Source organism: Pararge aegeria, chromosome 18 (genome assembly GCF_905163445.1).
Source record: "Pararge aegeria chromosome 18, ilParAegt1.1, whole genome shotgun sequence".
Classification (NCBI taxonomy): domain Eukaryota; kingdom Metazoa; phylum Arthropoda; class Insecta; order Lepidoptera; family Nymphalidae; genus Pararge; species Pararge aegeria.
In genome coordinates this window covers 16,456,843-16,528,931 of record NC_053197.1, presented here as the reverse complement: position 1 = coordinate 16,528,931, position 72,089 = coordinate 16,456,843, and positions in this window count along the sequence as shown.

Genomic DNA, 72,089 nt, shown 5'->3' with positions numbered 1-72,089 from the left:
TAAAGAGGACGAATTGAAATAATATTGTGTTAACGTAGTCGGACTTTATATTAAAGTGAATTTTAAATAAAACATTAAATTAAACGAATATGGTTAGCCTTAAAATAGTTATATTTTGAAAAAAAAAAAAAAGGACATTTAGACGTATAAATGTAATTTTAAGATTTGTGTATAAAAATGGCATTAATGTAGTTTTAATACTTTGTACCATCTGCTGTGAATCCAGCTCCAAAAATATGTTTGGCAAGGGAAGGAAATTCTGAAAGGCAAATCCAACGTAACCACTTTTTTTTATTATTAGTATTTGACGGATTAAGCAGACGGCCTTCCTGATAGCAGTGGAAACCATCGCCTATAAACAGAGGCACGCAAATAGCCCGTCATAGAATATGACGATCTGGTCCCATTAACCTTTTTTTTTTTTAAACGAGGGGAAAAAATCTCTTCGGACTTCTGCCTAATGGCAGGGCATGTCCGACTTGCATGGACTAAAACAACCCCCCCTATCTGCCAGGTCTGCACGACACCGCTGGGCATTACTTCATGCCAACCTTCTTTAAGCGTTTTCTCTCTTTTCCTTCTCATCTCCTTCTCGTTCCTCTCTCCTCACCATAATGCTTCTTAGCATTTGTGCATATTTTTGCCATTCCTCTTCACTGGAGAGCATGCGCGCTATCAGACTCTGGGAGTCTACATTACTGCTCGCTCCCTGTGCTACGGACCTCAAGTCTGTGCTAGCACGACATTCAAAAATAGCATGTCTTGGGGTGTCTTCATCTCCACAAAAGTAGCATTCCTCTCTTGGAGGTGGTTCCATTAACCTGAGAAGTAGATAGATATTAGGTCTCAGGTGCCTGAACACCCGCAACCACGCCATTCAGACCAGAACACAGCAATACTGCTTAGCGGCAGAAATTAGCATGGTTGAAGAACTTCCCCGGACGAGCTCTTTGACGAACCTCTACTACTACTTTACTAAAAAGTAAGTTACTTTACTACATATACTCCGTTCACGTACGGTAAACGTACTTTAATTTTAACTCGACGCCACCTGCGGGCAACCCTCTCTGATAAAACGGTTCGGTACATATCTGCTTTTCTAGATAAGTGAAGGTTAGATAACTATGCGAGTGAGTATGAAATGATAATTGTCATAATATCTTAAACAAAATTATTTTTAACTCACAAACGACGGATTGTTACAAGTTTCATGTGTCTATGTGTGTATGTGTTATTTTTGTAGCGGTCTCCACATTACCGAACTAGATGGAGCCACAAAAATCCTGCATTGCGCTAGCGAAGTGTTCACAAAAATTTACTATAAATACAACTTCCAAAGATGAATGTTCGGACCTCAGTACCCCAGCACGATCACTCGCTCGGAGGAAGATCTTCCTATTGTTACGGCCGAGCGTATCACCATAGCCCCCGTATATTTTTAACCGAAAACTAATGCCTAGCGATTGTTCCCCCAACATGGATATCTAACCCATTTCTACGCAACTTAATTTACTTGATTAACCTATATTCCTGAACCTTTATGTTCATGATATGATTAACCTATATGTTCTATAATGGCAGTTATGAAAAATCGTCAGGAGAGGTGATGCATTAATGCATGGTAGGGAAATATCACTAGCTTCAACGGTGAAGAAAACCTGCATGCCTGAGAGTCCTCCATAATGTTCTCAAAAGGTGTGTAGACTCAACACACCTTTTGACCAATCTGCACTGGGCCAGCGTGATGGACTACGGCCTTAACTTCTTCTTATTGTGGGAGGAGACCTGTGCCCTGTAGTGGGCCGGTAAAGGATTGATATGATGATAATGATGAAGGACCGGGTGCGAAAGGTAGGGGACGTTGAAGAATAAATAGTTAAAAGTTTCTCAATTTTTACTTTCGTGGCTACAGATAAACGTATACCGCCAGGCAATGAGACGTTCCAGTACGATGCCAAACAGACACCGATTAGAGTAATGCGTTTTAGTATGACTGCCAAACCCCTAAATGGCTCGCCTTACCCCTCTACTATCTAAGTATGTATCAATTACCATCAGGTAAGATTGAAATTAAGTGGAATAAGAATAGGCATGCATTAATGCACATTTAAACGCTACTGCTTTAGACATATATGAGTCCAACTAATAACAGTGTAATATAAAGATTTACAGCACAATAAATCATGTCCGCCAAACAGCTGCGCTTTAAAACGATATTATCTACTTTACGAGCGAAGCCGGAGCCCACTTTTTAAAACTTCAAGCACAGAGTTGACTCTATAAATCTGCCTCCGCCACACTTGGGAACTTTCGAGTATACTTTAACACAGTTACTAGTAAATCAGTGCTACACAGACTTTTTATATAGTGCGATACGTTTTTGTTTGCTTGCAAGTTGGTGTTTTACCGCTATTTCGTTCCCCTCAGTCTTTATATCATGAAAACTTCTCGCGAATTGTGACGTAAATTTTCGCACATCTTGCTCAACTCGGATGATGAATGACCTACATCTAATATATGAAATACCGTGTCGCGGTGTTCGAGAAAACTCCTCCAACAGTTATGAAATTTTGTGCATATATTCTAAGAATGCTTTAATTTGCTGCTTTTTATTCCAAGAAAATGTACGGTTTCCGCAGGATACCAATGTAATAACATCACATCGTAAACGTATCGTCATCGTTAAATACAAAGCAACTCCGACTGGGAACTTTACGCAAAAACCACTGACCTTACGACTTGATCAAGTTTGTTTTGAGAAAAGTTTCTTGCGACTATTCCAACTTTGTTAATGAAGAATCGATGATATGCTGTGTTTTGTCTATGAAATTTCATTACATTCTTGAAGGAGAAAACCATTGCGTGTGCTTGGTAAAAAAAATTTTTTTAAGGTATCTCTTATTATTTATTTTTTTCTTTTATATTATAAGAATTTCTGATAAATATTATATTTCATAGAATTAAGAATTTTTATTTTTTATTTTATATGGTTTATATGGCGCAGTCGGAAGGATAGTAAACACTATATCTCATTTTTCAAGGGCTACAGAATAACATTATATTCGTGAATTTGTAATAGTGTTGCCCAAGTAAACATTGTATGGGCCTCATAAGAAGGCTCGTAGTCACTCAGCGGTCGATGGAGAGAACTATGCTCGGAGTATCTCTACTGGATTTATCAGAAATGAGGAGATCCATAGAAGAACCACAGTTACCGACATAGCTCAACAAGTCGTGAAGTGGCAATAGGTGGGGCACATAGCTCTGAGACAGGATGGATGTTGGGGTCTCAAGGTGCTGGAATGGCACCCCCGCACTGGTAAGCACAGCGTTGGTCGAACCCCACCGAGGTGGACAGACGACATTAAGCGCGTCCCAGGTAGCCGCCGGACGCTAGCTAGACCCTACAGAAGACCTATATCCAACAGTGGACGTCTATTAGTTGATATGATGATGATGAAACACTATAAGCACTAAGGGATAACCCTTTTCTTACCCTTAGTGCTATAAAGCCTATTATTTCGGAGTTCGGTTTCAGTTTAGAGGCCCGAGTTGGAACCCCGAAATTCTCATAACTTTTGTAAGTTATATGTGTTCGAAGCAATTATATGTCACTTGCTTTAACGGTGAAAGAAAACATCGTGAGAACATGCCTAAGAGTTATCCATAGTGGTCTCAATTACGTGTTAAGTCCACCAATCTGCACTGGGCCAGCGTGGTGGGCTAAAGCCTAATCCCTTCCCATTCTTAGAGGAAATTCCTGCCCTGTAATGGAATGGTAGTTATAAAATACTACGACCTCACTTCGCTGCATCAATTAATTCATTAAGGTCAAGAATAAGTACTGAGATGTTTCAAATATTCAATTAAGCTTATATAAAATGATCGCAAAGATGAATTTAAAACTTCCAATGCGTCAGTTTGAACAATGTTATAAGCGTATTAATTAAGTGAAGATTTTTCAAGAATTTTCTTAATGACAAAGATGGCATGGAATAGCGATCGGCTCCGCTTTTAGCGCATAAAATAGATTCGTAATGTGATTTATTGAAAAAATGTTAATTTATGAAAAGAGCAACTTATTATTACAAATACTTTCAAAACTGGCAATAAACAAATTTGATGTTTTAATAATCTTGTTGCGTAGCCTCGTAAAATATACCCGATTTATAGTATTAATTATATATCAACATCATTATCATATCAACCAATAGACGTGACTGCTGGACATAGGTCTTTTGCAGGGAGTTCCAAATTCCACGGTTCTGGCACTTGGATCCAGCGGCTACCTGCAACGCGCTTAATGTCGTTTGTCCACCTCGTTGGGGGTCGACCAACGCTGCGCTTACCAGTTCGGGGCTGCCATTCCAGCGCCTTGGGACCCCAACGCCCATCCTTTCTCCGAACTATGTGCCCGGCCCATTGCCACTTCAGCTACGCGACTCGTTGATCTATGTCGGTAACTGGCTCCATCCAACTCCATCGGCCGCTGAGTGACTCTGAGCCTTCTTATGAGGCTACTTATGAAACGTCAAGTCTGTCTGGTTCCAGTGACCGGTTCGGAAGGCAGTTTCTACCGAGAAGAAGCCGGCAAGAAACTTAGCAGTTGCTCTTTTCCAACATCAAGAATTAACATTTTAACATTCATTTTTCTTTCTTGTACCAGATGAAAGCGGAGCCGGATGCTTTCAAGCAACCTTATCATTAAGAAATTCATCAATTGTATGAATCCTCGCTGTAATAAATGTGTTTTATCATATTTTTAAATATATTATGGTATGTAAATGGTATGGTATGGTTAATAAAGATTTGCTAAGATTTTTTTTTTAAATTCATATCCAAGAGTGAAAAGGAGAATAAAGTTGTACGAAAAAACTGTCAAGAATTCCACACGAAACGGTATCAATTACAAGCAAATATAAAAAATACGAGGGCTCATACATTTACGTCATTATTTATCGAAGAAGTCTCAAGTTAATATACTTGTCGACGTGTTATAAAGAAATATTACACTTTCATGCGCGGAAATATTGCTTAGACTCAACTTTTATATCGAAACTTGTTCGTGCATGTGGTTTGTTAATGATTAATGTATTTTTAATTTACTATAAAAAGGGAGAGAGGTCTTTCTTGACATGAAAATACAGATACTATTTTTAATAATAAATCAAACTTAGAACGTAGTAGGCTGAGTTTATGGAAGGATATTTTTCAAATCTAGGCGCGCTTGAAATCATGTAGGTTTAATTATAATAATAAATATACTACGACAATACACAGATCGCCATCTAGCCCCAAAGTAAGCGTAGCTTGTGTTATGGGTACTAAGATAGCTGATAATTTTTTTTTTTTAATAATATAATACACATAAATACTATAATATATAGATAAACACCCAGACACTGAAAAACATTCATGTACAACACACAAACATTTTCCAGTTCGGTTTGGTGGGAAGGTTCACATCAGAACCATTTTTGGCATATCATCACGATTTTTCCGCAAACCTGTGTGCTGCTGTAAGCTTTGTGGTTCTAAAGTCTGAATTACTCTCTGCTATGAAAGAAGATTCGTGAGCAGTGGGTCACTAAAAACAAGAAGAAGCATAACGCTTTTAACATCATCATCAATACCTCAACCATTTGACGCCATTCCAACAGCTTGGGGCCCTAACCTCACATCCGCTTACGAGGACAACGCTTTATTGCACGCAAAACATAAAATAATACAGATAACATAAAGTAACATTAAATAAATAGGCATGCCAATGCGGCTTTATTGCAAGCAATCTCTATTAATTCATAAAAAAGGCTGCTTGTAGCCTTTTTTATCAATGAACCTGTTAAAAGCTGCGAGGAATTTTGGATGTGATCTAATAATAAAATTTGTAAATTAAAAATATAGTACTAGGACTGTATAGATGCATGGATGGTTATCGTAACAGTCATTGTTGCTTATAAAAACCAAAATACGGGCAATAAAGGAACTGCCATGAGAAAGCTATCGACTCGGTATGGGCCGTAAACTAGTTTTATACCGGGATTTACGATTGTCCGGGGGCGTTTCGCTTTTTTTCTATCGGACTTTTCAATTGCTTTTCTATTCTGTGTGCAGGATTTACACCCCGTTAATACGCCCGTTTTGAGTTTTTTGGTTATAACTAAAGAATCGGCAGTTCAACGTTTTGGAGTCGACTCAAGCCTAAAATATCGTACGTAACTAGCGCATCGTTAGTTAGGATTGGTAAGTTAGGCAAAAAACGTTTACGTTTCGAGCGTAACTTACAGACGAGAAAAGATATGTATCACCACCGGATATAACCGGATATTTTGTGGTTTGCTTAGCTACGTTTCGCCTTTCAACTTACTCCGTATTATATTAAGATCGCCTTTATTTTTATTATAGATAATTGACGTACCGAGATTATGTCCCATGTGTAGGGCTAACATGTCGGCCACGAGATAATTGGTATAGTCCTATAATAGGAACACGTACTGCAACGTGCCACTCTGTTTCCATCAACTGGAGGCGTAGGTGTAAGCCTTATATGTTATAACACCGGCAACCACGCCCTTGTGACTGGAACGAGGCATTGCAACAATAAACAAATAAATAAATATACTACGACAATACACACATCGCCATCTAGCCCCAAAGTAAGCGTACTTTGTGTTATGGCTACTAAACTTTATAATAGAAATAAATGCATTTTGTTACAGTAATTTTGCTAATTTGGTTATGTAATTCAATTTTTGATAACTATAATTGTATATTTTATGATTTTGTATTTAATTAATTAATCATTAACAATTGTGCTTGCTACTAAACAAAATTATACAAGAAATAGGTACTTAAAATTATATTGGATTTGCAGCCAATGTTATTTACTTATTTATGTATTTATTCCCCATCTTACATTTTTGTCATTACAGGAAAAAGTTATCCTAATACGACAATGCAGCATGTTTGGTAAATTTTAATAATATATATAACTATAATGTATATGATAAAATCCAAATCGCTATATTTGTGAGTTCACTCAGAGTGCAACAAAATAAATCCGTCTTCATGTTGATGACATTGCCTGCAAATGGGTACTTTACAGGGTGCACCGTGCAGGTGGGTACTTTAATGCAAGTACGGGTGCACTTCCGATACAACTCAGTGTTGTATGAGACTCAGACGATGCAACGATAGCTAGATACCTCATGAAGTCTTTGTAGTTATAAATTGTCATCCATTCTTCTAATATTATAAATGTAAAAGTGTATTTGTTTGTTTATCGTTTCTTCACGCCTCGATTATTGACTACTCAAGGCGTGTACTAAAAATCAACTTGATTGTTTGGTATAGAGTTAGTTGAAAGTGCGGAAATTAACGTAGGAAACTGATGGTCCTAGAACATCATTAAATTATCAAAAGTGGTTTAGCGGAACACATTTACACCAAATATCGTACTGCCTTCACGTCCTAACCAAGTAACCAAACTTATTTACCGCGGGGAGCAGTTAGTTTAATTACTCGTATATATTTAATATCTCTAGCTGCAGTGGTTTCGAAGAGAAGTTTTGTTTTGGTACATCGGTTTTTTTATACCAAAATATTTTAATGTTTATAATATTATGAGTGAGATGAATATAGATCGATATTATATTTTAAATTAAATATTCGTGTATTTCAACAAGGCGTATTTAATATAAGCATTTTTGAAAAGTAAAATATAAGTAAAGTATATGTGCTATTCGATTTGGTCAAACCATCTCCTTTCTACCATCGAACTGCGAGGCACCGAATGAATCTGCACCGTTACGTGGTTGAAATACCATCAACACGTACGAAGCGTTTCGCTTCTTCCATTTTTAATCCGCACCGCAAAGGCCTGGAGTGCCCTCCCATCTTCCGTCTTCCCCGATACCTATAATCTGGGTACCTTCAAATCAAGAGTGACTAGCCATCTTCTAGGCAAGCGCGCTGCGCAATCTTAGGCTGCATCATCATTTAACATCAGGTGTGATTGCAGTCAAGCACTTGTCTATATATTTAAATATATATATATATATATATATATATGTATATATATATATATATATATATATATATATATATATATATATATATATATCTGTTTGTCGTGAATCTACTTCTTGTCTAGAAGGCAGATTCTACCGAGAAGAAGCAGCCAACCAATTCAGCAATTGGTCTCTTTCAATATCTTATTACAAATTTACAGTTTGTTAGTGTAAAAAGCGGATGACGATAAAATTGCTGTATGCCAAAGGAAAATGAAAAGGAGCATGCTGGGGGTAAAGTTGTCAGACAAATTAAATAACCACAAACTAGGGAAAAGAACGGGAGCGACACCTTAGGGCAAGTAAGGTTGCAGAGCAAATACCATTTTATGTACGAGAATAGTTGCAGAGTGGCTGCCAAGGAATAATAGAAGAAAAGAGGAAGACCAAGGAAATACGAAAGGCGGACGTTTTTACTCGAGTTAGTGGACCTTTGTGGATGAGAAACGCTAAGGAAAGAAGGAAATAGAGAGAGATGGTGGAGGCCTAAACCAGAGAGGCGACTTCTACCGCAAGTAACAACGAATAAGAATTAACACAAGCTATTAAATTAATGTAACGAAATAAAATATGTAATTTGTTGAAATATTTATAAATTTAATTGTGTAATGTAGTTTATTTATGCGAGGGAATGTAATGCGTAATTCTTAATTTTAATGGTAGTAGAATAAATGGCTTTTTATTTTCTTATTAATTTATTAGTGTAATAAAGTTTCAGATTTTAAAATTACTGCGATCTTTATTGTTCTGCGGTTTTACTGGCAGCGTTTATGAATAATAATTTAATAGAAGTTACAAAGTTGTACCGTACGTGAAAGTTACGTAATTTATTCCGTACAAGCGTGTTTTACTACATAATATACGAGATGTAAATTGTTTTACAGGTTAAGATAATAATAATAATAGTTATTATTTGATCTAAAGTACATTTTTTTACTTAAATTACCCTGGACCGATGTAAAGCGCTGATAGCCTAGTGGGTAAGGCTTCGGCTTGCCTTTCGTGGAGACAGAGTGGGTGAGACGCACCACTGACTTTTCGGAGTTATGTGCGTTTTAAATATCACTTGCTTTAAACGGTGAAGGGAAACATCGTGAGGAACCCTGCATGCCTGAGATTTATCTATAATGTTCTCAACGGCGTGTAAAGTCTACCAATCCGCACTTAGCCAGCGTGTTAGACTACAGCATAAACAACAAAAAGTAATAATCATAAAAAAATATAATATACATAATATAATACCAATCAAAGTATCGCAATAAAAAGGTACCATGTTGGAGGAAAATTAAAAGAATTTCATAAAAAAAACTATCATAAAAAATTGGCCCCTAATTTGATGTTGATATAAAATTCGCTAGTACTGCGATTTCATTGCTTGAATTGGTTGCATTCACTTAAATACTTTCATATAAAATTTATATTTACGTCTACGGATACAAAATGTGTCATAATACGGAATGTGAAATGCTAATAAAATAATTTTATGATATTACTTGAAATCCGCTTCCTTTTAAACTTAAACTCTTTGTACACAGTTACATGAGCAGCATGGCTAAGAGATAAAGTAGTGTTTTATATTTTTAAAAATCATTAATATTCTAAGACCAGATCTTCAAGGCCCAAGTCTCCTATAATAATTGTTTATTGGTAGTCGATCAATGACTAAGAATACTAATAAAAAAAACAATTTTATTTTATGAAACAGTTTTAGTTTTACATTACCAACACTGGGGTACCAAGACTGGGTAAGCCTATTTAAGCTGCGTTAACTTTTCGATGATAAATGAATGATGAATGATTTAAATGAAACAAATTGAAGAAAAATGCGTGTACTGCTAGTCGGGAAAATACCGAAAATAAACTCCTTTGACTATTTATTGCACTAAATATTTCAACAAAATAAAAGTTTTTGTAGTCGCATTGCCTCTCAAGATTTCAGATCTTAAGTGAGGTTGAAAATTATATAGGCAGTTATACACCTCAACGCAAAAGCCTGTTGAAGATTTGGCTAAAAAACCTAGAGCCAAATTGATCCGATACCTTACCTAAGATATCCCGGAGGTCAGCCTATATGAGAATAGTATGGTTCTTAAACAACTTAAGCACAGAAAGGCCTTCAGCGATCGTTCAATTCCGACATTGACCAAGGTACAACGCCAGAGGCATGTCACAAGAACGTATGTTTCTGTTCTGTAAAAATAAGAGACAATTCCTTTCTGAAGAACTATAGAAGACAAGTTGTGTTTGAGAGTTATTACGAATCATCTCGCTAATAGGTTAGTAGCAGAACAAGTCAGTTTCCAAAACGGCTTAAGTAGGTACCATATATGTAGAAAGTTTTATCTTTATATGTTAAATTGCATCCAGATCTGTTCAGCTATTCCTGGAGTGATTGAGTAACAAACATCCATGCAAACTTTCTCATCTGTAATATTAGTATAGATAGTATATATTGATATAGATTCGCATTCAGCAAATCTTTTCTAGTGCACCCTGCTGTGACATTTAATATAAGTCGAGTATATAAGACAATAGTCTAGTTTGTAAACTTTGAAACTTACAGCACTGTGAGCACAAGTCTGGGAGGAGTCGAGAGGCCGCGTTGCTTTTCGAAGCATGCATTGCAGAGAGGTATCTCGTACGAGGAGATCTTGGCACAAATGTGGAGTTTTATTCCTTGTGAAACTGAAATTCACTACTTTCTTTGTCAATTTTATTTCTTGGGCGGGTGCCATACTCGTTAAAGTATTTCTTGTTATGTTGATGGAAATTGTATTTAGAATTTCGAGGAAATCATTGCGTTGTGATATTTTTAGAGAACTTCGTAGGTATTAGTTTAAATTTTCAAGTAACACATCTTTAGTAACCTTTAAATTGTTAAAAATACAAATATTAAGGTGTATGTTGTGTTTATAATTAAATGTAGTATCGAGAAGAAGCCGGCAAGAAAAACAGCAGTTGCTATTTTCCAACATTATTTTACAATTTGTCAATAATTTAACATCTTGTGTGAGATGAAAGTGGAGCGGCTTGCTTCCAAGCAACCTTGTCATTAACAAATTTATTAATAGTATAGAATTAAATTAATTAAAAGAAGACCTGATGAACTTCGTATTACTTATAGTCTATACAGGTAAGGTTTGTATACAAAACAAAAAAAAGTAAAAAAGTTTAATTAATAAGTAAAAAAATAAAGTTAGTTTTTTATAAAGTGTTTAGTTAAGTTCTTTTTTTTTCTTTACTTTTTTTAAAGCTATGTCCATTCAACTTCGTATTTGTGCTTTTTGAACAAAGATATTGATATTCCGTTGTATTTTGAAAATTCTACGCCCAAGGGAACCAAATAAGGATTTAAACTGTTTATCGAATCTAAAAACAGGCAACAAATATTATTAACAGGATAATACGAGCCTAATAGTTATTTGCAATTTTTCATAGTTACAACAAAATATTAATTTCTAACCTTCCCTGGACTTCCACGAATATTTTAAGATCTAAATAAGCCAAATCGGTTCAGCTTTTCTTGAGTTTGAGTGACACTAACAATCCGTATTTTATTTATATAAATAAAGCAGTTTTATGTTCTTACTAGATTCTATTTGCTTCATCATTATTATCATTGGAAAAAAAATAGAGTTTCAGGTTGTTTTTTTGGGTCGCCTTTATGATTGTATCACTAGATAGCTCTGTAAAAAATATAACGGGTGTATGGAAACCCGTTTTATATAATCATCATCATCATCTTCAACTCATTACCAGCCCACTACAGGTCACGGGTCTCCTCCCACAATGAGAAGGGGTTAAAGCCATAGTTCACCACGCTGACCCAGTGCAGATTGGTGGACTCCACACACCTTTAAGAACATTATGTAGAACTCTCAGGCATGCGGGTTTCCTCACGATGTTTTCGTTCACTGTCAAAGCAAGTGAAATTTTAATGACTTTAAACGCACATAACTTAGAATGTTAGAGGTGCGTGCTGGGATTCGAACAGGGCACCCCGAAGGTGAAGTCGAATTCCTTCTCACTGGGCTATCACCGTTTCGTACTTTTTACCCGACCGATACATGGACGATATCCCGATGAAAACCGTAGAATGATCCAGTTTTATATAATTGCCATACACCCAACTGGTTAGCCCGCTGATATAACAGACTGCATCATGACGTATAGCCAGCAGCTTGTCATGCAGTCAAGGTATCACTTGTAATATAAGTACTGATACTTATATATTCATAAAACCTAATGAAGCCATATAACTTCAATTCATGTTTATTAAGTATATTTTATTTTTTGTAATGCGATGTTAATATGTTACTTGGGATTAAATGGCTTATTTATTTATTATTATAAAAATATTACACCCTTTTTGCATTATAACATTAAAAACGATAAATATCTTTCAGTACCCGCTTAAACCTTGAAAGTGCAATTACCGGACACACCGAGCAGGAGAAAACTTAAGGAAAACGGGATCTGGCCGCCCATTCATCTTCTTATCTGGAAGTTAGTTGCGAAATTGAATTTTATGTTCGCGCCTTAGAAACTCTTTCGCAATGTTCCGACGGTCGGTGAGCACAATATATCTTTAAAGTTTGTAGTTTAAACGTAAAGTTACACAAGACATGTTCGATAAAAATTGTTTTACTCCCGTTTTGTTGTCACGGAAAACTGCACGGTGCCCATATATCCGTCTTATACTCGTATGTCCGTAATTGGATCAGTGATAGCCCAGTGGACTTCAGTTTCACTTTGGGGGGGCCGAGTTCGAGTCCCAACACTCACCTCAAATTGCTTTATGTTAAGAGCAATTTAATTATCTAAAATATCACTTGAGTCGATGATGAAAAGTGAAGGAAATCATCGCTAGGAAACCTGCACGCCTTAGAGTTCTCCAAAATGTTCTCAAAGGCGTGTGAAGTCCACAAATCCGCACTGTGCCAGAGTTGTATGGCCTAAACCCTTCTCATTGTAGGACGAGATCCATGCATTATTGTGGGCCGGTAGGAGATAGAAATACGTGAGGATTGGTTGGTCGTGAGATTTACCATCATTGTCATTATCAAAACATACAGAATACGAAGGTTCTATGTCGTAGTCCACCATGCATCGCCAAGTGCAGAGTGGTGGACTTCACACGCCTTTGAGCACATTATGGAGAACTGTCACGCCTGTAAGGTTTCCTTGACAGTAAAACAAGTGATGTTTAAATCGTTTAATTAAAAACGCACATAGCTCCTAAAAGTGACTACTGAAACAAAGTTTATACTAGTTCAGTAGTCAATGAACAATTGGATTGTTTTACAATTACACATAGGTATTTTGCGATGTAAATGTACCTACCTAATAACTATAACCTATATTATACATCTAAATAATTTGTGAGGTTTTTACAAATTTGTATTTTGTAGTTGCTATGTGTACAATATGCTATTAAATAAATAAATAAAAGTTACAGGTGCGTGCCAAACTCGGAATCCGAAAGGCTAAAACTGTCTACACTAAACTGTCTTGTATAAACAATACAAACACTCTTTTCTGAAAGTATTCGTTCACTAATAAAACCGTCATATTCTTGAGCAAAAAAACATACATAATACAGACTACATAATCAGTCTCTTCTGACTCTCACGTTTGCTTTGCCCGCGAGCAATAAATCGCTGAAAGTAAACAACACCCTTTTCCTACTGAGTCGGGTCCCCGACTTGCCTCTGACTTTTATTTACATTCCGACGCAATCAGTTCATAAATAATACAAACACTATTATTCAATTGAGATGACTTCATATTTTTATGTTTGCAACAACAGTTTCCTTTACATGATTTTATATTCGTAGATTTTAGCAGACTTTTGACTAGTTGGAGGCCTCGGCCGTACCACCCTACCGACAATGATGTGGTGGACGACGTAGAAACCTATTAGGGGTATAATTACCATACTCCCTAACAGGTTAGGGATATAACTACTATACTCCCTAACAGGTTAGCCCGCTCTACCATCTTAGACTGCATTATCACCAGGGGAGACTTTAGATAAGGGCTAACTGATGAGGTTCTCAATTCGTTGGCATGTTATTTTTAAATTTTTTTACCTATGAACTCCGTTATTTATAAAGCGATTAGATTTTTTATTTTCTTTGCTTGAAACGGTATAATTCCAAGGTGGAATGATAATATAATGTAAAACAACTATAGTATAATTATATTTCTTGCAGTTGTACAACAAAGTAGGTTCTTTTTTTCACGCTTGTTAGAGGGTAAGTTTGCAATTATATCTAAGTTATAATAGCCGAATGTAAACTGCTCATAACCTTCTATAGAATATTGCTTTTCCCGAAGCCAGGGCGTTAAGTCTTGAGGAGTTCTCCCGGCACTTCACCATCAGCTTCTTTATTGTGACGAGCATCAATTGCTTACCTAATATCTTTATTCATGTTTCTGATACGTGCCGCTAAGATGTGGAACACCCTTCCGGCAACTGTGTTTAATGCAACGTATAGTTTGAGTACCTTCAAGGCTAGAGTGAATAGGCTATTTCTAGGCAAGCGTGCTCCAACCTAGAACTCATCATTGCTTTCTAACGGGCATGATTGTTGTCAAGCGCTGGCCTATCGTTAATATAAAAAAAAAAAAAAATATATATATATATATATATATATATATATATTTTTATATATATATATATATATATATATATATGTACAATAATCGAAGATAATTTTCCGCTGGCCATCCGTGGTCTTCATCATCAGTTTCACTTGACCAAATGGTGCTTTTCGGTGATGATTACCTGATGAAAATGGGACCACATGGGAGGTATACATAAAACAAAAAAAAAAAAATTACAAATCGGTTTATAAATGACAGAGTTCTGAATTGAGAATCTCCTCGTTTTCTGTAAGTCGGTTAAAAATCTGTTTCTACATACTATCGCGTTTATTTTGCACAATACATGTGAACTACCGTAAATTGCTGAAGGTAAACAATTCCGTTTTCTTATTGAGCCGGGTCCTGACTTGCCTTGGACATTTATTTACGATCCGAAGCAATCAGTTTATAAATAATACAAACACTTTTGCGCAATTGAGATGATTCTATCTAGTTAAATATTTATTTTCCCTCACTGTGGAACGGAAATAGGTACGTGTGTCAGGATTTTTTTGTCTAGCAATCTTCTTCTATTTTTCCTGGCTGTGTCTCCGTACTTGGTTGGCCGGGACCGTCCGTTGCAGGAGTGGCTCCTAGGTCGGCTCTGCTGGAACACTCCACTCCAGAAGCTTAGCTGACCGCCCAGATGGCGGAGTGATGCTTATATAAATAAATAATAATAAACAATAAATATACTACAATAATAAGCGTATCTTATATTATGGGTACTAAGATGACTGATGAATATTTTTTTTATGAATAATAAACATAAATACTTACAATATACAGATAAACACCCAGACACTGAAAAACATTGATGTTCATCACTCAAACATTTTCCAGTTGTGGGAATCGAACCCACGGCCTTGAACTCAGACAGCAGGGTCGCTGCCTACTGCGTCAGTCGGCCGTCAAACCGACTTAGAATCCAAGGTGTGAATTGGAGCATTACGTGTATCGGTGTTTCATCTGTCTCCATGCATGATCTGCACAGAGGACTGTTTGTTTGATATACTTAAAATAGAAGCTCTCTGAATTGTCACATGTATCTCACGGGTTTACTGTTAATAACTCAGTTTTGAACGCAAAGAAACAAAGTATGTGGAATTTATGTAACCAAATGTAAAGAAAGTTGATAAAAAAGTAATGATAAATGGAGAATCATCAGAAATGGAGAATTCCACAGTTTTTCTAGGAGTTACCTTGGATACTAAGCTACAGTGTATATCGAGACACTAGCGGGTAAGCTCAGCTCAGCTGCTTATGCTGTCAGAAAAATTAGACAGTTAATAGATGTTGAAACTGCTAGGCTTATTTATTTTGCATACTTCCATAGTGTAATGTCGTATGGGATCTTGTTATGGGGCAGAGCTGCTGATATAGAAACTATATTTAAACTACAGAAAATAGCTGTGCGATCGATATATAAACTTAGATCACGCGAATCCCTTCATACCAAATTTAAACAAATAGGTATACTTACAGTAGCCTCGCAATATAATTATAATAATGTTATCTTTATTAAACAAAACATTAGTAATTATAAACAAAAAGTAACGCACATAAATTTATGATATCTGCATATCGTCTGAGAAAATCGGTGGTAGAATCATAACAAAAAGACTGACTTGACGTTTCAAAAGTGCTTATAAACTAGGCATACTTGAAATAAATGAATTTTGAATTTGAATCTGTTTAATGTTATTATACGTACAACAGTCCTTAGATTAACCAGGTATACTTGACGTCATTTGGTCGTTAGTCGTCGTTTGAAACAAAATTTGTTACTCTATTATTCTAGAGTTAAGTTTGAATTAAGTAAATACAATTTTAACTCTATGAGATAAAAATCAAGCAAAACTTCACCTGAATTATTAACCAATCAGCAATTGACATAAAAGTTAGTGAACATATATAAAAAAATAAAAAGTCAAATCAGAGAACCATCTCTTTTTTATATCTGTTAAAAAAAAGAGGTAAAAGTGGGTAAAATGTAACGCGAGGAAATACGGAATAGAAAAAGTTATTTCATTAAAAAGGTATCTATGATAACTATTCAGCGTTTTATTCAACTGCAAAGTTTAGAAGAAAATTAATTAAACGCCCTCTGGAACCGACGAAAAAATTCAATTCGTAAGGTATGCATCGTGTCACGTAAAAAAAACGCTGACTATATTTGTATCGTAACTTTACGTAATGTCAAATATTAGCAAATTTAGGACTCCAAGACATCATTTCATAAGTATAATGAAAATGTAGGAATAAGCTAAAACCCTTAACTGCAATCTCACACATGATGGAAAATGAAAAAGCAGTCTGAGTACCAGTTACGAAAAACCTGTTAAGGGTATGGCAGCTACATTAAAACAAAACCTAATTGGTTTCTACGCGTCATCACTTCTCCCTACTATGTACACATTTTGTATGTAATCAACGCATCAAAAGTGCCATCTATGCACTATTTCAATGAAGAAATATTGCATCGATTTTTTAAATCAGTATAGAAATATTCGGAGTAAAGGATAACGGGTAGTGTTCTTTTTATGTGATACAACTTGTATGCGTGCTTAGATTATTTTTTCCACGGGGGTTTTTATTTTTCAACTACAGCAGAGTTAAAAAAAATAAACTCGAATGTTTTTAACACTCGCATTCGTGCACGTACCTAAGCTAGAATGCACGAGTATATAATGTAGTAGTTTATCTATTCCAGATTCGATTCGAGGAACCACTCATTGAAATGAACAATGAACGTCGGTCAGAAAAAAGTCGAAAATATTAAGAAATAATAATTAGTCTAACGTGTGACGTACGTAAAAAGTTAGGCGAGGTCGAACCCTAATCGCTTCGCCCACGAAAAGTATAAAATTTATGGAAAATGTATTTATGCTACGAGAGTATTAGCTTTACTTTTTTAAAGAGATAGTACGTATTAAATTACGAATTATATAATGTGGTGATATAATTAATACATAAAACCCATTATATAAGTTCGTGTGTTTATTTAGGAATGGTTATAATGATGTGGTAAGTTTTTTCAAGTAATTAAAATATTACTTGCTTTAACGGTGAGGGAAAACCTCGTAAGGAAATCTGCATGCCTGAGAGTTCTATATAATGTTCTAGAAGGTTTATTAATATATTTATTTAAACTCTTTATCTGTACACCAGTACACAGATAGAAATAAAAAGGACGAATAGAGGGAAACACAAAGACTGGAGTAGAATACAAAAAGCGGCCTTATCGTTTAAAAGCGATCTCTGCCAGGCAACCTTAGGATTAGGACAACAAGAGTAGAACACATAGGTAGTGGAAAAAGTGTGTGGAGTCCACCAATTATGGTCTTAACCCCTTCTCATTGTGATAATGCGGTGTATGTACCTTATTGAAATAAACCCCTCTTGTATTTGGATGTAGGCAGATACACTTATTAACACAATAAATCTCGTAGAATCCAGTGAACATTCCGTAGCCATTCAAAGAGCAGCCGCAAGGGATCTGTCGCGTGTAATACTTTAAACCTAACGCTGATATGACTTGGCCGCCGCCCAAAGTGTCTCTGTAGGCCTAGATTTTACGGTTAACCTACGGACTGTTCGGATGAAAATGCGGTTCTGTCTCATAAAATCTCTACTTATAATATTTTTTATTTTTTGATTCAAAGCACCGTCAACAGAATCACATATAATATAACATATGATAATAGCCTAAGGTATTAGATACACATATGGTTCATCTTATAGGTAGCTACACCATGCTTAGTAATAATAAATAAATAAACATACCACGTCAATGCACACATCGCCATCTAGCCCCAAAGTAGTTATGGGTACTACGATGGATGTTGAATATTTTTATGAATAACTAGCTGTTGCCCGCGACTTCGTTTGCGTTTGATTTTGTTTTTAAAGTATTCAGTATCGCTAAGCTTTAAATGAGTATAGTAGTATATATATATAACATGTGACTGCCAATTAATTATAGACAAATAATTTGAAATAAAATAAAATTGCGACTATGATTAAAGATCTAAGCTATCCTATCTCTTAAGTTGGACCAGACTGCTCACGGTGTACCAATTTAATTTTAAATCGGTTGAGTAGTTTAGGAGTCCATCGCGGACAAACATCGTGACAGGAGATTTATATATATTAAGATTAAGAAGATATACATAAATATTTATAATATACAGATAAGTAATTCCAAAATACATGCCTCTAGGCTTTAGGGTTTAAGCTGTAAATAGATTTTTCAGTCGTAGTTCATTTTTAAATTCACCCCTTTGGGGGAAGAATTTCCAAAAACTGTGGTTCAAAAAACTATTGTATTAAAAAAACCTATGATTTGTACCCACTTAAACACCTTCCTCTCCGTAATCAAAACTTGACGGACACAGGTTATTTTTAATCAGAGAAAATAAATGAGTTGCCGGTGTTTTTTTAACCACCGGAACAAACGCGAATGAAGCCGTGGGCAAAAGCTACTTACTCAAAACAATACCCGAGCTAACACTTGAAATGATTAATGTGAGAAGACACCACGCGGCACCTTGGCGCCGTTGAAGTCTTTCTACGAGACTGAATTCTATAGCTAATTTACCCTATAGCTTTTAAGCAAACGACTCACATTGATAAACTAGAGTTATGAGAAGTTTGATGAACCTATTCGTTGATATTCTTAACGGCAAAAAAGATAAATTTGCCATACATGTAGCTAAAAGTATGCTACGCTATGCTACGAATATATAGGGAAAACTTTGACGGCCGATTGACGCAGTGGGCAGCGACCCTGCTTTCTGAGTCCAAGGCTCTGGGTTCGATTCCCACAACTGGACAATATTTGTGTGATGAACAGTGTCTGGGTGTTTATCTATATATTATAAGTATGTATGTATATTATTCATAAAAATATTCATCAGTTATCTTAGTACCCATAACACAAGCTACGCTTACTTTGGGACTAGATGGCTATGTGTGTATTATCGAAGTAAAAAAAAAAATATATTTTTCCCGGGAAACCTTTTGTTACCCGCAGTTTAAACTAAAGTAAACTTTATCAACATTACCAACAACATCAACATTATTTGAACGCCGATTGGCGCATTGGGTAGTGACCCTGCTTTCTGAGTCCAAGGCCGTGGGTTCGATTCCCACAACTGGACAATATTTGTGTGATGAACATGAATGTTATTCAGTGTCTTGGTGTTTATCTGTATTTTATAAGTATTTATGTGTAAAATAAAAATTGAATACCTTTACCAACTAATTTTATAAAGCTGAAGAACTCGTTTGGTTCAACGCGTTCGTTAATCTCAGGTACCTTCTGGTTCTAATTTTTTAAAAGCGGGAAAATTCCTTTACGTATACTTAAACGGTTAATGTTAAGCCAAAATGATGTATGACGTAATTATTCCCCTTTTAAAGTTCTTAAAAAAAGTCATCATCAGAGCATAATATTTATTTGTTAACTTTGATTCATAGACCAAGTGGCAAACCGCGAATACTAATAAACTTTTGTGTCTGTGGAAAATTATCACTTAACCGTGTTAGAATAAAATTGGTACACGTAGCAAAAATTTAGTGGAAAATTTTAAAACTTAATGGTGGCTGCTGACCTGACTTGGCTTCGCTCCAAAAGGCTTTTTTGGATCGTATGTTAGAATCAGTGATGAAATATTAAAGGATAATAATTATTTATTACTAATGGATGCCTGCAACTTCGTTTACTAAGAAGTTAGTAGTTTATTGTGCTGAATCCCGCTTTTAAAAGACCTTAGAAGTCTGTCTGTTTCCTTAACCAGTTTCTTTAACACAAAGATTAGAAGAGAATACAAAAGCCGGCCTTATCGCTTAGAAGCAATCTCTGCCAGGCAAACTTAGGATTAGGACAACAAGAGTAGAAAACATAGGAAGTGTAAAAGGTGTGTGGAGTCTACGACTATGGCTTTATCCCCTTCTTATTGTGGGAAGATGTCTGTTGTTTTTTTAACTTAATTTCTAGAACCGCTGGGCCAATTATGACGAAACTTTAACTGATGTTATAGCAGGGGTTGCAGTATATGATGTTAGCTTGTATAAGTGATAAATATTAAGTTATTATTACTCTTTATTTGTACAGGATATTAAATAAAAGATAAAGACAAGAAAACAGAAACATGAAAATAGAAGTAGTATACAAAAGGCGGCCTTATCGCTTGGTAGCGATTTCGGCAACCTTAGGATTAGAGAACGAAAAGAGGAATTAGAAACTGCAGGTTGTACAAAATTAAAAATGCAAGTTCCTAATAAAACGGTCTAGTGCCGCTTAGGTCACTGCGACTCATTTGATGTCATCCGTCCACCTCGTCGAGGTTCTAAAATCGCTGCGTTTACCGGTGCGAGATAAACTAATTAAAACAAATGCATGTTAAATAGAATAAATACTAGAAAAAAAACGAATAATATGTACTTTACTTTCTTTACTTTTAATTATTTATACTTAAAAAGTAAAGAAGTTAGTCAATTCATACCATTTAGTAATTATTTGAGCTCTAATGATGTGAACGTTTACTATAAAATATGGCTGAATGAGGGGGTTTGGGTTCTGTATGTTCTTAATTCTGTGACTGTATCATAACTTATCCATCAGCTTAGATTTTTTTGTCACGAGCATAGTAGTGGAATAAAAGAAATGTAACTGAGAAAGTTGTGCCAAATAATTGGATAGCAAATAAAAAATTGACTGGTATAGAAACACAAATATTTATTATTGTAACTGAGTACAAATAATAAATACGAAACCTGACTCCTAAACTAGGAAAGCCCCGAGGGGTGAGCGGCTTCCCAAACAAGGATTTATTACATTAACTTAATAACTAGTGCACTTTAACAAATGAAAATTATTCAGTATAGGTATTAGTAAATGTGATCATTCTATTTTCCATTCTTTCATCCATTTCGTCGATATTTATCGACGGCGTCATAGGCGCCAAAATGACGTTTTGCTTAGGCGTGTTTGTGTGTGTGTGTGTGTGCGTGTGTCTGTCTATGACTTCGTAGCTCCAGAACGGCTAACCCGATTATTATTTAGTTTTTTCTTTAAAGTAAAGATAAACTAGTCTGGTGCGTTCTTAGGCTACGTTTATGAAAATCGGTCAAAGGTGGCCGCCGTCCATACAAAGCAGCATTGCTTTGTTTCGGTCTAAAGGGCGGGATCGCGATATTACAGGCTCACGAGTCTTAACACCTACGCTTCAGATTAACGGACACGGGGCGGCAATTCGAAGGAAGTACTTTGCACGCCTTGCAGAGTTTTGCTCTGTGTATAGTCTATGAGTTTCTACTTATCAGATGAGCCATCTGCCATGTTCATTATATATCAATATGACAAACTCCTTTCCTACCCTGTTTAACCATTCAGGTTAGAATTTAAAAATAATCCTTGCTTTCTATACCAGTATAGACTTTTTGTATCAATTTACGTAGTACGTATTATATAACCACATTAAGGCGAGAATTCAAAAAAAATCTTGTGGACCAAGTAAGCAAGTGAAGACTTTTTGTTTGAATTTAAGTAGCGCTAATACAAAAATACTCTGCTTTGCCCTCCCCGGTGTGCGCTGGCCCTAAGAGAAAATGCAGCTAGACCATAAGAAAAGTCAATAACTTGGTTGAGGAAAAAATGCCACGCATAAATTAACAGTAGACTTTTACCTTTTACGGAAAAACAGCCGCTGTTGATAAATATATAACATCTAGCCGGGGCGCCGGTTGGCTAAATTCCAAAGTGTCTACAGATCTATACTGACATCAGAGGAATATCGAAAACGAGTACACGATGTAGTGTTTGTATCTGTTAAATATCATTTAATAGATACAAACAGACAGCCCGTTGGCACAGTGGGCGGCGGCCCAGCTTTATGAGTCCAAGGCCGTGGGTTCGATTTCCACATTTGGAAAATGTTTGCGTGATTAACATGAATGTTTTTCTGTGTTGCGTATTTATCAGTATGTTATAAAGGTGGACAGATGACCCAAAACCGTGGAATTTAGAACTAACTGCAAGACCTATGTCCAGAAGTGGACGTCTATCGGTTGATATGATGATGATGATAATAAAATAAAATAAATAAATATACTACAACAATACACACATCGCCATATAGCCCCAAAGAAAGCGTAGCCTGTGTTATGGGTACCTAAGATGACTGATGCATATTTTTAAGAAAACAAAATCATATACAGATAAACACCTAGACACTGAAAATCATTCATGTTCATTACAGAAAATATTTCGAACCCATAACCTTGGAGTCTGAAAGTCATGGCCCACTGCGCCACTCGGCCGTCTTATTTATCAATAATATCTGCTATCCAGATTCTAGAAAGTAAACAAACAAAGTTAAATAAGACAAACACACTAGTTTCGTTTCCTTTTACAATATGTACATGAGGATTTTTATGTAACCCGCATTTTTTTGCGTTTGAAAGAACGAATTGCAAAAGGGTCTGTAAGTGGCACGTTAATAAATCGGTAAACTTTCTTCACTCTCCGAATGTAAGAGTTAATTTTCAGAATGTCAAACACAGTCAGCTAACCTTTTCATATATATATTAAAAGGTTAGCTGACTGTGAGAGTAAAAGCCTCTTCCAAGGTGAGGATTTGCTCATTACATTTTAAATAAAAAAATATACTATGACAATAAACACAACGCCATCTATCCCCAAAGTAAGCTTAGCTTGTGTTACGACTACAAAGAAGACATTTTTCCATATGTGGGAATCAAATCCACGGCCTTGGAATCAGAAAACAGGGTCGCTGTCCACTGCGCCAAACGGCTGTCTGTTTATCACTGTATCACCACGCTGATCACCAATCCGATTGATCAATAGCAGTAGGTGGTAGTAATCGTACAGAGGACTCTGCTGCCCGTTCTCTGTGATATTCCATGAGTTAACTCATAAGACACACGCGGGAAGTGGAGGGATGGTGACAACTGTATTCTGATCTGCCGACGACACGTCACAGCTCCGATACCAAATTGAAAATAAGAAATAAATGTAACATATACTATATGTCTACCTTCCTTTCAACTTTTATACTATTATATTTATAGTAATAGTGAACGATACAACCAAATTATACAATTTACTACTCTTTTTTCATTGGTTGAGTTAATCCAGACGGGATCTTTTTATGTAGAAGTATCCCTGGAATTGGAACCCTCGTAGCTTAAGGTTTAAGGTGACGAACGAAGTTATCACCATCCCCTTACAATTATGTAAACATATATGTATGAACGCTTCAGAAGTGCCTGTAATAGGACTTCATGAATAAAAATAATTTGAATTTGAATTTATGAAAAATTGAACATCTTAAATTCAGATGCGTTGCGAATATTTTTGTGATGATTTGAGATTTCTATTACAACATATTATGTATGCTTGCATTAAGGCGTAAAACTAATGTCCGGTTTTCGCACGGTGAGCGAAGCGGAAAAATCCGGAAAAACTGAAAGTCGGTCTAACGAAATATGTATTAACACATTACCATTTGCTTCGCATGGCCAGACAAATTAACTGACAGATGAATAAATATGTGGCCAATGCTTGACAAAAAGTTGACAAAACATTTTTTGCTCTTGCGAAACAGTAGGGTAACAATGACTATTTAAGAAACCTCGAGAGATGTATAGATAGAAAAGGAGATTGCTGAAACGGCTTATAACCGTACTAATGTAATTTATGTTAAAGTGTGTATGTTTGTTTATTTGTTTGTTACCATAGTAATTTTTGAGCGTCGTTCTAAGATATCATCTATTTCAGTGGAACTGTTTGAACGTAGTACTGTTTCGCAGTGCCCCGTTGTCTATTGTAGAATTGGCAATTTAAATGCATAGATGCTTTATACAAAACAATAAAGTGAATGGAAGAGCTGTCAAGTGGAAGTCGACCGCGTACCTACAGTGACGCTTTCAATACTGGAAATTGTACAACGAACTTCATGTTTTTAGCCAACTTCATTAATGTTCTAGATGTTGTTAAATCATTTCTTAAATATAGTTCAACAGATATTATTTTTGGATTTGTCGATATTTGGAGTGCCATCGTGTCTACGATCCATGCAACTGTATCGAAATATCGACAAATCCAAAAGTATTATCGTGGTACGAGTATGTACCCGTTATATAAGATAAATAAAATATATTGTATTTATGTATATATAAGTATAAATGCAAATATGTATATTTATTTATATGCACCACCTACCTCTCTTCTTAAGCTGTATTTGACTTTGGTAGCATGAAAGAGATCGGTAATTAGCGATAAGGCCGCCAAATTGTATACTATACGTTAAATTTGTATTTCCAATTTTACTATTGTATATATTGTATATATGTGGTGTACAATAAAAGTGTATTCATTCATTAATTCATAAGAAACGTTAACAATTTACACATTATCTTTCTAGTTCCTCATAATACAAAAAAATAATGGTTGTACACGACTGACGACTCTACTGAGAGGTGAACCTTCCTTTCCCATACGTTCACGGTTTATTATTATATTGCTCTAATGTTGAAGTATGTTATTTCACGTATTGTATATAAAATAACTTATTTTTTATCATATTTGTATCTATTTATAGATATTGTTTGGGTATCTTGATGTTAAAATCTATTGTTATTTATGTTTACTTTCGTTTTTTTTTTTTGTGTACACCCTATTACAGGACAAGGGAATTAGCTTTTATCTTGTCCTGTAATAGGTTACCTAGTTAGAGATTGTTGGCGATAAGGCCGCCTATTACACCTGCCTAATACCTACTTGTAATTTTATTCTAGTTAGACTTTTTACTATGTTTTGGTGAACAATAAAGTGTATGTAATAAAAATAACCGTGTCTGCAATCTACCGGGTGGTGATGATGCAGTCTAAGATGGTAGCAGGCTAACCGCTATCGTGTTATGGCACCTCAATCGGTTTCCATGCCTCGTACCGGACCGCTTAATCGCTTGGCGACACTTTTTTGCCGGTAGAATTTTTACTAGCTACGGCGAAAGACAAATACTGGCGGATACTATTCGGAAAAAATAAATTATTACAAATAGTACCCGCCGAAAATTTAAATCGGGAGCTCCACTTTAAGGGCCACAGCGCTCACCAATGCGAGGTCATCAAAACGGTACGTTTGTACAATGTGATATCAGATATATCAGGGAGCGGTGATAGCTCAGTGGTCAGGACTTTGGCTTCACTTTCGGGAAGCCAGTTCAAATCCAAGCATGCACCTCTAACTTTGTTATGTGCGTTTTAAGCAACTTAAACATCACTTGTTTCAACGGTGAAGGAGAAGGAAAACATCGTGAGGAAACCGGCATGTCTAAGAGTTCTCCATTATGCTCTCAAAGTTGTAGAGTCCACCAATCCGGACTAGCCCAGACGAGCTTTGTCAAAAAAAGCTCTACCACTTCTTCTTATGTTTCCTACAAGCAGCAAAATTCCGTTCGAGTTAGTATGCGACGTTCCAGAACGCAAACACGATAGATAGCTCACTTTGTGTGCTAATGGCGCTACGGGGAGCGTCCCGCCGAGATTAATGTGTGTGACAATCTCGGCGACAACTTGCGACCGCCCTGTATTAAATCCGAACACGCTGTACAAGCTGTAAACAACCACCCTTCATCATCCCGAAGCATATTGCGGTTCATAACATACCCTTGTCTTATCAGGCAAATATACTGAGGGCTGGCCTATATTTGCCAGTTTTTTTTTAAGTGTTCAAAATTTCTAGTCTGTAATTTTTTAATGTCTGTGAAACGTAAATTCGCTCTTAATTAAAAAAATATACGTCTTTCGTAGTTTAAAAAAATCACATGCAAGTCCTGACTTGCTTCATAATCATCATATCTGCCCACTTCAGGGCACAGGTTTCCTCCCAGAAGAAAGGGGATAAGGCCGTTGTCAACTACGCTGGCCACGTTGTTTACCTTCACCGTTGAAACAAGAGATATTTCAATTTCTTGAAATTTAAAAAAGTTAGAGATGCTTGATGAGTTCCAAAATCCACGGTCCTGGGCCGCTTGCTTCCAACGGCTCCCAGCGACTCGTTTGATGTCATCTGTCCACCTTGTTGGGAGCCGACCAACACTGCGTTCACCTGTGCGGGGTCGCCATTCCAACACCTTGGAAACCCAACGTCCATCGGTTCTCCGAGCTACGTATGTGCCCCGCCCATTTCCACTTCAGCTTAAGGGGTGCAAGGGGGAAACTAGTACCAGTCAGCCTCCCCAACCGTCAACCTCACCTGCCCGTGGTGCACCTTGCTGACTTACCAACGAGGCTCTGACGACCGACCAATGGCGGTATAACCATTCTTTGTCCAGCTGGTTCAAAAATCAACCGACGGGTAACGGGCAGCAGCGTTATCAGTGCGAAAGGACCAGCACTGCGATCACCAACCCGCATACCAAGCGTGGTGATTATTGGCATATCTTTGTAATGTATTAATCAATCAACGCATAACCTTCCGAATTTATGAATTCCAAACAGCCCCCCTGGGGTCGGATCCGGGACCTTCACTTTTACAACCAAAGCGCTCACCACTGTGCCAGAGAGGTTGTCAAAACGGTACGTCTTTATAAGACGTCATGATCAGCATTGTCTCCCCTCAGAATGAGAAGGGAGGCCGTAGTCTAACACGCTGGACAAAGTCAACTTGGTGAACTTCACACGCCTTTTGAACTTTATGGAGAACTCCCAAACATGAATTAATGAATATACTTTTATTGCACACCACAAAAAGTACAAAGAACAAAAAGAAAAGTATAACAAAACAACGTATACAATTTGGCGGCCTTATCGCTACATAGCGATTTCTTCCAGGCAACCAATGGCGAAGTTAAAAAACAGTTACAGAAAAAAGTCAGTTGGTGCATATATACGAGTACACATACCCATAAAATACATAAAAAAACAATATTATAATATTAGTAATATATTAGTATAACGTTTGATATTAGTATATAATATTAGTATGCAAGTTGTTTCACAATATTTTCCTTCACCGTTAAACACAGCCATTGTTTATTGAGAGCGTGCAAATCTTATTCTAAGGTCAGATCAAACACCAATGATAACTCGTCATCGAATGAACACGAATCTAAACACAATGAAATCGAATCCCACACAACAAATAAATGCCCAAATCTCGTCCTTTATACCTCTAAATCCACAAGTAAGTTCAGGGGCAAACGTTCCCTCAGGAGCCTGCCACAAATGAAGCGTAAAGGGAGATAAGGCGAGTGATTTCGTTCGACCTCGAAAGGGTTCATTGGTGTCGGGATATCAGATCGGGCCTGAAAGGACTTAGGTTCGGGAATCATTAATGCGAGCCGCCGATATTGACAATGTAGTGATTAAGGGACATTTTATACGACAGCAAATAAGTTGCACGCTTATTGAAAAATTAAAACTCTTTTACATAAGTGAACTCGGTTTTTGTTACGTTTATTAATATACTACGACATTACACACATCGCGCGAAAGTAAGCGTAGCTTGTGTTATTGGTACTAAGATGTTTAACGAATATTTTTATGAATAATATAAATTATTTATTTATATTATTCATAAAAATATTCACTATAATATTCAGATAAACACCCAGACACTGAAAAACTGTTCATCACACACATATTTTTCAGTTGGGGAAATCGAACCCACGGCCTTGGACTCAGGAAGCAGGATCGTTGTCCAACGCGCCAGTCAGTCGTCAATGTATTGGGCAACTATTAGGAACAAAGCATAGTTTCACTCTTTATTTTTATTATTATTATTATTATTTAACTCTTTATTTGTACACCACAATGAAGTTAGGAAAATAAAAAAAAACAAAAGAAATACAAAGACAGAAGTAGAATACAAAAGGCGGCCTTATCGCTAAGTAGCGATCTCTGCCAGGCAACCTTTGGATTAGGACAAGATGAGAGAGAGCGGACAGGTGGTGTAAAATTATTATAAACGTACATTCAAATAGCTAAATACAAATACATAAACAAAATTGCACAAATAAGAAAAATATAATAAATAAATATAAAATAATAAACTAATATATACTCAATCATACACATATATGAACATATAGATAATAAAAATAAACATAATCAAGGTATAATAAATGTCGTCATTATAGTGCAAGATAATATGCTTTCACCGCGTTTTTAAATGTTTCAAGCGATTTTGCCTCACGTATATTTAGTGGGAGCGCATTCCACAACTCAATAGCTTGCACTGTAAACGAGAGTTTATAGAACTTCGTCTTGTGAAAAGGCATGTGAAGTGTCAGCATACGACATGATCTTAAATCAGCAGGCAATCCTACAAAATCAAATTTTTCCTTCAAGTACGAAGGTGTTTTAGGATTAAATAACACACAGTACAGAAGTGAAAGGACATGCATATCGCGGCGACGGCGAATAGGGAGCCACTTGAGCTTTTGTCGAAATTCAGATACGTGGTCATACTTGCGTAGGCCAAATATGAACCGAATAGCAAGATTTTGGAGACGCTCAAGTTTGTTAAGCTGGTCCTCAGTCAAATTAAGATAGCTTGCGTCCGCATAGTCAAGAATAGATAGAAGGAGGGAATGTGCCAACATAACTTTAGTCGGGATTGGGAGAAAAGATCTTAGGCGTCGCAGCGAGCCCATGGTGGCAAACATACGTCTACTCATTTCTTTTATATGTGTGGACCAAGACAAATCCTGATCTAAATATAAGCCAAGGTCTTTAACGGTAGCACAAAAAGGTATACCTACACCGTTATATAGAATAGGCCATAAGTTACGTCCATCAACTTTGGAAATCATTCCAGGGCTGCCAATGATGATTGATTTAGACTTCACAGGATTAACTTTTAGACCATATTGCTTGCTCCACTCATAAATAACCCCAAGATCCAAATTTATAGCAGAGACAGCAGAACCAAGATTTTCAATGCTTGAGTGGCGATAAATTTGGATATCATCTGCATACATGTGGTAGAGAGAAGATATATTTTGAGTAATGGAATTGATGAATATAGCAAAGAGTAAGGGAGATAACACGCCACCCTGAGGTACCCCGGCCGTAACATCACACCAAGAAGACATAGACTCATCCAAGCGAATGCGTTGTCGACGACCATAGAGGTAACTCCGAAACCAGTCTATCACAGATGGAGATATGTTAATAGAGCACATCAGACTAAGCAAAATGTCATAGTCAACAGTATTGAAAGCGTTGCTAAAGTCAAGCAGAGTCAAAACTGTAACCTGCTTATTATCCATCGCCAGCCGAATGTCATCGGTCACTTTAACTAATGCTGTAACCGTACTATGACCAAGACGAAATCCCGATTGCAAAGGATTGAGAAGGGAATGTTTATTAAGAAATAGATTCAGTTGCTGGAAAACTAGTTTTTCAAGAACTTTTGACAAAAAGGGTAGAATAGATATAGGTCTAAAATCCGAAAAAGATTCGGGGGTTGTCTTTTTAGGAAGAGGAATAATCTGTGCATTTTTCCATGCATCAGGAAATTTACTACAGTGGATTGAATAATTAAAGATATGAGTTAGAATGGGAGAAATAACATCAAGAATAGGAATGATCATATTACGGCTTATGCAATCAGTACCGACAGCATTCGAGGCGATTGACATAATGCTCTTCTTAACATCACATTCAGTGAAAGATTTGAAGTTAAAGGCAGGAAAGTCTGGAGTTGAGGCAGAAGAAAGAAGTCTAAGAGTATTTTCCTTATCGACACTATCGATTGTATCGGAAGTAGAGAAATGTTTATTCAGGAGATCAATATCGAAATTAATAGAAGTATGACTGGATAACTTACCAACTCCAAGCGACTCAAGAAATTTCCATGTTTTAATGGTATCACCATTTTCAACTGACTTATGAATGTGGCGTCGTTGAGCATCTCTACACATGGTATTGCAGCGGTTCCGTAATTTATGATATTTTTCACGGTTGTCTTCCGAGTCTTTCACTTTATATTTATATCTAGCCGCATTCTTTTTATTCATTACGACTTTTATCTCATCCGACAACCATGGCGCTGGCAGATGCTTAATCTTTATCGGTCGTATAGGAGCATGTGTATCATAAAGCTGCGTTAGCAAAGTATTAAATACCTCAACCTTACGATCAATCGAGTCGACATCTGTGATAGCAGTCCAATCAAGAAGACTGGCATCATCACAAAGGCGACTCTTGTCAATCCCACCAAAGTTACGCTGGAGAATTATTTTAGATTTAGCTTTAGGAGGACGTATTTTATAGCAAAGAAAAATTAAATCATGATATGAAAATGCATCAGCAGGACATTGACCGTGCTTGAAGACAAAATCCGGAGAAGAGACCATAATAAGGTCAAGAAAAGAGGGAGTACAGCCAGGAGAGTAATGCGTAGCAGCAAGGGGCAAGACAGTCAAACTACAGGATTCCACTACAGTCATTAACTTTTTGCTACGATAGTCATCCTTGAGTAGGCATGTGTTGAAGTCTCCCATAATAATAGAATGGCTGTACAAGGGGACTTCTTTTTCTAATACTGTTTCAAAAGAATGAAAGTAGTTAGAGACAGAGGGTGGGCAATAAAATACACCAAGAAGGATTTTTGTGTGGGATAAAAGAACTTCCACAAGCAAGTGCTCAGCCGCATCGGGTAGAGGAGGTTGTGAAGACGAACTAACGATAGAGAAAGGAATGTAAGATCTTAAATAGATCGCTACTCCACCACCTCCCTTACCAACACGGTCATTTCGGATAAGACGAAACCCTGGCAGTGAATAGGATGTTGAGGGTAAACTAGTCTTAAGCCAAGACTCAGATACTAGGATAGCGTGTAAGTTACGGGAATCAAAAGACGCAAGCATATCAGGATAATGAGCCGGAATGCTTTGGGCGTTAATATGGATAACATTAAAGGTTTTCAGACAATCTGAGAAATTAGAATTAAGTGTAACATCAAGAGGATGAAGTGATGTACTGTGGAAACTATCATCACTGGATGACATAGACAGAAAAATATCAGTATCTATACTATCTATACTATTTGACGACATAATATTGTAATATTTTATGATAATATATAATAAATAAAAGAATTCAAAAAAAATAAAAAGTAATATAAAAAAAAAAAAAATATATAAAATTAATAATACCGAAAAAAGTGACTACTAAAACAAGGTACCTGATACCTCAATCCACCAGCTGCATGGCAAAAAACAAGAAAATAAAAACTTACAATACACAGAATGTAACAAACAAACCAACAAAAAGAAAAAATATATATATAAAAACAATAATAAAAAACAAACAACTAAATTAAAATATGTACCCAAAGCAACAAACAAAAAAAAAAAAGAAAACGCTATTTGCACAGTGAGCTGCAGGCTTTACAAATGCTTCTATATATGAGTATCAAACGGGCTGTATAAACGTTTGACTGTCAGTGTCAGTTGTCACTAGTCTATTATTATTTTGGTCTGTCATGGTCTTTGGGTTGTCACAAAATAGAAAAAACAAACTAAACCTAAAATAAACATTCTACCTACAAAACAAAGTTCTAATTAAAATAAATAATAACAAGTAAAGATTTAAGTAATAAATGTATAAGCAACGACACGAGAACTGAGCATACAGCACACTGGATGAAAAGGACGTTTAATAATTTTAATAAAGATAATAACCATATCTAGTAATAGTAGACAGTTTTGTGACAGAAGTGGCTCGGAGCAGTTCTACCACCATGCCTCTTTCTAGCTCCAAGCAGCATTTCTGTGTTCTAGTCTGAAGGACGTGGTTTCCGGCAGTAGCGTGCATAGAGTGTATGCGCAGGGCAGATGAAAAAATCTCCAGTACGAGTTATAAAAAAACTTAAGGATAGGTATTGTAACAGTTATAAAAAGCCTAAGTACCCTTAAGTATTTATAACTCGTACTGGAGATTTTTTCATTTTATATCATCTGCATACCCTGTGCATACCCTCTATGCACGCCATTGGTTGCCGGTGTTATAACGGCGTGAGTTGAGGGCGCAACTTTGTAGGACGGCTCAACACTTTGCAGGGCATGCAAGGATGCATGCCCTGCGAAGTGCTCCCTTTATAGGCAATTCCACCGCCATCTGCTTATTCTGTTAGTTATTATACTATACAATTGATGAATTTTTTAATGACAAACCTTGTCATTGGAAGCATCCGGATCCGCTTTCAGCTCTCACAAGATAGAAAAATGAATGTTAAAATGTAAAATGTAAATTGTTGATGTTGGAAAAGAGCAACTACTGAGTTTCTTGCCGGCTTCTTCTCGGTAGAATTTGCCTTTCGAACCGGTGGTAGAATCACTACAAACAGACAGACGTGACGTTTCAAAAGTGCTTATATTAGGCCTACTTGAAATAAATGAATTTTGAATTTTTTATAATGTCAAAGTCAAAGGCAAAAATATCTTTATTCAAGTAGGCCCATAGGTGGCACTTTTGATGCGTACATTACATGAGAAGTACACGCTAGTGAGATAATGGTGATAACCATATTCGTTAACTTAAAACTAAAGCTACGATGGTTTTTGTAAAGCTTCAATGGAAAGCATCTCACAGTCAAATTAATATTTAGCTACGAAGTAAGAGTAATTCACTTACAAGCTTTTTAATCATACATGTAATTTTTATATTTATAGTAGGATTTAGTTAGTTAGGCAGTCACGATAATATTTCATATGTATTTCTAAGTCCATTAGAAATGTCCTCATTTTAACGATATATCCACTGCGGGTATAACCTAACTCCCTCATCTCCGTGATGGATCGACGCTGTTACGGTGTGACATACCGCAAGCGACGTTTTCGATGAGGAATTATTGTGGAATCATTCCATCAGGCGCCGCGACGTAGACTGGTATTAATCACACGGATTACACGTCGAAACGTGGCGAAGTTAATATCATTGTTTCTTATCGGAGCGTCCTCGGTTGTTTGAGTAAACAAAATTTGCCAGAGTTCTGCTTTATGCCGATAGACAAGAATGACTATCAGTCAAGTATTGAGGCTTATGATCCTCAAAAGTTGACTAATACCATGTACCTACGTATATTGAATAACGGCTTCGACATCGTTTTTCAACCAACTTAAAAAAAGAGGAGGTTCTCAAATCAACTGTCATTGTCGTCGCATTAGCACATAACCGGCCTACACAGCACGGGTCTCCTCTCAAAATGGAAGGAGTTAAGGTCGTAATCCACCACACTGATCCAGTGCGGATTTATGGACTCCACACACCTTTGAGAACATTATGTAGAACTCTCAGGCATGCAGGTTTCCTCGCGATGTTTTCCTTCACCGTTGAAGCAAATGATATTTTAATTATTTCAAGCGCACATAACTAAGAAAAGTTAGAGGTGCGTGCTGGAATTCGAACTTGGCCCCCCAAAAGTGAATTCGAATGTATTTACGTAAAAAAAACTTTAAACTCTATAAAACATCTAAATAGCAAGAAAATAATTTTAGGTCGGTGCCAAGTAAAGCGTAGAATATTTCTTGATACTTTCCTTGCTACTCTATAAAAGGAACTGTATGTAAAGTATATTATCGATACTTGGTGATTTTACATTTTTACCAAGACCGACCGATTTTTTTTTAAATTTATAATTATGTGCCGCCCTATGTCTATCAACCTCAGGTGAAGATATTATACCTGAAATTGCTAACCACGTCCTTCGGACCGAAACACAGCATTGAAAGTTCACTCGTTTAGCTTTATTTCATCTTTATAATCTTATACAACTATGACAAACATATCATCATCATCATCTCAACCAATAGACGTCCACTGCTGGACAAAGGTCTTTTGTAGGGAGTTCCACAATACACGGTCCTGGGCCGCTTGCCTCCAGCGGCTCCCAGCGAATCGCCTGATGTCATCCCTCCACCTCGTTGGGGGCCGACCTACGCTGCGTTTACCGGTGCAGAGTCGCCATTCCAGCACCTTAAGACCCCAACGTCCATCGGTTCTCCGAGCTATATGCCCGGCCCGATGCCACTTCACCTTCGCGACTCGCTGAGCTATGCCGGTAACTCTACCAAACATATAGACTGATTTATCGGAACTACAAGGATTCTCTGATGTACAATTTTAAATTATCCCTTAAAAAGTACAATTTTTGTTAATTGCAAACAAAATAATTCACCAATTCAACTTAAAAAGGGTCATTAAAATAATTAAAGGAATAAAAAAACCGCTACAAGTGAAATCTCCTCAAATCAAAATGAAATTTCGATTCGTCACGTACAAACTTCGCCACAAAGAGCTTTTTTTTGCAAAGCGCTTATCACTTAAAAGAAAACGAATGAAAAACGGTTTAGAATTACGAGTAGGTACGAAGGAAAAAATTTAAATTCGTACAAGCGTATCTAGTTACAATATAAATCCAGTTGCTGTCCATACAGAAATTCAAGCTTTATATTAATAGGCATACGGCCTGAAATTGTTCGGAACGGATTTTCAATTTGACCAACCTACCTTAATGGCCGAGCATTACTCCGTCACGTGTTACCGGAATAAAGCCCCAGCCAGGAAAATCAGGAAGGGCGAGAGTGTATAAGCAACGTTTCTGTCAAAGAACTGGCCCAATGGGTCTATGACCATTATTACCATTTAACAAATGTCATAGCATAAATATTCTTCTCATCACTACAGGGCAAGGGTCTCCACAGAGAAACGTACCTCCGCTTTCCAAGTGCGGATTTGTAAGTAGACTTTACACGCCTTTGAGATCATTATGAAGAACTCACAGGTTACAAGCCACTCCTGAGTATCTAAAACAGGTTTAGATTTTTTTTACTTTTATATTTTCAGGAGTACGTTACCTGCTTAAAGGTCATACATTATATAATTCATACATTTCGGAATAAATTGCCTTTTACCTGGCGCAGTGTGCTATGGTTTTAAGTGGAAGGTACCAGGTTCAACCCCAGCAGGAGAAAATTGGCAATTTATAATTTCTGAACTTTATCTGCTCTAGTCTGGTGAGAGGATTTGGCCGTGGCTAGTTACCACTCTACCGACAAAGACGTTGCGCTAAGCGATTAAGCGTTCTGATACGATGTCGCGTAGAAACCTATTAGTTGTTTTATATAACTGCCTAAGTTGCACCGTACCATCTTGGACTGCGTGATGCGTGACCAGCAGGTGAAATTGCAGTCAAGGGCTAACATATAGAGCAATAAAAATGAAAAGAAAACTTTTCATACGACGATACGTTATAAGTTTTTGGGTTAGTATTGTGTACCTAAAGCCATATGTATGCATATATATTTTAGTAACACACGATAGAGCCATGTCTACTCCTAGACGTGTAAATTAATGCCTACCGGGTATCTTTTCGAGGTTTCCACGTTTCCCAAACGAGTTAGAATTAAAAGCTTTCATGTAAATGTATTTGACGACTATGCTAATACTAATTAGCATTCAGACCGCGCTTAATGGCCATCGCCGTCTGTGGATTTTAAATATTATGGTTACATAATCTGATTGGGCTCAGAATTTTCATTGGATTTAATTCTAAGAATACTTATACCTCGTTGTTGGTAGCCTGGTGGACAAGCCTTCAGCTTCCATTTCTGGGAGATCGAGTTCAATCCCCGGCATGCACCTCACTTTACAGAGCTATGTGCGTTCTAACCTATTAAATATCACTAGGTTTAATGCTAAAGGAAAACATTAGGATGCTTTATTGGAATGTTTGCAAACAGTCCAAGCAGGCATTGCTTTTCATTTTTATTTTCATTGATAGAATCATGGTGGTACTATTTCCCCGGATGACTAACAAAAAAAAAATACTATGAAAATTTTCAATACTACTGCGACATTACACGCACCGCCATCTAGCCCTACCGTAAGTGTAGCTTGTATTGTGGCTACTAAGATAACTAATGAATATTTTTTTGAATAATATTATGTGCTATACATATAAACTTATAATATAAACCAACAGACACTTTAAAAAATCATGTGCATCACACAAACATATTCTAGTTGTGGGAATCGAACTCATGGCCTTGGACCCCGAAAGCAGGGTCGCTGACCAACTGCGCCAATCGGCTGTCTAAAATATATGAATCACCGTGTAAAGGGGTTTCATTTCAACAAAAGCCTAAAATAATATTTAAATTGATAGAACCGCTATAACAAATTGTCGCTCTAAAGTGTCGAAAGTATAATATAATAAATGTATACAAAATAAATCCCCGAAGGCCTAAAGTTTGACAATCGTTGAACACAGATGCTTACCATTTGTAGGCGTCGCTTAATGTCGCCCATCTATTATATCTGGTGCGTATTATTGTTGATTTTGTGCAAATGTATTCTATTTATCAAAAACAAGAAGGTTTTCGACGTGGTAACTACACAGCTTATTAACGTAATGTCCTGGATTGATCTTGTACTCTGGTTATTTAGATAAACAAACAATCGTGACATGCATTAAAAGATTTAAATCAACAAATGAATGCACGAAAGAAATAACCAAATTAAAGTAATATTCCCGTTCATTTAACAGAAGTTTTAGTCTCCTTTTCTGAGAAACCAAGTTCAATCCCAAATCACTTGTTTTAAAGGTAAAGGAAAACATCATGAAGAAATCTGCAAATACGACCTGGTGGAAAATAAATAAATAAATATTAATAAATAACTACGACAATACACACAGCCATCTAGCCCCAAAGTCACGTAGCTTGTGTTATGGGTGCTTAGATGACTGATGAATATTGTTATGAAAATTTACATACATACTTATAGAATAAAGATACACCCAGACAAATATTTTCTAGCTGTGCTACATAAAATTAATTAGTTATGTAAATGCTACTGCTACTGCTTTTTTTTTATTGAGAGAACACTCGTGCTGTGTAGTAGGTCAGTAACGATGATTATGATCATGGAAATGAACCAAGAATACTTTTTATTCCAGAATAGCACCAGGATAATATTCCTTGGGAATTTAAATAATATCCTTCGTTATCTTTGTTAGAACCTGACGATGAGATAACTACTGACACTGCTCCCTATCAGGACCCCAAACCAACCATTTCAAATCAAGGGCGGTGTTTCGGACCCCTGAATCACCGCCCGAATCCCTGTCACACCAATCGTCCCGCGAGCTTTGATACGGCCTCACATGAGGCACCCTAAAGCCGACATTCCTTTCGCCTCTTCGAGCTAACTCAAACTCTGGGTTCAAACTCTCCCTGGGAAAGCCTCATTCCGAGGCTCGCCAACAAGCCCGTGTTACGGTGTATCGTTTGGGTCAATCAGCTACACAAAATCTGCAATCCGAAAGAATCTGCACCGTTACGTGGTTGAAATACCATCAACACGTACGAAGCGTTTTGCTTCTTCCTTTCTGATCCGCACCGCAAAGGCCTGGAATGCCCTCCCATCTTCCGTCTTCCCTGATACCTATAATCTGGGTACCTTCAAATCAAGAGTGAATAGGCATCTTCTAGGCAAGCGCGCTTCATCTTAGGCTGCATCATCATTTACCATCAGGTGTGATTGCAGTCAAGCACTTGTCTATATACTTTAAAAAAAAAAAAAAAAAAAAAAATCCCGAAAAAAACAACATAAGAAAGATATGGGACTCTTGCGATCTCGGGAAAAATACCACGGACGAAGTCGTAGGCAACAGCAAGTTAATAATATCGTAAGTGTAAATGCAACAGAATCGGTTGGTGTGTTGTTAACGCTACAACTTTGCATTGAAAACATAACTAATAGCTTCGCCACCTTATCCGCGTTTGTATCTTGATTTGTTTCAATCCCGCATTAATATTATGTAGAACACGAATAAGTTTCATCAATATCCATGCATTGGTTTAGATGTAAGTTGTATACCCCTTTAAGTGTATTACCCCTTTAAACAGATAGTTTCTTTTGAATTTACAATGCGAGTATATAAAAGAAGGTAAAAGAAGTAAAGGCATTAATTGTATTGTCTAAGTAAAAAAAAATCGCTAAATGGTACACCGCAAACTGTTTTTCCTGCCTGTACAATAAATAGGAACACTGATAGCGTACAGAGGGGCTTGTAAGCGATAAATTGGTTCCCATGTACGGCAGACAGTCGGAAATAAACCGCCGATTGGAATGTGGCTGGGAGAATTTATTTAGGTTGGCATGAGTACACGGGTGTGTGCGTGACCTATTTTGAACTGTACTTTATGTCTTCTTCGCATTAAACAAAGGAGTTTTTGATCTCTTTTTCCTTGTAAGATTGCTTAATATTGCGATGAAAATCTAGTGGTTAAGGCTTCAGTTTTCCTTTCGTGACGGGTTCGATTCCCATGGGTTGAAGACGATGAACTCTATAAGAACTTCTGAAACGTCATGTCACATATCTTTAACCAAAAGAAAAATGAATTTTAAAATGTAAAATGTAACTAAGCAGTTGCTCTTTTGCAACATCAAAAATTTACATTTTACATTTTAACATTCGTTTTTCTGGATGGATTTCAAGGATGCTTCCAATCAACCTTGTCATTAAGAAACTCATCAATTGTATAATAACCTCGCTGTTATAAATGTGTTTTAACACATTCTTTAAACTGATGCATTGGTAGGTCCAAAATTACCTTAGGAATCATATTATAAAAGCGTATACTCAATCCCACAAATGACTTCTCATTTCTTGTAAGTTGACTGTTTATATCCACTTTTTGTTTATGTTGTCTTACAAATACTATATTGTTATAAATATATTGAGAGGGTACCGTAAGTATACCTATTTTTTTAAATTTTTCACGGAGGGATTCACGTGATTTAAGTTTATATATTGACCGTACAGCTCTTTTCTGCAATATGAATATAGTTTCAATATCAGCAGCTTTGCCCCATAATAAGATCTCGTAAGACATCACACTATGAAAGTACGCAAAGTAAACAAGTCTTGCTGTTTCTACGTCAGTAATCTGTCTAATTTTCCTGACGGCGTAGGCAGCCGAGCTTAGTTTACCTGCTAATGTATCTATATGGGTAGGTTGCCGGCTTCTTCTCGGTAGAATCTGCCTTCCGAACCGGTGGTAGAGTCACTACACACAGACAGACTTGATGTTTCAAAAGCGCTTATATTAGGCCTACTTGAAAGAAATGAATTTTGAATTTTGAATAACTTTGACGGCTGATTGGCGCAGTGGGCAGCGACCCTGCTTTCTGAGTCCAAGGTCGTGGGTTCGATTCTCACAACTGGAAAATATTTGTTTGATGAACATGAATGTTCTTCGGTGTCTGGGTTTGTATTTATTATTTATTTAAATATATTATTCATTAAAATATTCATCAGTCATCTTAGTACCCATAATACGAGCTACGCTTACTTTGGGGCTAGATGGCGATGTGTTTATTTTCGTAGTATATTTATTTATTTAACTACCTTTAACTTTAACTACCGCCGTGGTGCTGTCATGACCGCCAAGTGTATAATTTTAAAGCAAATGGTTAGTGTTATTCCACTAACCGTTTGCTTTAAAATTGGTTGAATTACACCACAGGGCAAGAGGCTCCTCCCATAATAAGAAGGGGTTAAAGTTATAGTCCAAAACGCTGGTCCAATGCGGGTTGGTGGACTCCACACACCTTTGAGAACATTATGGAAAACTCTCAGGCATGCAGGTTTCCTCACAATGTTTACCTCCACTATTGTTGCCAATTATATTTTAATTGCTCAAAAGGCACATAACTTAGAAAAGTTAGAGGTGCGTGCTGGGAATTGGGATTAGAACTCGGCCCCTGAAAGTGAAGAAGAAGCACTACCCATTGGGATATAACCACTTCTACTGAGCTATTACCGCTTGAAGAACGCACGCAAGCGACCGATGGGTAAATAAATTCATGCAAGCAAACTCCTCGCTGTGCTTGATCGAAAATACTAAACGTACGCAGAAAATGTTACGTCGCGTACAGTTTTGTCATAAAGTTACGGGTAGCGCTGTTTGGTGCTCACTCCCTCTTATTTACTCTATATTCCATTCTCGGATCAAACATTGTCTCGTAATGCAAACAGGCACTTGTTTAGACTACAATCTCTGTATCAAACATCTTACACCTATCTAATGGTATTTTTATAAAAATAAACAAAACATTAATCTTTATAAAAAAAATGGATATTAAAAATCGATTTACTAGAAACGAGTTATTTAAAAAAATTGATAATTCCTCCAACTGTAGGTAAAACAAGAGTTTAAAAAAAATTATAAAATATATATCTATTGGTATATTTTTTATTTCACTACAAGTTATTTCCCTGCAATCTCACCTGGTGGTAAGCGATGATGCAGTCTAAGATGTAAGCGGGCTGTTCCTCCTATCCTATACCCATTTGTTGGTGGGGTGGTAACGAGCCACGGCCGAAGCCTCTCACCGGACCAGACCAGAGAAAATTCTGAAATTATAAATTCCCGAAATGCCCCTGCTGGTATCGAACCCGGGATCTCCAACTTAAAACCACTGTGACCCTCTGGCACAGTGGTAAGAGTTTCAAGTGATAATTGAGTGAAATAAATGAAAGCTTTAATAAATAAAAAAACGCTTTAACGGCAAATCGAACTAAAAAGTTTTTTTTTGAGTAGTGTATTATAATTATATTGATAGTTATTTATTTATTTGTCTTTATTCACATGCATTGTTTTATAAATATTTATTTATCCTCTTTTATCTATCCGAGACCTCCTAGTAAACGTATATTATATGCTTAAAAGAAGATCTCAGCGTAATAATAAATATATAAATGTAATTGTTAATAAGGTAAAATTTATTATTATTATAAAAGTAATAAAATATTTTTTTGGGTAAAACTAAGCCTATTTTCTGTATTTGTTTTCTTCGTGATTAATTGTTGAAAGAAATCGCTATGAAGCGTTAAGACCTCCAATTTGTATACGTTCTTTTTTTATATTTTTCTTTTTTTATGTACTTTTTTTGGTGTGCAATAATAGGAAATGCATTCATTCATTCATACGAAGGCTCTATAGTGGTGTCTTCTACAGCATCAAAAGCAAGATCTTTCATCTTTGGAAGTTATTTATATTATTACTAGCTATATCCCGCGTTGTTTGTCCGTGTTTACTATGTATAGTTTTTATAAATCTTTGTATAAATATCCGTACTTTCAAAAACTCTATGCCAAAAAATAAAGTCGATCTGTTGCGTGGTTTTTTTTCGCATTAACAATACGAGTAGAATATCCCTCGTTTGTTAAAACTTCAATAGCGCAATGAAGAATCTTGTGGCGCCAGTTAGGTAATATGAAAATCAAAAGAAAGCTTAGTAACTCACGCGTAATCCTTAAGGGATGTTTTACTTCATATGAGTTCGTTAAATGTTAAAGTCAAAGTCAAAGTCAAAAATATCTTTATTCAAGTGAGCCCGGCCCATAGATGGCACTTATGATGCGCATTTACATGAGAAATTTGTACATGAAATGTTAATGTGATTTTATTGCGAAAAAAACATTCGTGCACTCTGTGGTAACTGCCGATAGAAGCGATAACTAAAACTATGTACCTACTTATATACATTATGAAAGCGTTCGGTGACGATGACGCGCGGACCATGATTTTTGTTCACCCAAAAAAATAAGAACCTAAAGATACCTTAAGAAGTTTCCATTTAATAAAAAATTACTATTTTCTCAATAAATTCTCAAGACCTAATGAACCACGATATAAATAACATTGTTTCACATCCAAGGAACGCATTTAACGAACGCATTTATTCCCCAACCCCCTCCTTCCTACACACATGCCAGCACCCCCAAGCGTGGATGCAACAAGTGGTGATGGAAAAGTAATTTCATTCAAAGTCAACGCCGCGCTGTCTATATTTGAAAACTAAAGTAGTGTCGCCATAATGTTTTATTGAATAGGACTGTCTTGCTCCGACCTTAACTTAGATGACATTACCACACCCTAAGCTGACTTATGAACAGTTCGTTAGACTAGAGATTAGACCATAAATAAGACCCACGTCCAGAAGACACCAGAAATCGGGGACCTCATCTTCACCCATGAGGACGATGTGACGCAGAGTTTGAATATAATATGTTTTCCGAGTGTGCTCTGCCTGCGGAGTGGCGTTGATGTAGAGTATAAGAGGACGCTTCGACCTACAGCAGATGAAATATTGTGCTATGGTAGGGGGACATCGAGGCTTTCATAGAGATTTGAGTTGCACACGAACCGCTGCGTACTCGAGGGAACGTTCTGGAGGATTAAGAGGATAGTCAGACCTATAAGGGCAAAGTGGGCGCGACATAACTTAGCATTAGTCAACAGTCACTTATTTTAGCTTTGACTTCGATTATTTATTAGCAAAATCGCACTACTCTGATAGGGAGAAACCCTTACACTTGGGCTGAAGTATTTTATGACACAATTTTGATTTTTTTTTTAATAGATTAGCGCTTAACCGCAATCACACCGAATGATACAACGAAAAATATATTTTTCTAATGTTAATTCAATCAATAGCCTCTTCTGGATTAAAAACGTTTTCAAACGGGAGCGTTTGTCGATAATGACCACGCTGTGCAGAGGGGTTGGTAAACGCAGTACATGTAATTAGTATCACAGAGGACCACTAACACTTAGTTTAAAATTCTTAGTCACTTAGGCAGGACTACAGCATAGCCACCCTACAGTGGATACAAACGGACGGCTCGCATCGCCTTTGTCTAACATAATCCATTACGACGACACTCATTTCAGTGTCGGAGTGAAAACAGACCGAGAGCCCCCGGCCGCTACGCCTTACATTCATGTCCTACATCTGTGCCGTGTGGTGACGGCAGATGATCCCTCGGTTGTCGAATTACTACTACCATCTACAGTGACTGGGTTTTACTCACCAGATGATTTAAATTGGCTTAAAAACGACCAAAAAGTCAGGATATGATCTTTGCCAACATGAATTGTTCACTCATTAACGAAAATGAAACCTAGTTCAAAATTGACTTCAATTCGCCAGTGCAGCGTGCGTAAAGTGTATTGTTGAACATTAATGCGTTTGGAGAATAAGGAAATTATAAATTTCATGGTACTGAATAATTGTCTAGTTTACGTGGATTGTTTTTTAAATGCTTAGATATATTTTATTGTTACATGACGTGCGTAGTATTTTAATGCAATGGCGAATCTTGCCCTGCCATAGCCACGGACGGTTCCAGATAAACCAAGTGTGGAAACAGCCCAGAAACAGAAAAAGAAGAAGAAGAAGAAGAAGTGGGTCTTATTAAGGACTCGGGAGCTTACGGACTAATCTCTAGTCTAACGAAATTAATTATCACCATCATTATTATCATTATTGACTCATTACCAGTCCACTACAGGGCATGAGTCTCTCCTCGAAGTAATTGTGAAGTCGGCGCTGGATAAGTGGATTGGTTAAGATCATCATGGAAAAGTCTTATGCGTGCTAGTATCCTTACGGTATTTTCCTTCACAATGTGAAGTGCAAATGATATTGTTACAAAGAACCTTAATACTATGAACGTAAAGTTCATCATCGTCCGTGAACGTAACGTGTTTGTTTCGAATAAATACTCTAAGTAAACAACAAAGTAATTTCAATAATAGGCAATATTTGGGACGTTTCTCGATCGACCCTTATGTTTACTATTTCTGAGTAAAGAAGTTTCTAAGCCTCCGAAGTGGTATAACCACGAGAAATCAACGCGACTGAGTCAGTCTGTTCTGACTCACTCATATTTATTTATTTATTTATTTTATTTATAATCTTTATTTGTACACCACTCAGAAAAACGAGACAAAAAAAAGAACAAACACATGAAGAATGAAGCAGGATACAAACGGCGGTCTTATCGCTAAGTAGCGATCTCTGCCAGGCAACCTTAGGATTAGATGAATACAATAAATAAATAAATAAACTACGACAGTACACACATCGCCATTTAGTCCCAAAGAAGCGTAGCTTGTGTTATGGGTACTAAGATAACTGATGAATAATTCTATGAATAATATACATAAATACTTATCTTTATATATATATTTCTTGTGGTTGTGTATGTCACTGAACTCCTCCTAGACGGCTGGACCGATTTGAATGAATTTTTCGTTATTCGTTTGGGCGGCACCCTGGATGGTTTAGATTCGCAAATCAGCCCGACAGATCGCGCTGGGGTCAGCTAGTAATATATATAGAGATACACATCCAGAAACTGAAAAAAAAATTTAACCACATAAACCTTGTCCACGTGTGGGAATCGAACCCAAAAATATAAACTTTTTATATGGATTAAAATTAGCGAGGCAAGATACGGTTTTACATTAAAGTTACAATATTGCCGGGGACTCTTGCACTAAGAGCATTTCCTTCCTGTTGAATCATTCATGACGGCCAGTAAACAAATGTGATGTTAGAACTAAGATCATCTTCGCTAAGAGGTTACATAAATTACAAAACTAGTTAGCTTCAGGTTGTCAGTAACTGGCCGGTCATCCCAAAAGTAAAGAAGATAAGCCAACTGATCGTTATTTATTTATATATATATAAAATTGGAATTGAAATTTGAGGTTGTCAAAGCCTCTTTCTTATAAGAAATCCCTTCAACGTTTACAATATATTCTACGGGTGTCATCGTGTCACAGCTTATGAAAACCAAAACTTTTGTTAATTTAGTGAATTGAGTTGCGGCTCAATTGTGACTTTTGAATAAAAACTTCATAAAACTTAATACCGTGGTCGGAAACTGCTTCACATGCAAAAGTCCGGCCTTCGGGAGCCCAGATAAAGATCTAGGGCAGGCCAGATTTATTAAAGGTTTTACGTTTTACTGAACATTTATTACGATCTAGTTTTCATGCCAGAATTGATGGCGATTTGGAGATAGTTCCTATAAAAGTTAGTGAACTCTTACGCTAAGTTTTTACCTCAGTAATGGTGTATTCACACCTAACCTGATAGGTAAAATGAGCTGTAACTTACACAAAACGCTACAAAAGAACAATATATTACATTATCAGTATGGTACATAAAGCGTACACCCATCCAAATTGACGGCCGATTGGACCCTGGACCTCGTGATGAGTAGTTAAACATGCTCACTACTAGAGCAACGAGGCAGTCATAAGTAGACAATATCAATTAATACTTCTGAACCAATATCCGACATTAAAGTACATATTGAAAGTACCGACAGAACTTTTGGACAGGAAAAGCCAACAGCTTCAATCAATTTTTGGATGGTGCCAGCACAGATTAGAAACCTGTACATGAGCATTATTGAAGCATTGAAAACAACTTCACTTTAGAGTTGTTTTTGGAACAAAGCGGTTAATCATTCTTAACCTTATGTCCTTTTGGTAGGTGCTATGTAGAGATCGCTTTTAAGCGATAAGGCTGCCTTTTGTTCCTTTTTTCAATTGTGTTTTTTGTTATTGCTTTGTGTTTTTATACAATAAAGTTTATTTATTTTGATTTGAGATATTCACTTCATACAACATAGCAGTTGAAAGTAATCATTTTCCCATTTTATAGTAAACTTTTAGAACCTTACAGTTAAAACCTCCAATGTTCTAAACGTTTACCATACAATAGGAATATGAGAAAAAGTTCGTGAGCTAGCAACACTCCGCGGGTGTCACCGGGTGTAAACGTGAGCACGTCCGATGCGTTTTCCCTGTTTTTAGCCATTGTGGCCATGCAATAATGGCTGAACGAGGATTCTGTATGTTCTTAATTCTGTGGATGCCGGTTATCGAAGGACTTATAATTCAACATAAAATGTAGTTCTTATTAATATTCCTTATGATTATAACAAATAAATAGACCCTGTCCGCCCGCTGACTCAACAAGATAAAGTAAGATAAACGAGATTTGAAAATAGGCTTTGTTGGACAGCGAATAGCCTAACATCGCATACAATAGACCTTCCAAAAGGTCTATGTCCAGTTGATAAATCGTTGAGTCGCCATTTATACAAACTTTGAATTTCAGCTCTTACTCATCGGACAAGAAAAAACCATCCATCCATCCATATTCCATTCATAATTCTCATCCGCAGCCTTTTAACATCTCACTGCTGGGCACAGGCCTCGTCTCTCACAGGAGCGATTGCTTTAAACCATAAACCCACCACGCTGCTTAAATGCGGGTTGGTGGACTTTAAAAAATAAAAGTCATTTATTGACCGACTCGGATCATAAATTCTTAGTAAAATACAAAATTAATTGTTAGTAAACTTAGCCTAACGAAATAGTAATAGTTACAGAAATAGTAATATAAACTTTTACCACAATTATGGAACCGATGGCTTGAAACTCTAACTCCGGGCTGGTGCCGTAGATAATAGAAAATAGAAAATAAAGATAATAGAAAATACACAGCACATTATATAATTTCAGCCGATCCTGGATTCGAATTCAGGGCCTCGTGATCCGTTGTTAAACATGCGAACCACTAAATTAACGAGATATTCAATTACTAGACCATGTTTCTTTACTATCATTGCATAAAATATGGCGGTGATTTTCAGCGTAGGACGAATCCATGAACTCGCCTCTCTTAAGGGAGTTCGTAAAAAAACCTTAATAATTCGCGTTATATTTTAATTGCTTAAAACGCACTTAAATAAGAAAAGTTAGAGGTGCTGCGATTTGACCTTCCCCCCCCCCCCCCCCCCGAGAATCGGTTTCGGGTCTTCCAACTTAAAACCACAGCGCTGACCGCCGCTTCGTGTAATTCATATGACGTAATATATAAATGGTCTCTAATATTTAAAACGTTATAATATTATGAAAAGGTACCCGAGGCCGATTTGTCTTGTGTATCTACATGCTTACATCCATTTGTCCCCATTAATGGGGTATGTTTCGCTGTCCCACCGGAGTGGTACCTTGTTTCAACCCTTGTATCCGTAAATAAAAGCAGCGAAAGAGGGCTTTTTACAAAATTGTAACCCTCTATATCTGTTTGCCGATAGCGGCTGCGTCATCGCTTTAAAGGACACGGGAGGGTTTGCAAATTTCATCCTCATTTTTGTTTTAAAACTTTCAGAAGGCAATTGCTATGTACCTGAGCCTTTTACTGGTACTTTAGCCGGTTTCACTAACCGTGAACAAGACAATGTCTAAACATGTAAGGCTTAATGTTAGGAGATTTCTAGGCATACATCGACCGATCCCCAATAGTTATCACCTAAGAGTTGGTGATTTTTTTTTTTAAGTGAAACTTCTTTAGAATCGTCGTGATTTCAAACTCGATGAAACGAAAAAATAAGTCAATTAAGACACAAACACATAGGACAGAGTGAGATAGGAAACATTATACCTATTCTAGTTACCATGGAAACTAAACAATAAACCTTACATTATTATCGTTAAAGTAATTTTGGACCAATGCATAACTTTAAACAATGTGTTAAAACACATTTAATACATCGTGGTTACTACTGATGAATTTCTTCACGACAAGGCAGCTTGGAAGCAGGCTAAATTCTCATCTCTCGCAAGATAGTGAATTTAAAAGATTGTAAACTGTTAAATGATATTGAAAAAGAGCAATCTGCTGAGTTTCTTGCCGGCTCTTCTCGGTGGAATCTGCCTTCCGAACCGGTAGTAGAGTCACTACAAACAGGCTCACTAAACGTTTAAAAAGTGCTTATAAACTGGGCTTACTTGAAATAAATAAATTTTGAATTTAGATTTTTTTTATTTGCCGCGTAAATAAAAAAAAAGTCTAAATTACCATACAAACTACCATAAAAAACAAGGTATATTTAAAATCCTTCTAATATTATTAATGCGTTTTTGTTTATTTGATGGTTTATCTTTCCTTTACGCTGTAACAACTACTTTTAATTTAGGCGTAAAGTTGAAAAGAAGAGGAGTAACAGCTTTTATCCCGGGAAAAAGAAACGGTTCCCACGGGATTTGTGAAGAATCGCAATCAAGCGGACAAAGAACGGCAAACGACAACTAGTTCATAATCAATAGATTACAGTTGTAGTAGAAATCGTCCTCTGTCGGTAGTACTTTTGCCATATCTACTGCAAAGCAGCGCTTCTTTGTCCGGTCTGGCGTGGTTGCCGGTCTAATCATAGGCACTCAGGGTAACCTACGCATCAGGTTCCAGGGCGACATTTTTTACGTCTTGTTTCTTACATACCCGGCGCAGAGCTCCTCTTTTAATAAGCCATGGTTTTCCATATACCACCAGCATAACTAGCACGGGTAGGAGACAAAAATTATATCCCCAGATTATATCCCCTGACAAGGGATAAAGTTTATCCCCGTTTATTATTAACCATATATTATTTAGATATTATTTCCACTTGTGCGCCAATGCTCTGAGAGTTGATAAAGCTGTGGGGGAAGATACATTAGCATCCTTTCCCCGGGGAGATAATTGTCTCCTGCACATGCTAGCCGTGTAGGTGGGGCATATGATTGGTCCGTCAAGTATTACGAAAAAAATATAGTTTTGTGCCATATTCCTTGACCACTCACTCTCATTTCCCCGTCTCGTCGAAATAAGTTTCACTTAAAAATTGTACAAACATAAAAATATATGCTCTTTAATACATTACCTTTCGTATTCAAATAAATAAAGAACAAATAACACCGTTTTACCAAACCAATACATTATACATCAGAATCAGATTGTAACAAAAAAATGTTTTCACCGCGAAAACGTAAAGTACTCTCAGTCGATAACAATAACTCTGTTGCCACTTTCCCCCAAACATGTCGGAAATAAACGGAAGTTATTCCCTATCTCGTTTCATATAAAAAGATCACAGATATTGTAACGAACTCGTTATTTTGTGGAAGGAGAATGGAGGGGAATAATGGGATGTGCTTGTTGCCTTTTGATGTGATGTCTTCGCGAAGTTTTACAAGCTTTTGTTTTTACGATCTTCCTGGTGGAGTGGTGGACGTACTCTTGATTTTGATTGCCAGCTCGTATGGATTTCAAAATGTATACAATAAACTAAGATTTAAACGCTGTCAATTATTACAATGATGTCATAGTAATCGGGAAATAATAAACCTTGTTTTAAAACCTTAAAAACAAAAACTAAAAAATTATTAAAAAGTGCAGAGCCCTCAGGGGATGCATACCAGTTTTCGAACAGCACGTGATGGCGTATGGTTCCGAAAGCTGGTCGCTATGGCTAACGCGACTTCATAAAAAGGCTCATCGTTTGACGGGCGAAGAAGAGATCGATGCTCGGTGTATCTCTACGCGGTCAAAGCAAGAATAACGAGGTCCGCAGAAAAAGAACTAATAATACTGACATTGTACCACCAGTTGCAAAGCTGAAGTAGCCATGATAATGATGTTGGGGTCTGAAGAAGACCCCACCATCATAATAGGGGGAGCTTTGGGAGAAGCTCGACTTCCCTTTCGGGGGCCAAGTTCGAATCCCAGCTGGCATCTCTAACTTTTCTAAGTTATGTGCGCTTTAAGTAATTAAAATATCACTTGGTTCAACAGTGAAGGAAAACATAGTAAGAAAACTATGTTATGTTTTAAAAGGTGTGTGGAGTCCACCAATCCGCACTGGTGGACTAAGGCATTAACTCCTTCTCATTGTGGGAGGACAACTGTGCTCTGTAGTGAGCCGGTAATGCATTGATGTTATGACGATGATGATGAAATGCTGTTGAAGAAGACTAAGCCAAAATACGACATACGGCCATTTAAAAATCATGTTATGTTAGTTTCAAGAATTTTGGCTGCATAGCATGTTATCGCGATATCGCGGTAGGAAGGTACTGAAGCTGAATTCGACTTAATAGAAAATAGTTATGCGTAGAATATAATCAAACCAGAGTCTTAGTAATCTATAACTGAGCATGGTAAACACTGAGACCAAAGAATATAAATACAAGTAATTGCTGGCACATAAGACTTAACGATGCGGATGCGGTGATAGGTAACAGTGGGTACGACTTCGTGCTTCGTATCCCAGCCTCTAACTTTTCAAAGTTACGTGTGTTTTGAGCAATTAAATATCACTTGCTTCAAAGGTGGAGGAAAACATCGTGAGGAAACCTGCATGCCTGAGAGTTCTCCACACTGTTCTCAATGGTGTGTGGAATCCACCAAACCGCATTGGGCCAGCGTGGTGGACTACGGCCTTAACCCCTCCTAGTTGTGGAAGGAGACCTGTGCTCTGTAGTGGGCCGGTAATGAGTTTATATGATGATGAGGCTCAGGTTGATCCACACGGATCAACACTTTGCAGGATGTGATCCTTTCATGCTCTATTTATTTATTAAGTTTAAAAAAAGAATCAATTTTAACAATGTTAACAAAATAGGTATATGTTAAATATGGTACACCCAACCTTAACAAAGATATCTTGAACTTAGGTCCGAGTACTAAATTTCTTTTAAAAATCGATCGCTCCGCTTGTTGCATTCAGTGACGCTGAACAAAATGTCGGCTATTTGTACGGCATCAGCTGGCATTTATTGCTGTTTGCTTTTTTATCTGTGATAGCTTTGTCGACGGGAAATCCAAAACAGGAGATTGAAAAGAGTTGGGTAACTTTTTTGTTAAGAGTGATTGTAGGAGCTAGTATGATTTTGTGAAGAAACCTGAGCGCTTCATAGTTCGCCATAATGTTAAAAAAGGCATGTGAAGTCCACCATCTACTCTTGCACGGATCGCGTGGTGGACTGAAATGTATTTCATTTTTTTTTATGTTGTATATATGTGTTATAAAATGTTCTTAACAAAAAACAAAAACATATCCAGTCTGGCAACCCCAACATACAAATTTTGGTCATTTATAGTTAAACAATATAGTTCTGAACTTAGATTAGCAGAAATTCAGCAATTGAATAAAATACATGTTTTATTAAATTTTTGATACGGTAATATGGATATTGATTTTAGAACTGCATTGAATATCTTTACACACATTGCACTACAGTTTTTCAAATACACGGCTGTCCTTGGGCACTTATGGAATATTAATCTGTTTTTGATTCAAGTGCTCCTTGGAAATAAATCATTAACCTTCCTAAAGAGATCTGGGTTAGATTTAACAAAAGTTGCTTACTCTAAAATATACGTGCTAGGAAGTGTAGATTCCTAAACTTTTAAATAATGGTCCACGAGAATCGAATGGGGCCTTTTCCACCACTGCGGCCTGAACCCGAGCCTATGCCCTGTAGGCAGGTCATGGATTGGTGATCATTGAAGGTGTGTAATGATTGTTTGCTTGTTACCTGTGTTCGGTTCCATCACTACACTACTTTGACCGATTGGTGCAGTGGGCAGTGACCCTGCTTTCTGAGTCCAAGGCCGTGGCTTCGATTCCCGCAACTGGACAATATTTGTGTGATGAACATGAATGTTTTTCAGGGGCCATTTGGGAGCCTTTGGCCGTGGCTGGTTACCACCCTACAGACAAAGACGTGCCGCTAAGTGATTAAGTGTTCCGAAGCGATGTAACGTTTAAAGGGTATGACTACCATACTCCCTAACAGGTTAGCCCGCTACCATCTAAGACTGCATCATCACTTACCACCAGGTGAGATTGCAGTCAAGGGCTTGTTCTTATTCTTTGTCGTAACACTCTTGCCAGAGAGGTCGTGGTCATCACGGTGGGACATTGTTTGTGGCAGTTGTTTCTCGCCTCACGATCATTCGCCATTTCTCCCTGTTTGCAGATAGTCTGGTACACTCATGCAAGGGACCTCCTACTGAAGATTTGATTTGGCAAGGGCTTGTAGTGGAATAAAAAAAAAAAGTAAGAAATAACACTTCTTTATGAAAGTCGGATGGAAAATGCGGTTAAATAATTTGATTATATGATCTGCATCCGTCCTCATGTCATCAAAGCGGCTGAACTAAGTAACATAACCCACTCCTCCCCACACTGATTCAAAGAAACTGACGCCAACACGTTAATGAGGTACTGCGTTAAAGAGGGAAAATCTTTTGACGAAAAAGAAATTTCAAGTCTCCAGCTTTTTCCTTTTCAACATCTTCATTAATATCTAACTCCTGTATTTATTCTCCTATCCTTAATTAAAAATATTTTGGCATCTCTCACTTACCTAATTTTTAATGAATAAATGATTGTTAATATGCGAAACAACATCGAATGCAATTCAAAATTATTAAACAGTGAAGTTTTTTGGTGGCTTTTTTAGTAAAATTGGTAAAAGTATGCTATTAGTGAAGCGGCGTTAGCCCATTTTGTAGGGTGGGTTTTTTTTTTAATTTCAATTAAATGTTTTTTCATAAGTAACAGTTAAACAGATCTGAAGCTTATATTATGGTGTATAACATCAATTTGTTTGAACCACTAAATTAATCCCAAATCACTCCAAGGCATATCCATTAGGCGTTATCCCTCCGGACATACTTTCCAACAATTTATAGCTTATGTCAGAAGAAAGACCTAGAGTCATTTATAATCCAGACTTCAGCCGCAAAGAGATTTACACAAAGTATGGGGAGACTTCGGAATAGTAATTTTATATCTCAGTAAAGAGGTTTGATTATCAATCGCGAATAAAATCGATCTGTGTACTTGCTCTGAGTAATCTTTTTATTATTAGGTATATTAGTAAAATATGTAAGCTATTATAATAGTTCTATTATGGTATAAAGGACTACCATGTTTCAGAGCCATAGGTCATCACTGGCAACACGCACTGTTCGAAGACTTCTGTCTTCAGGCGCTGAGGGATTTTTGACGAAAAGATGTCACGAAGTTTCCCGAACGCTGTCCATCCGAGTTGCATTCGGCGGTTAACCTCCTTCTCGAAATTGTGTGCTGGAATGGCAGCCCCGAACTGGTAAGCGCAGCGTTGGTCGGCCCTCCAACGGGGTGGGCAGACGACATTAAGCACGTCGCAGGTAGCCGCTGGATCAAAGCGGCTCAGAACCGTGGAACTTGGAACTCCCTACAAAAGACCTATGTCCAGCAGTGGACGTCTATCGGTTGATGTGATGATGATGATGATAAAGGACTACGTAATCGATAAGCTTGGGTGGGAAGGTTGCTCTTCTAATAATTTCAAATGATCTATAGCCTTTATCCTGTAGATAAATCAATAAATATACTACGACAATACACATATCGCCACCTAGCCCCAAAGTAAGCGTAGCTTGTGTTATGGTCACTAAGATGACTGATGAATATTTTTATAAGTTATATATACATAAATACTTAGAAAATACTTACATGTATTTTCTAAGTATTTATGTATATATAACTGAAAAACACTTATGCTCATCGCAAAAACATTTTCCAGTTGTGGGAATCGAACCCACGGCCTTGGACTCAGAAAGCAGGGTCGCTGCCCATTGCGCCAGTCGGCCGTCAAATGGACATAGGATATTTTTTACCCTGGAAAATGAACACAGGTAACGTTCCCGGGTAATTTAAAAATAGCCTTTGTATCATGCTCATAAGTTAACAGGTGGATGGCATATATTTTTTGTATACAACGTGTAAATGAAGACCGAAATAATACTTCACAGGTTTCAGAGGTACATAATTTACTGTCTCCGAGACTTATCTTTTAAAACCGAAAACCTAATAGTATTTGAGTAAACCACAGATACAGATACTGACAAATCTATCATATCCCTAATCAGATACATCCCTAACAACAACATGCAAAATTAAAATCATACTTTATTACCAATTTAAATATTTGGGCCATTATTTAACGGAGGACCTTAAGGATTACGTCGACACAGAACGAGAACGTAGATCTCTGGCTGTCAAATGTAACATGTTGGCCCGCAGGTTCGCTCGATGTAGCAAGGAAGTGAAAGTAACGTTGTTTAAGGCCTATTGTCAAACCTTCTACACGGGAGGCCTGTGGGTTAACTATACTCAAAGGGCACTGAACACATTACGTGTACAGTATAATAATGGGTTTAGGATACTGTTGGGTTTGCCGAGGTTCTGTTCAGCGTCTGGGATGTTCGCTCAGGAGCGAATTGATGATTTTTACGCATAAGGAAAAAGACGGAATCCCTCCTGACAAGGTTGCGGTCGAGCTCAAACAGTATCCTGAATATGTTAGCGAGAAAGTTTGATTCACCTATCTTGCAACACTTCATGTCGGTGCTTGTACGGTGAAGCAAATTGTCTTGAATTTATCCTATAATATAATATAATTCTATAATATAATATAATTCTATAATATAATATAATTCTATAATATAATATAATTATTTAATACTAACATGGTCGTTTAAGTTGTATTAGTAACGTAGGTACTATGCTTGATCTTCAATAGAGTTTAAGTAAACACTTGAAATGTTTTGAATTCTTTTTTATGGAAAACTAAATATGCTTCTTTTGATCTAATATTTTTACAGGGTGATTCCTTATGAAACGTACATGCATCCATCAATATTATTCCGTAATTCCGTTACTACTACTGTAAATAACGTGTTGTGTATTATTTACAGTTGTAGGTTATTTTTCTTTGATAATAATTACAGAAATATTTGGTATGTACAGTTTTATGTTTCTGTATTTACTTTTAAGATATATAATTTTATATCATTTTGTTACGAGAATTATTTATGTGTTTAGTGACAAAGTCTATTTAATCGGGTTGAACACCTCAATCTCAAATTGCATAATAGAATAGTGAAACGTGCAGCTATCAGCATTCTAAATTAGAAATTGGTTTGCTACAACGAACTCTGAATACTACGAGATCGTTGGTTCGCTCAGAGTAATATTGTATATGTATAAAAGTAACGTATATATACGCGGTGCAAGAGTTGTGGTTGAGATATCAGCATCCATTTCGGATTACCAGTTTGATCACCGCCACGTACCACACACTTTTGGTAGTTAAGTACGTTTTAGTCAAAGTCAAAAATATATTTATTTACGCGCCCTGGTCTATGAAGAAGCCCACAACAAACTTAGCCGGGTGTTCTTTTTATGCAATTAAATATAACTTGCTTCAACACTGAAGAAAAACATCGTGAGGAAACCTGCATGTCTTTTCTATAAAGTTTTGAAAGATTTGTGAGTTCCACCAACCTGAACTTGGCTAGTGAGGTGGAGCAACTTATTAAAAATTTTAATTCGAATTCAAAAATGATTAATTCATGTATACCTTATCACAGGCATTTACATATAACATGTTACCACTAATTTTAGGTGATAGCTGCATTCGTTAACTTAAAACCAAGGCTGGGGGCTTCCAAACGCGCCCTGGTCTAAGAAGACCCCCACAACAACTTAGCCAGGTTTAGCCAGCAATATTATGTTTCTGTGCGTCTGTGGCATCAAACGGATGAACCCATTGTGATTATGCTTTTTTTTGGTGAAGGTTAATTCGTCGCCTGTGTTCTTTTGTAGCTAAGATGATGAAAATCAGTCCAAGATGGCCGCTGCCACAAAATGTCGATTCTTTTTAACTCCTTCAATATGGGTAGAAAATGAAAGGGCTTGACTATTAGAATACTAGACAATGACAAATTTCAAATCCAAGGCGAAATACATTTTTTTCGTAACTACAACATGGCTGGTTAAAAGGTTAAAGGTTAAGGTGGTATAAAAGGTTTTCAAGTAGAATACTGTTCACTAAATTGAAAGTCTTTAATTTTATTTTACATACAATGTAACTATATTAAATAAACCGAAAATATGCCTGGCCTCAAATAAGGATAAAGGACTACGTAATCGATAAAAAAGCTTGGGTGTGAATTATTGCTCTAAGCAAATTGCTCTTCTAATTATTTTAAATGACAATGTGAGATGGTGATAGCAAAAAAAAAACTTTTTGTTGTGGGCTTCTTTTTAGACCAGGACGCGTTTGGAACCCTCGTAGCTTTAGTTTGAAGCCCCAAGTAGTAGTATACGTTTATTACGTATATATATTTTAATTCAGTAATCTTTTTGCTTGTCAGTTATCGCCCGTCTCGGCTATGTCGGAAATTTTACAAGCTGTCAATATAAACTATTTCCTTTGATAAAGGCTAAAAGAAACCGATTTATGAGAGCTTATTCTTTGAGAATGGCTTCCATGTAATTTATCAGCGTTTTATCAGTTATTTTTGAAGTTTAAGACGCAATTCGCAAGTCACGTTCATATGGAGATGTCTGTCAGAACCTAGCGTTTGATCCCATGTTTTACCGAAAAACTGCTTATTCTGTAACTTCTTTATTCTTAGTTACGTGAATGCCAGCTTTTGCTATTTCGAATACTGCTAAGTTTGTTGTGGGCTTCTTCCTAGACCAGGGTGCATTTGTGAACTCTGGTAGCTTTAGTTCAATCATGTGTCTGTAAATACACCGGCAACCGCGCCCTTCAGACTGGAACACATAATGCGACAATGCTGTTTAGGTATCGCGCAAAAAATAAAACATTTTTTTATTCATTAACATTTATTTATTTTTCACTGTGGAGACTGGATCAAAAGGGGGTGGTCAATGAATCAGCACTGATCCAAAACAGCTCGGGACAGTAGGGTAACTGTAGCAATACTGGTGTACTCCGTGTTGACTGTGTGTACAATTACGAGATTTATTACACTGAAGGAAAAACGCACTCGCTACTATTTTCCATGAAAATACTATTGTCCATCATACAAAACTCAACCTTGTTTGCGGAGACCGCGACTTCGTCTGCGATTGGATTTTGTTTTTTGATGTGGCATTCAATTTAGTTGTAGTTCTAAAAAAAATTTAAGTATTCAGTATAGCTAAGCCTTAAATGAGGGGTTTTCTGTCCGCTGAGGAGTCTGTCCTCTATCTCCAAACACAGTTTGAAAATAATTCAACGCATATTATAACCTCTATAGTACAAAAATAATTATTTAAATTGGTTGTCGAAGTTATGGTGTAAAATCGTCAAACACTCATCCCCTCTCCCAAAGGGACCGAGCTTAATGCCGGGATAAAAAGTATCCTATATTACTTCTAACACTTCGAAGAATATGTGTACAAAGTTTCATCGGAGGATCGGTTCAGTAGTTTTTGCGTGAAAGCGTAACAAACAAACTTACATTCACATTTATTGTGATAGCAGTGGCGTGCACATAGAGTATTCATTAAGCGGCCTAATAATATATCCCCGACTTTCAAAATAGCAATATATATTTCAATATATGTTTAGTTTATAATAATTATTATGTGTTTACTAATTGAAATTATATTTAGACCCACTTGAAATAAAATTAATATAATAATAATAATAAATATTTATTAACCACAATAAATAAATTACACCATAGTAGAACAAGAGAACAGAGAAAAAGAAAAAAAAATACAAAAATTTGGTAGTATGTTGCTTCGTTGTGGTCAAGGGGTCATCTACTCAGCTCTGTGCCGCAGCACCATGGCAGTAACTGCCAAGGAATACTGCAACGCTGATTTTCAGTAGGGACGAAAGGTCACGGGTTTTCGCGGACAGGCAGGGACATGGTCTGACGTAGTCTTTGTATACTCTATAGGTAAGTTATTGATAAAAACAAATATAATACAAACACTACGTCATTATAACTTAACAATAATTACAAACATAAATTTAGGTCTACAAAATAATTAAAAAAAAAATATAGCGTACATTCTTCTACTAACCAAACCTACAAAAAATATTTGCCATTTTTATCTGGCGGCCATCTTGGATTTGAAGTTCGTCATAGTGTATAGTATTCTACTAATCAAATTCTTTCATTTGATGCCCATATTGAGGAAGTTATGAAATAATGTAAACCGACATTTTGTGGTGGTGGCAATCTTGAATCGATTTTCATCAAACTAATAGCCAATAGTAATAATACATAATAGCTAAGAACACTGCCGAATATTTCACCTTTCAAACAAAAAAAAACTAAAATCAAGTATTACACGGTAGTAAGATAATGGCGATAACCATATTCGTAAACTTAAAACTAAATCTACGAGGGTCCCAAATGCGTCCTGGTCTAAGAAGAAGCCCACAACAAACTTAGCCGGGTGTTTTTTTTTTGTTATCACCATCTCACTTTGACATTTAAAATTATTAGAAGAGCAACCTGATTAGAGCAATCATTCATTCTTTTTTATCGATTACGTAGTCCTTTATACTATAATAGGACTTTTCTATAAGCTTACGTGTAATACAAACTTTGAACTTTTTAAGAGACATCTCCATGATTTCAATGGGTAGTTTATTGTAGTATTGCAAGCAAGTGCTAACTTGTAATTGAATGAAAATATATATATTTATTTGTCACTGTACAGACAGGATCACAAAGGGGTAGTCAACGAACCTGCACTAATCCGCTACAGCTCGGCCCAGCCGGCGCGCCGTAAGTGTACCATCGGGAGTGTTCTCACCACTCGTGTACAATTCTCTTTATATTACGTGATTTATTATACGGACAGAAAAACGCATCGCATCCATTTTTCTATCGAACGAAACATAAATGTGATGGCGTAGTGGTGTGAGTTTAGTGGGAAGAAGAAGAAGAAGAAAAAGTCTTTATTGCACATACAAATATAAAACCAGGTTAACAAAAAAAAAACTATAATATATATATGCACAAAGGCGGCCTTATCGCTTGAAGCGATCTCCTCCAGACAACCTTTGGTTGAAGAAACATATTAGAGAAAACGGGATAGTGCAATACTTAAATTGTACTAATTATAAACATTACATATACAATACATACTAATACTACATATATATAGTAAAAACATATATATTTATATATATGTATATAAATATCAATATATATATATCAATATATAAACTTAAATACATATTACTATTTAAACATACACATAAAATACTTAGATATTTTGCTACATACTAGACAGGAAATAGTCTTTTAACCGCGATTTAAAGATATTTAATTATTTGGACTGTCTTATACGAGTATCCCTCGGCAGCTCATTCTATTAATTAACCACCTTTACCGTAAAAGAATTGCCATACGCCAATGAACGACTAGCAGGAACGTACTATTGGGAATTACTATTCACGGCAGAGGTACGGTGTTATAATTGCTATATATTTGACGGCCGAGTGGCGCAGTGGGCAGTGACCATGCTTTCTGAGTCCAAGGCCGTGGGTTCGATTCCCACAACTGGAATCTGTTCGTGCGATGAACATGAATGTTTTTCAGTGTCTTGGTGTTTATCTGTATATTATAAGTATTTATGTGTATTATATTCATAAAAAAATATTCATCAGCTATCCAGTACCCATAACACAAGCTACGCTTACTTTGGGGCTAGATTGCGATATGTGTATTTTCATAGTATATTTATTTTATTTATTTTATATCCCTGACAGTTTAGCCGTCTACCATCTGAGACTGCACCGTTTCTCAATAACTTTAAAGTTTATATAAAACGTAAGCTTACAGAAAAATCCTATTATAATATTAAGGATTGTTTAAACGATAAAAAAGCTTGGGTGTGAATTGCTCTAACTTCATAGCTTAATATTAGTTTACTGTGAGATGGTGATAACAAAAAAATATACCCTACTAAGTTTATTGTGGGCTTTTGTTAGACCAGGGCGCGCTTGGAAACCTCGTAGCTTTAGGTTTATGCTGTCAAACGTTGTTATCACCATTACACAATTATGTAAACATATATGTGTAAGCACTTCTTAAGTGCCTGTGATAGATCTACATCAATAAAGAATACTTAAATTGTAATTTGAATGTATAAGTGTGGACTTAAGAGTTCGTTGGTGTGTACTAAAAGTTTATTTTGATCCTAATGTTAAGATTACTGCAGTCACGTTTTCACTTTAATAGGATGCTAGCTGTCCCCAACGTTCTTCGTCCGCGTTTACTTAAGTTTCTTAAAAATCTCGTATCTTTTCTTGGAATCAAAAGTAGTAGTATGGAGAGTATGTTACTCTCCATGCTTTCAACTAACTTAAGGCCAAAAATCACGTTGATTGGTGGCAACAAAACAAACAATCAAACAAATTACTGCATTAATTATTTGGCTAAACACTTTAAATTGCGACGATACCGAGAAATTATCAAAGTTGCAAATATAGAGTATTTATTTTTTTACATGCACGATACAAGTTAAAACAAACAAAAGAAGAATAAACAACATACTCAGGTCAGTACGCGACTCAATCTTAAATCGGATTGCACTCCCAGAAAAGTGAACTTCCCTTTAAGGTAACAAGGTGTTTAGTACCTTTACAAAATAATAAAAATCATACACACACGCATACTCACATTCTGACACACATGCACACACATACCATTATTATCATGTTACATTATAGGTATTTTGTCCTCCAGTTTGTGTGTTTAATCATGTATTCATTGTTAAGACAGATAAATTGTATTCGGAGGAGAGCAAGGACCCTGAGACAGAGGTTTTATTTTAAAACTCACTTTTGCATTCCCAACATTATTGTAAAATGACGAATATTTTAACAATAAATTTCATTTTAATTTTCGAACATACTTTCGCATTTATATTAAGTAAGGATTGTAATTTCCTGGCAAAAATGGGAGAAATTTTAATAATATGTCCTTTAATATAGGAAAGTACATAAGACAAAAGATTCTGATGGCACACTTTGCTCAGAGGTAGTCATATTTGCTACCGCTCTCAGCCAATTAATGTAACTTAAGTGCTGGTCCCATCGTCTCATATCTTTATTGAATTGCAGGCAGTGTTAACCCACTGGCTAGAATTTGTATAGTACCTACTACTACTTATGAGATACTAGCAACCCGCCTCGGAACGGGTGCAATGAAGATACCAATGTTGGGCAGTTTTTAAAGTGAAACATTTATTATATCGTCTCAGACTTCTTCGACTGTGTGTTGCATGTCGCGTGACGGTCGGCCGTGTAGTAAGGATAAAGTGACAGGCGCTCGTCAGAGCAGCCGAGGCCAAAATGGCGGCGCCTACAGTTCGCATCAGCTGACCGTGTAGTGTATAGACTATCACTCATTTGTGCCAGTACTTCATTAAATATTGTTAACAATTATAAACTTTGAAACTCTCGATGAAGATGGAATTGATAATAGAATGATTGAAAATTATTGAAAAACGAAACTAAATAACTTAACGATTATAAAATAGTGTTTTCAGTTTTTTAATATGAGTATATCGTCTAAATAATTGTTAGTATGTGGTACTCTAAAACACAGAGTTCAATTAAAATATTATTTATCATTAACATTTTCCAAGTGTATAATCAAGAATAAGAAGCGATTTTTATACCTCCTCAATGAAATTTTTAGTCTATAATTTGAAAAAAAAGTTTCACTTTTACCACATCTCGGACTCCTGAAAGTGTAGCTGACGTCCTAACAACTAAGCTATCACCGTTTCCTGATACCTATATACGAGTAATACGACATAGTCAACAAAGCGTTGATGAGCGATAAATGGACACCGCAGTACGTATATATATTATGATATCACGGGGGCAGGCGGTGAACCTTCACTAATGCCATAAGCGCGACACATTTCCTCACTAAGTGGGCTGCAATTTACTCTGAAGCCTAGCAGCTACCCGCTAATTTGTCCGCGTTGAATTTCAGATTTCTTATTCTCCGCGATTTTTGTACCTACTCGTAAAGCCTAGCGAGTTAACATTTAAGGCTAATTAGGAAGAGTCCTAGATAGCTGAAAATGTTTATTGGGATTTGGTTTAGACTTTTTAAAATATCTCAGCTATTAAATAAATATACTACGACAATACACACATAGCGATCTATCTCAAAAGTAAATGTAGCTTGTGTTATGGGTACTAGGATGACTGATGAATATTTTATATGAATATAATACATAAATAGTTATAATACACATATAAATACCCATACAATGAAAAACGTTTATGTTTATCGCACAAAAATTTTACGGTGGGATTCGAACCCACAGCCTTGGCGCAGAAAGCAGGGTCGCTGCCCACTGCTCCAATCGGCCGACAATGTTTCAAAACTTCCTACTGACTTGTTAAAATGTAAGAATTGCAGCTATGTTAAGACAGTTCTTGTCAAATAGATAAAAGTACATAAGGTGGTGGTGGTTTGTGGACTATGAAAAAGCCTTTGATTCGGTGGAAACTTGGGCTGTGTTTAGGTCACTGCAGAGATGCCGAATTGACTACCGGTATATCCAAGTGTTGCAGTGTTTGTACAAAAACGCCACTATGTCAGTTCGTATACAGGATCAGACTACGAGACCAATCCAATTGCAGCGAGGCGTGCGACAGGGAGATGTTATCTCCCCGAAACTATTTACCGCTGCGTTGGAGGACGTCTTTAAGCTTCTGGAATGGAACGGACTTGGCATCAACATTAACGGCGAGTACATCACTCAACTTCGGTTTGCCGACGATGTAGTCATAATGGCAGAGACTCTGGGAGACCTAAATACGATGCTCGATGGCCTCAGCAGAGCTTCTCAACAGGTTGGCCTACGAATGAACATGAGCAAGACGAAGATTATGTCTAATGCTCATGTTCCGCTTCAACGAGTAATCGTTGAGAACACTGCACTCGAAATTGTTGACGAATACGTATACCTAGGACACACGATCCAGTTAGGTAGGTCCAATTTCGAGAAGGAGGTGAACCGCCGAATCCAACTCGGATGGGCAGCGTTCGGGAAACTCCGTGCCATCTTTTCGTCAGAAATCCCTCAGTGCCTGAAGACGAAAGTCTTCGAACAGTGCGTGTTGCCAGTGATGACCTATGGCTCTGAAACATGGTCGTTAACTATGGGCCTCATAAGAACGCTTAGAGTCACTCAGCGGGCGATGGAGAGAGCTATGCTCGGAGTATCTCTACGCGATCGAATCAGAAATGTGGAGATTCGTAGAAGAACCAAAGTTACCGACATAGCTCAACGAGTCGCGAAGCTTAAGTGGCAATGGGCCGGGCACATAGTTCGGAGAAAGGATGGACGTTGGGGCCCCAAGGTGCTGGAATGGCAGCCCCGTACTGGTAAGCGCAGCGTTGGTCGACCCCCAACGAGGTGGACAGACGACATTAAGCGCGTCGCAGGTAGCCGTTGGATCCAAGCGGCTCAGAATCGTGGAACTTGGAACTCCCTACAAAAGACCTATGTCCAGCAGTGGACGTCTATCGGTTGATGTGATGATGATGATGATGATGACATAAGGTGGGGATTTTAACCATTATATAACAAGCTGGGAATGAATAACGGGATCGAAGATTTAACGCCATTTTAATTTGCCAAGGCACGGGAATGGACATATCCAATTTCATAATATCATTACCGACTCGTACAGACATAAAAGTTATGCTTAACAATTTTTGGAACTACCTAAAAAAATAAACCAGTATCCCGAGATCCCCTTTTGAAAACGTAGATTTCTAGACAAATTAGGCACTTATAAATAGCTATAGATAGAATCTAATAATATAATAATAACTGAACCGTAAGCACATAATCATCTGATAAGAAGTCTATAAAAATCTTTGCCTTTAGCCCTTAAGATTTTATCGATACGTTATAAGAGAGATAAATCCATCGGCCCATAAAGTAGGTTCATTAAACCCTTAATGATCTATCCAAACTGACGCGAGGCCTAATGGGGGGGTGGGGTGAAAGTAATAAGTATGAAATGATGACACTAATCAAAATGTTGATTGGTTATGTTCATTCTGGAAAGTAGATTGAGAAATAAACAAACTTATGAAGCGAGTAATGAAATTAGAAATTGAGAAATCCCGCCATCTATTGCAGCGCCTCCTGCAGGGCTAGAACAGGCAGGGGACAAAAATTATATCCCCAATTATATCCCCTGACCAAGCATATAATTAACGTGTTCACCTACTAAAGTACGGGAACATTGAATAGGAGAAGTTTTCCCCCGTTTATTATTACACATATATTATTTGCATATTATTTCCAAATGTACGCCAGTGATCCGAGAGTTGATAAGGCTGTGGGAGAAGATATATTTTTATCCTCTCCCCGGGGAGATAATTGTCTCCTGCCAATGCTAGCTGTGCTGGGGTTTTAGAAGAAAAAAAAACTCCCAAAGAGACCTGCTCTGAGGTGATACATCAATATCCCTTAACAGTCCACTGCTGGACTAAGGGCTTATCCCAACGGATGGTTTGCCTATAATCACCACGCTGGGCAAACGATTTGGTGATGGCAGGAGTTAGTAGCAATAGCAAAGAGAATGCTACTGCCAGTTCTCCGCTGTAAACTGCACCCGCGGTAAGAGAAAGGTGAGGAAAATGCTTCCTATTCTCCGTTTTACTCCCTTAGTCGGCTCGTAGGACAGACGTGGAAAAAAGAGGGTTGGTGACAACTGCATTGTGATCTGCCATCACAATCATGCTTACAGCGCCCTTTGTCACTAATATTCAGCAGTTATGAAAATTAGGTTTATTTTCTATACTCCGCGAAAAGCAGGAGAATCTGTATGGTGTTATTTATAATTTCTTCAATCCTTAACAAACAGATCTTCGGCAATGTACCCTCTACACACTTTTTGCTCTGAAACCGGATTATCCTCAGGAGATGTAGACTTTACAATGTACATGCGAAGAGGATACATTGCTGAAGATCTGTTTGGTGTGCAGTATAAGGATTGAAGGAATTCTATTATCGGATAGCTGTTTGGTTATCTCTAAGTGCTGTTTGAGACACAATCAAAGACAATTCAATCAAAATATACTCAGATCCTTTCATAACTTTTTACGACATGTATAACATATAAAGGGGCGAAAAATAGCCTCAATTTTTATAACGTCAAAACGCCGGTCATAACGTAGCCGCAAACGAGGGTTGGTGGAGATAAACGGGGTCGGAGGCAGGATATTGAATCCTGCAAGGTCAGTAAAGTCATGTACTACAGCACAGGAACTACAGATATCACTACAGTAGTTTTAGCACGATATTAAAAAAAAACAACATATAAATTGATAAACTGAATGAATGTTACTCTACGTCAAGTAAAAATACAAAGTAAAGTCCACTACATGACGTTGACATGCCTAGCGAAAGTGAGATTTTGTTACAAATACTACCCTCATATTTTTGTATACTTTTTACGTATGGCATATGAATTAATTACTTTGGCATATTGAATTAAGTATTTTTTGCAATTCTTGTCATGTATTAGTTTTAAGTTTTCATGCAATTGAATATTGTTATGAACACAATAAATTTCTTATACTGCAATAACTTACTGTTGATTTCAAACAAAACTCATTTGACAAAGATAAATCTAGCTGCGTTTGTAAATTGAGGTAGATTTTGTTTAGTTTCTGTTTTACTACTATTTCGCTTAGAGTATTATCACATGTACGGAACGGTGGAGGAGGATCATTCTAGATCTTGGCCGCAGCGAATAATTTTTATAGTATTAATATACGGACCATGCAGATGGTTCACCTAATGCAGTTGAAAAATATTTTAACGAACCCAAAACGTAGCCAAAGCATAACCAAAAGAGCGTTTTTAAAATATTGGTGTGTATGTTTCACGATCTGCCTATTTCTTTGTACTGGCTGAATCTATAATTGCGTGACAAGTACCTAGATTTAATAAGAAGTTAGTTATTAGAGTTAGAGGTAACAAAAAATTCTACTGGGACTGGAAATATTTATAAAACCCTGCTTTAAATTCCCATAATATTAAACTGATGAAATTCCTCTTAGTTTCAATAACAACTCTTAAAGTTATATCCCCTACACAACATGAAAGTTTCTATAATTTCAATTATAAAGAAATTGTACGCGGATAAAGTCGCAGGCAACCGCTAGTAAACAATAAATTGTCGAAGTTTCTTTTCAATCAGCGGAGTGCTTTAGAATGGGAAACTTTTCCACTTCACTAAGCTTTTCTTCTGGAAAGTTTACGCAGCTTATATTCGTAAGTACATTAAGTTTAGTTACTTTATCGATGACAGGTTAGCGCTCGACTTCTCCGACTGATTTGACTTTTTTAGTTAACGTATAAACTGTCTATTAACTCTCTCTTTCTCGCCTCTTTCTAAGGGTACCTGGCAGACATCCCTATCAAGCGATAAGGCCGCCTTTTTTATTCTTCTTCTTCCTTCATGTTTCTTTTTTTTGTTTCTTATATAATATATTCTTAGTGTGGTGTACAAATAAGTGTTATAGTAATAAAAATAATAAATTTGAAGAGGTATGGCGACCTATATATCTGATTGGTCGAATCGGTGTCGTAACTTTAGATGGCGCCTAACAACGTTAGTCATCATGTAAAAGTTTGGCTTCACCCAAATCCTTAGTTATCCAATTTAAGCGTTTCCTAGCTTTAGTAAAAACAGGCATTAGTGGGATAACTTTAATCCAAAAAAGAACATAGCTTCTCTATACTTTTCCGATATACAATGTTAACGCTGTCAAGATCATCTGGGCATTTACGACTAGATTTAAGACGTCGAAGTACTGTATCGCTGCTTTATACTGTGGTATTAGTCTATTTTAAAGTTTGGACAACAGTGGAACTACTCTCGGAGCTTAAAAATGAATAAAAAAAAAAAGTTTAACTCGGCGTTTAAGTTTCACTCGAGGCTCCGGTCTTTTATATTAACGTTCTTCGCTAAGTTTTCCTTCAAGAATATTAACGCGGCAATAATACGTATTACCTTACCTCACCTTATTTTCCTTTTCCGTCTAAACTCATTTTCCGCACCAGTCACCGTTACTTTCTTTCTGGAAATTATGTGAAACGTACCTGAAAATGGAAAAAACCGGATTAGATACCAGAATAATCAAGAGAGTGCAAATACAAATAAATAAAATTGAGGCGTCTGAAATTACTTGCTCTTGTTGAACACAATTAACTGTCTCGTTTGTCATTAAGGATAACGAGTGATTCCCGGAATGGACTTTTTTTTTCTGTTAAGTTATTCATTGTAGGTTCCTGCCTATAGCTTGAAATTTGGACCTGTCCGCAATCTTAACTCAGGATAAAGAGTTACATCCCTAAAATACTAGCTTAAACACTATTACCTATTGATAAATAAAATAGAAATGTATTCATTAAGTAGGCTCTAAGTCATTGATAGCGCAGCGGGTAGGAGCTCGACTTTACTTTCTGGGAGCAAAGTTCGAATCCCAGCACGCACCTCTAACTTTTCTAAGTTACGTGCTTTTTAAGTGATGAAAGATATCACTTGCTTCGAACTGATCTTCGGCAATGTACCCTGTATGTAATGAATAAATGTTGAGTTCAGAAGATGTTGACTTCACAATGAATAATTGTTAAGTTCATTGTAATGTCAACATCTCCTGAGGATGCTTCGGTTTCGAAGCGAAACGTGCGTAGAGGGTACATTGCCGCAGATCAGTTTGGTATGGAGTATAAAAATTTAAGAAATTATAAATACAGATTCTCCTGCTTTTCTCGGAGTATAGCAATTTAAGCTTAACTTGAATTGAACCGCAAAGTAACGCCTGATTCTATACCCCTGGCCTTGTTTAAAGACTATCTAATCGGACGCACACAAAGAGTTAAAATTGGACAGTACATAAGCCAGGATATCAATATCTCCTACGGTGTTCCGCAAGGTAGTGTCTTGGGGCCTACGCTGTTCTTAATCTATATTAATGAAATCTGTAATATGAAAATTCGTAATGCCAAGCTTTTCTCTTATGCAGATGATACCGCTATAGTGTTCTCTGAGACCACTTGGGAAAAGGTAAAATGTAAAACTGAACAAGGACTCAGTGATGTAACTAGTTGGCTAGGGGCAAATCTGTTAACACTTAATATACTAAAAACTAATTACATATGCTTTTCTATCTACAACAGAAGACAGCCTAAGGATGATTTTCCTATAATATTACATACCTCAAATTGTTGTGGTAACTGTAACGGATGCTCAACTATCAGCAGGGTATCCTCCACCAAGTACTTAGGCATCATTATAGATCAGAGACTATCTTGGTATGAACAAATAGAAGCGATTAGCGGTAGAATAAGAAAGCTCATTTGGATTTTTAAGATGCTAAGACATATAGCCGCTAAGGATCTATTAAATAAAGTTTACATAGCATTAGCACAATCAGTTCTGGGCTATTGTATTCCTGTATGGGGTGGTGCTGCTAAATCTAGGTTTATTGAAATAGAAAGAGCGCAAAGGTCTTTGCTTAAGGTAATGTTTATGAAACCCTACAGATTCCCAACACACTTGCTCTACTCATCAAGTCAAATCCTAAGCGTGAGACAGTTGTATATTTTGCAGACTATTCTAAAAGTACACAAAACCCTAAAATATGAGTCTGAAATCTGTAGCAGAAGAAGAAAAAATAAAGTAATAAAAGTTTTGGCAGCAAAAACTTTATTTTCACGCAATCAGTACAAGAAAAAATCTGCAAACCTCTACAATAAAATTAATGAAATTCTAAATATTTACGGTAGTAATAATTATGAAATCAAAAATAGGCTGGCTCAATGGTTGAAAACAAAAACCTACGAAGAAACGGAATCTCTACTAGAGAACCCATTCAAATTGATTTAAAAGTATTTTTACACAAATAAATTTAATAAATAAATAATAATTCAATTTATTAAATAAATAATATCTAATTCAAATAATAAATAAATAATACTTTAATTTAATAAATAAAATAATAATCACACACAGACCCACACACTCACACGCACATACACACACATACACACACACTCCACAAGTTTGCATGCATGCATGATAAAAAAAAATAAAAAAAAATAAAAAAAAAATTGAATAATATACAGCTGAATTACAAAAATTAGCTCAATGTATGTACACATTTTGTTATAGAAGAGCGAGACCTCCTGGTACAAGTATATTATATGCTTAAAAGGAGATCTCAGCGTATTAATTAATTAAGAATGAAATTGTTAATGAAATAAAATTTATTATTATTATTATTATTATTATTATTATCTAATGTTTCTTTTCGTCCTTCATTCTTATATCTATGGCTTTTATAAAAAAGCGGTAGTAGGGATACTTATAGATAGATATTTGATACGAGCGAAGCCACAGAAAGTTCTAGTTACCAATAAAAAGGTCGTCTTTTGAATAAATTAATAAATTACAATAACCCAGTTCCGAACAAATGAAGTCCTCAGTTAACACAGTCCCAATATTTGAGTCTGCAATTCATATCGGCCCCTCCCAAAGATCCGCAAACTTGATAATATTGTGATGTTCGGTATTTATTATCTTCAATACCCAGTTTCCGAGTACAATCATTTTAGAATTAAGTTACAACCCTGCCATTCCGAACAGTCGATAGTAAATTAACTTGAGGACTCACAATAACTTTTCTCTAACTTCTATCTTGGGAGAGGCCTTTAGTCCACTGCTGGCCAACGGGAGGGTTAGCCCATAATCACCGCGCTGGGCAGGCGGGTTTTTATTTTATTTAATTTTATTTATTTATTCGTAATCAACAGCGTTACAATAAAAATATATTTATAAATACTTTTACTTAAATCTAAGGCCACAAAGATTACATAAACATAGCATTTCGAAATAGTCTCGGATTTAACATAAAAATAATTAAGTTTTTAATTATAAATATTTAAAAAAGTTAATAACATAAAAGTGTGAACACAAGACGTAAAGAAACAAGGAAAGCTATTAAGACTAATCTAATAATAAACTAATAAAAATGTATTCGTCGCAGCATTTGAAAAAGCACATATTTGTGTGTGCGTGCTTGCATGCGTGCGTGCGTGTGTGTCTATGTGTGTCTGTGTGTGTGTGTGTGCGTGTGTGCGCGCGTAAATGCTCCATGTAAGCGCCTAAGTCATGACGTTCTATGTAAACGTATTATTTCTGTTTTTAATTGTGTTTTGGATAACTGAAAAATATCTAAATTATAATAAACTTTGTTATATGTTCGTGCCAGACGTAGTACAACAGAATTTTGTGCATAATTTGTGTTTGATTTGGGAACAATCAATAGCCGTCTATGTCGAGGTCTAAAGGAAGAAGCGTTGATCGAATAGCTTGACAATAAGGAAGGACAGTCTAGTTTACCGGTTAAGATTGCCTGCAGTAACAACATATCACTCAAATTTCTGCGCATTTCTAGAGTGTCTATTTTATAGTAAACGCAAGCTTCCTCATAACTATTAAATTTCTTAAAATCTTTAAAAGCTAAGTATTTAAGGAACTGTCTTTGAATGGATTCTAGCCTCTGTATGTATATAATATAGTGGGGAGACCAAATGTTGCAGGCGTACTCTAGGGCGCTACGGACGTACGTGTAATAAAGTTTTTTTATGCATTCAATATTCCTAAAGTTACGTGTTACTCGCTTGATAAAGCCGAGTTGTTTAAATGCCTTGTCCGCTACTACACCTATATGGTCATTCAATGAAAGCTTAGTGTCAATTTTGATACCCAAGTCTCTCACGGCATTTACCTTTACTATATCTATGCCGTTAATCTTGTAATCGAATGCTAGTGACTTTATTTTACGGCTTAAAGTGATATGATGGCATTTATTAACATTTACTTTAATTCTATTTGGTGCGTAATATTTAGTTAAAGCATTAAGATCTTGTTGCAACTTGTGACAATCATCCAGGTTGCGTATTCTAAGAAAGATTTTTTTGTCATCTGCAAACATTAAGTATTGGGCGTGACTAAAGCTGTTGCCTATATCAAATAAGTAGGCGTTGTACAAAAGAGGCCCTAGAATCGATCCTTGGGGTACTCCCGAAGGTATTGATATAAAGTTGCTCCTGGCGCTACCCATTACTACCGCTTGCATGCGATTCTTTATATAAGAGGTGAACCACCGGTATAAGCTTCCATTTATACCCAAAGTGCTCAGCTTTTGAAGTAAGATTACATGATCTACACGGTCGAAGGCTTTTTCGAAATCTGTGTAGATCACGTCTACTTGATATCTCTCATCCATGCTTCTTAAGACGTAATCTGTGAATACAGCCAAATTTGTTACGGTAGAGCGATTCCTCATAAAACCGTGTTGCTGGTAAGGAATTGACTTTGAAATAATTGGGCTAATGCGCCTATATACAATAGTCTCGAATACCTTACTCATCACGTTAAGGATGGATATGGGCCGGTAGTTGTCTATTTGAGTTTTTGATCCACTCTTGTGAATGGGAACGATTAAAGCCTCTTTCCATCTATCGGGAAAGGAGAAAAAAGAGTTAATAGATAAATTAAAAATTAATGAGAGAGGCTTAGCCAAAGTAGAAGCACACTTGTATAGAAATATTGGGGGAATGCCATCACTTCCTGCTCCCTTATTAGTTTTTAGAGCTTTCAACAGCTTTAGTACTTCATTTTCAACAATGACAATTTTACAAATCGATTCGTTTTGTGTTGTGCTTAAAGGATTTAGGGCATAATACGA